This window comes from Thamnophis elegans, chromosome 6 (assembly GCF_009769535.1).
Source record: "Thamnophis elegans isolate rThaEle1 chromosome 6, rThaEle1.pri, whole genome shotgun sequence".
Taxonomy (NCBI): Eukaryota; Metazoa; Chordata; class Lepidosauria; order Squamata; family Colubridae; genus Thamnophis; species Thamnophis elegans.
Window position 1 is genome coordinate 53,846,604 of NC_045546.1, and position 72,089 is coordinate 53,918,692.

The 72,089-nt window shown below is 35.2% G+C and overlaps 1 protein-coding gene and 1 pseudogene across 2 annotated transcripts; both read right to left on the reverse strand.

The window, feature by feature from the left end:
- Positions 1 to 3,329: 3,329 nt before the first annotated feature.
- LOC116510717 lies at positions 3,330 to 4,948 on the reverse strand (annotated as a pseudogene).
- A 5,588-nt stretch (positions 4,949 to 10,536) lies between these two features.
- ERG (ETS transcription factor ERG) lies at positions 10,537 to 49,271 on the reverse strand. 2 transcript variants are annotated; one of them, XM_032220332.1, is made up of 10 exons: positions 49,161 to 49,271; positions 26,792 to 27,009; positions 22,483 to 22,634; positions 20,540 to 20,743; positions 19,753 to 19,833; positions 17,376 to 17,447; positions 14,183 to 14,251; positions 13,690 to 13,746; positions 12,260 to 12,307; positions 10,537 to 11,333 (listed from the first exon to the last, which is right to left on the reverse strand). In XM_032220332.1, exons 1-10 carry the CDS (start codon positions 49,176 to 49,178, stop codon positions 10,813 to 10,815), a joined length of 1,440 nt encoding a protein of 479 aa, XP_032076223.1. In that variant the 5' UTR covers positions 49,179 to 49,271; the 3' UTR covers positions 10,537 to 10,812. The 2 variants fall into 2 exon arrangements, with proteins under 2 accessions (XP_032076223.1, XP_032076225.1); XM_032220334.1 differs by lacking the exon at positions 19,753 to 19,833.
- Between the last annotated feature and the right edge of the window lie 22,818 nt (positions 49,272 to 72,089).

Sequence of the window (72,089 nt, forward strand, 5' to 3'; positions counted from 1 at the left end):
TTTTTATTTCTAACCATGCCCCCTGGCACCATTAGTGTGTAGAGGTGTTCCTAGCAAATAAAAATGGAGCTTACCTTAGTATTCTCATCTGCTCACAAAGAGATAAAGAGAAGTGAGCTAAAAGTCCTTAGAAAACAGTTTTGCCAGCCTGCTATAATCCCATGACAGCCATGTGGTATTAAAACCCATGATACACAATACACAATTCCAAATATGGCATTGGCCCTAAAATATTTATCTATTTTTAGCATAAGCTACTAGAAATAATTCTTTTCAAATATACTTTATGTCACATATGCTGCATCCTCCGTTTCTGCTAGAACTTTGTTTTTAGACATTCTTAAAATATTCAATTACAGTAATATTTTAAAAGGTGAAGAACATTTTCAGTTAGCTATGGTGTAACTAAATAAATGGAACTGAAGAGAACAATCTTACTTGAAGGAGCAACATTTTCTATAATAGAACCAACCTTTTTCTAATGAATTCTATCGCCATCTATTGGCAAAATAATATATTAGTACTGTAAAGCATCTCCCATTTCAATTAAAGTGCATTTGCTTATTCTTGAGTAAGCAGAACATTGATCATATGTAGCAATTCCATTGTGCATGGCATCAAGTATAGAGACCTCCTGATGTGATGGTGGACATGTTGCACCTCTTCCTAAAATCACAATTGGTAGAAATGTTTGTGGAAAAATAGCCGCTTCAGTAAACCTTCATATTTGAAAGAATCTCTAGAAGGAGAAAGAAGCATGTGTGTATACTAGATGAGACCCAGCCAAAATTCAAAAGGTGAAAGCAGGATTTTCTGGGTCCATGAAAGATTAGGGTGCTTTCACTTTTGGGGGGGGAATCAGCATATTTCTGTTACTTGCAGCAAGTCAGAATAACAGACTAACAGAATTGGAAGATACCTTGGAGATCTTCTACTTCAACCCCTGCTTAGGCAGGAAACCCTACACCACTTCTGACAAATGGTTGTCTTAAAAACCTCCAGTGTTGGAACTTTTGGAAGCAAGCCATTCCACAGATTAATTGATCTAACTGACAGGAAATTTCTCTTTAGTTCTACTTCTTTATTTGCTCCTTTATTAGTTTCCAGTCATTGCTTCTTGTTTTGTCTTCAGCTGCTTAGATTACAGTTTCCAAGTAGGAGGGACAGGGGGAAGCTACATGTAAATTTAAGGGATTATTTATCAGAAGATATTATTTGCTAGGTGAAATTGTGTTATATGGAGGATTCTCTATTATTCTTGTAAATGTGCCAAATCCTAGCCCCTCTATTTTCCAGCATGCTTGTGAATCTTTGGAAAAGCTGGGAAATGCCCTATATCAATTTGCAGACTGCTTAGTCCTCATACTTTTCAATCTGGATTCCAGGTTCTCCTTTATTGCTCTACCTATCCCTCACTTGAGTTGAAACTAAATAAGAAGCAAACTTGATAAAGCTATACATTCCAAGGTGGAATTCCATTGGTATTGTTGGATTGGATACTGTGGGTGGCTCAGAAATAGCTTGGAGACCTCTGCATCTTTATCTTATACTGTTTCTTCTTTCTGCCTCTAGTTGATGTCTCCCATTTCAGTTCTTGATTGTGCTAACATTATGTATGTATGTGTGTTTGTGTGTGTGTGTGTGTTTATATGTATGTGCATGTATGTATGTATACACACACACACACACACACACACACACACACACACACACACACACACACACACACATATATATATATATATATATATATATATATATATATATATATATATATATATATATATATATATATATATTCCATTATGCTTTTACTTAAATACCTGTTTACAGGCACTGATGCCTTAGTAGACATATAACTTTTAGTTTAGAAGGCTTTATAATTCTTGGAAGTGGCACCCAGTATTATATGTGCATTTCTCCCTGCCTTTTGCTTCGTTTTCTCCAATTTCTCATCAGCATAGACTGTAAATGAGGCAAACTGGCAAAGTATATCCTGGTGTGATGCTTTCCTTCTCAGCATGCTCATTAAAAATGGTCTGCAGGTAGGAGACAGCATCCCCATCACCAACTCTGGCGATGGGAGAATGGAAAGTACCTTAGGAGCCGGTAGAGTTGGGTAAACATAGTGATTTAATAATTTCATATGCCTTTATGTATTAGAATTTATATATCATGGTACTTTGGTACTCGAGCCCTTGTGATCTCTAGGCTGGAATACTGTAATGTGCTCTACATGGGGCTGCCCTTGAAGAGCATCCGAAGACTTCAGCTAGTCCAGAATGCGGCCGCGCGAGTGATCGTGGGCGCACCACGGTTCGCCCACATAACACCGATCCTCCGTGAGCTGCACTGGCTACCTGTTGGTCCCCGGGTGCACTTCAAGGTCTTACTCACCACCTATAAAGCGCTCCATGGTAGTGGATCTGGCTATTTGAGAGACCGCCTTCTGCCAATTACCTCCCTGCGTCCCATCCGATCGCATAGAGTTGGCCTCCTCCGTATTCCATCCGCCAGTCAGTGCCGACTGGCGACTACTCGGAGGAGAGCCTTCTCTGTTGCGGCTCCGACACTATGGAACAATCTCCCCGTGGAGATTCGTACCCTCACCACCGTCCAGGCCTTCCGTACAGCCCTCAAGAACTGGCTAACCCGTCAGGCCTGGGGATAATCTTATTTCGCCCCTCCCGAATGCTGAGTGAATGTTGAGTTTTATTGTCTAATTTACTTTGTGCACATTTCTTTTTTTGTATTGTCCTACACTCCCCTTCCTTTTTTGATTGTAAGCCGCCCTGAGTCCCCTCAGGGAAAAGGGCGGCCTATAAATAAACTACAAACTACAAACTACAAACTACTCAACTGCTTTGAAACTCATTGACATGAAAATTTTATCCCCGTATTCATGATTTTTTTGGTATTCAACACACAAGCTGGAACTTACGGTGTCAGCTGCCTTATGACTCACAACATTATTCCTTAAGGGAAAACAATTGTTCGCTACTCATCTTTTTTTAATACTCATTGTGCCTCCCAGAGCCAATTTATGATGAGTCCTGAGGTACCACTGTATTTTTTTTTAAAGAGTCATTTTTAAGGATAATAGCAATAGTAATAACAGTTATATACCGCTTCACAGTGCTTTACAGCTCTCTCTAAGTGGTTACAGAGTCAGCATATTGTCCCCAACAATCTGAGTCCTCATTTTACCGACCTTAGAAGGATGGAAGGCTGAGTCAAACTTGAGCCTGGTGAGATTCCTTAATTATCTGAGATATAAAAGCACCTATACTTTTTTATTATTGTTATTTTTCTCCAGAACAGAATAAACTTTATGGGAAGTGTTCCTGCAGTTTGCAAGAAATATTTGATAGGATGTTAAATTCCACATATTCATAAGCTGTAATGCCGGGATTCAGGTTACATAGTTTTCTGTAGGCAGAAGTTATTCCCAGTGATATTTTTCCGTCAACTTTTCTTTCGTATAGACCCTTTCCCTTTGCAAGCAATTCAAATGCTTTCATTGATCTTCTCACCAGTTTCTCAGCATTTATGATATCCATACTGCTTGCTTGAAGTGCAGTTGAAAGAAGTGAGATTTCTTCCAGAATGTCAATCATCAACGCCAAATCATTTAAAAATATTTATTTTCCAAACAGGCAGCCATACCTGAGTATTAGCATTTGCATGAAAATACTGATGTAGCACTGGATAAGCACGCCATACAGCTATGGTTTCCCTTAAACTACAGACAGTCCATCTTGGCCCAAACTCTACCAATCTTTAAGATGCTAATGTCAAGTTCTTTGGATATTTCATCAAGTTCAATTCAGTTCTTATTGGACTGCTGAAAAATAGAGCACATTTTGTCGATAAATATTTTTAAATGATTTACCATATTTTTTAGAGTATTAGACACACCTTTTCCCCTCAAAAAATAGGCTGAAAATCTGGGTGCATCTTATACACTGAATGCAGCTTTTTTTGCCTCCCTAAATCCTTCCCTCTTCACCAAAATGGCCGTGCATAGCTTGTAAGAGGCTTTCAGAGAGCTCCTGGGGGCTGGGAAGGGCAGAAATGAGCAAAAAAAAATGTGCTGTTCTTTTGCTCAATTTTGCCCCACTCCTAGCCACCAGGAGCACTCTACAAGCCTTCTAAAGGCTATTCATGTCTTTTTTTTAAAAAACACAGGCCCATTTTTGTGAAAAATGGGCCATTTTTGGGAGGTTTGGAGAGTGCAAAAACCTTTATTTTTTTAATATGCCTCTTCAAAATCTTGGTGCGTCTTATACTCCGAAAAATACGGTACTTGCTTTATTTAATTTATAGCGTCATCTAACACAAGTTGGAGTCGATCACTCCAGATTTTCTCCCAAGCATAACGCTGGCACCAACAGAGCAAAATGCTATTAAATTTTTTTGTAGGTAACTCTGGGTAAACCCAACCTTATGTAAACTTTCTAGAATTGCAGAACATATTGTCTCTGCATTTTGTTTCTTTAATTCAACAAGCTCGGCAAAAATTGTTGGTGCATTCTCTGAGTCCTCAACTTTCACAAAAACTATCAAAACTGGTTTGCAGGTTACATTGAGGCTTCGTCAATGATCAAACATATTTTCAGGTTTCGTGCAATGATGCTGTAAAACATCTCAATTTTAATTTTGCTAGCAATGCACTCAACTATTTTCACAACTGTTGGCCTTAAATGCAATCCTATTCCTAGATCTACCCCATTTTCATTTTCAACTCTATCAATTGTTCTATGCTTGAAATTGGTCTACATGCTTTTGCCAGGCTGTAAGAAGTGCTGTCTAAATGATTTCCCGATATCTTCTCCCTTGCTTTTGTTATGGCATCCTGCTCTCCTTGTTTGACGTTGTCTCTACAAATGGTGTGCGATTTCGATGTGATATGTTCTCTCATTTTCTTCCGTAGAGACGCCTGCTGCATTTCCTTATTTTTCCCAGCTGTCTCAATCTTGAAATGCTTCCATTCTTTGGACACATGAATACCACTCTCTATTGCGAAGTCATGTTTTGCACAGTACTTGCAACCTAGTTTCTTCTTTGACACATCCAATCCCGGATACCTTTTTTGGAAGTTGCTGTACTGTTCCAATGACCAACAGTCAGGGAGAATGATTTCAATTTCGGGCTCGGGTGACTCAATATTTGGCTAGCTGTCAAAGTTCAAGTGGTGGAAGTGGTGGTGCTTGTGGTGCTTGGGATGGTTTTGGATCATCCAAGGCCAATTCTGATGGTTGTTGTGACAGTTTTGGTTTCTTGGCCAAGAAACTGACTAAAGTTTGTTGCCTTTTCATCCTTGCTGGTAAAGGCTGCTACTACAAAAGGAAGAAAAAGAGCTTTGTTAGCTGAGGACCAGTGATGGGAGCAATGCAAAAGCACCCAAAACACAAAACACTAGTTTTAACACAAAAATAACACAAAAGCAGCACAATGCAAAAGCAGCTGTACCTCACAGAAAATGGCCCCTGCAACAGACTTAACAGATTAAGAGTTGGAAGGGACCTTGCAGGTTACCTAGTCTAACCCCCTGCCCAAAGCAGAATTGCAAAAGCACACAAAATGGCCCCTGCCACAAGCAAGAAACTCACAGAACCACGAAGAGCTCAAAAAGCAACTTTCACACTTAACAAAAAGACTGCCATTGTGCAACTCTCACACAATGTAAAAGCACACAAAATGTCCCCTGCAACAACAAGCAGGAAACTCAGTCACAGAGAACTCACAAAACCAACTATCACAAGCACAAAATGTGACATTCAGCTTGGTGTGATTTTGTGTGTTTGTGTAGTGAGTTTGAAACACTACAGAAACACATAAAATCTCAGAAAGCTGCACAAATCTAAAAATTATAAAAGCAGCTAAAACTTCATAAATTTTAAATGGCTATTATTTCCTTTTAAAAAAATTCCTAACCCCCCCCAAAGTAACCTTTAAAAAAAAAGTTTTAAAAACCCACTTACATACACAATTGAAGGCTCAAGGCAGGCAGGCAGATACAGTTGCTAGCCGATCAGATGGATTGCAGATTGCAAGCCAAGGGATTTTAAAAGCACCTGAGCAGGCGAACAGCAAGGCAGGTGTTTTTCGAACATCAAGGCAGCTTGGGATTTGCTCCAAAGGTAAGAAAGCTGGAGGCTGGGGGGAAAGTTAGCCAGGTGGCTTAGCCAGGTGGCTTAGCCAGGCCAGGCAGGGGAGCCCAGGGACCCAGGGGGGCAGGCTAGGCCGCAACCAGCTTATCTTTTTGAGTGAGCGGCCGTCAGCAAGGCTTCTTAGGGGTTCTAGGCGAGGCTTCTGATTGAGGCTTCTGATCCAGCAGGCAAACCGACTAGCTAGGCCGTGTGGCAAAGGGACCTTACATAGGGTGTGGGGGGTACCAAGCAGCTGGAAGCAAGCCGCTGAGTGGCTGGAAGTGATGAGCGAGTGAGCAAGCGGGCAACCAGGTGAGGGCAGAGCCACCAGGGATTTTTACCCCTAGCTTGGAGAACCATGGCAAAGTTTGGGCAAACTGGCCCAAACCGGGAAGATTTCACCCCTGGAACAATCCCAGTAAGTGGATCTGAGATGGTTTTTATTCTGATACCTGGTCTGCGGTTGCTTGATTCCTGGAATGAAGTGTAGTTGTATAAATTGCTCATCAAACAGGTAAAATTATGATATGTCCAAGGAGCTGATATTCAGAATAGCAGAAATGAAGCACAACAGTTAGCATTTCAAAATCGTCCAGGATTTAGGGGACAGAAATACATGGTTACAATGTTGACAGTTGATAAAAAAACAAACAGGATTGTTATGAGTCTTCTACTTGAAGAGTAGTATGCATGTGCATACATTCTATCATAAACGTAGTGTTAATTTATTTTTTTGAGACAATAAATTGTTTCTGAAACTATGCATATCTCTAACTGTTACTCATCGCAGTGAAGTAACCATCACTCATGGTAGTGAAACCATTGAGAAATTCAGGAAAATTAGTAGAATGTAAATATAATATAAAATTATACTTGACTCTCCTTAAAACGATATGTTGTAATTGTTGTTGTTGTCTTACACATAGTATCCTGTACTGTATGCATAATAGCTTATATGTTGCCCAATTTCTCTAGAATATATATATAATGGGAGAATTTGAAAGCTTTAGAGAATTGTGGAATTGAAGAGAGTTTGCCAAGCTAAAGCCAACCATGCAGAACATTTCAAAACCAAGTACAAAATAGAATATGACTGCTTGCTATAATATTTCTCCAGGAGGAAGTCTGTTGTGGATTGTGTGCTAGACAGCAGCAGGAATTCCTGCAAGATTACAATTCTCAAGCACAGAAATGCAACAAGGGTTAAATTCTTGCTATTCATATGAAGTGAAATGCAACTCATGATTGTTGTGCATCCTCAGAGCGACTTTTACATCTATATATATTCTATCATTTCATTGTCAGTAACACTGTGTTAAAACAAGAAATGACCATAAAAATCCTCTCTCTTAAATACATGCTAAGAATACAAGAGGTGTGATAAAAAGCCAAAAATGATTGTTCTAGATCTAGTCACCATTTAATTATATTTTGGATTTCACACCAAGGAAGTAGTTACACCAAACATTTTGAAACAGTAACACTTTTATTCTAAAAGAAAAGTACAATTTTAAAGATCATGTATCTTGGTAAAAACTTGTTAGTAACCACCCAACTACGGAGAGAGAATGGCTTAAACGGGTGTCTTAAAAAATAGAGATATGAAATTGAAGGAACTAAGTTCCCAGAATGAAAAACTGAAAAGATTAAAGTTCAGATATTAATAGCTCATTATATAGATTGGAGTATCTAGAGCCAATTAATACATTGAGGACCTGCATGCAATATAGGAGTGAAAATTGGAAATGACTTTAATATGTATAATGTAATGTTAGAACTCCTACATTTTGAATTAGGTCTTTGTTCAAATTTCATAGGAGAGAGTTTATTATATCTAATACTATCCAGTTTCAACTTCTGGCAGGCCTAATACTATAGACAGCCTAACCTGTGTTCCAGAATACTTGGATTTAATTCACATTCCATCATATCTAATAACCTGAGAGTACCTCTTTGTACAGGAAACACCTGACTACAAAGAGAATATCTATTTCCTCTACTTCCTGATGGCTGCATTTTTAAAATATCATTTCATTGTAATTTTTTTACTGTCTCTCTTTTTCCTTCAACAACTGACTGAGGGCTCAGCTCTAGATTAAATTCAGCTCAGACCTGCCCCTGCCATCTAGCAAGATGAAGAAACTTGCTGCCTGGTGGATCTGGAGGCAGTTTGGCCTCTTGCAGAGAACCAAATACATTGGGCTGAGTTTGGATAAATCTATTTTATTGAAAGCTATGTAAGTTCTGCACTTCTTTTGCATGGCAAATTTTATTACATTTTAACTATAAGGCTTGGCTAAATTTCCTGTATAGATGAAAAAAGTGCAAAGTCAATGAATCAGTCAAGTGAATAGTCAAGCCTTGGAAGTACCTGAATTGTTTTTGCTTTGAGCAAATAATCATGCTAAGAAATACATACAATTAATTCTATAAAAATACTCAAGACAAATCTACAATAGGAAGAATATATAAAGTGGATATGTGAATTTTTTTTATAAAACTCAAAATGGTCTCAATAAATATGTATGTATTTATGGAGAAGATCACATCCATATATACATCGATCACAGAATTTTATATTTTAAGTAACCGAGTTTATTCAGAATGAAATCCATAATAATATTCTTTGGACTCTTTTTTGTGTATGTTTTTAAATTGGCCATAATTTTATTTAGGTTCCTTGTTCCAATGGAAAATATAGATAAATACATTTTTTAAAAACAGAGAATAGAACAGAGTTGTTATACAGTATAATACTGGTGAGAGGCAGAGAAGGTGGCCTTATTGAACAAGGAAGCAGGAAGCTAAAGTAATATGTGTCTATAAGGAAGGTAGAAGTGCTCTGGCTGCAGTTCTTTAAGGTAGAAATAAGAGATATACCGAATATACAGCTTTTTCTTGTTCTTGTTCTCCCGGCTAATTATCATTTAATCTTCCTTACTATCATTAACATTTGTACAACACAATATCAACACATTGAAAATTAATGTGATGTAATAGGCAGCAATCCATACAATGGAATGGAAAATTCTGCTCTAGATTTATATATAAAGAAAATTCTAGGATTATGAATATTTTCAGATTTCCAGATCAACATTAACAAGAGAAGCACATCAGAAATTCTGCAATAACCAAATGCCCTTTCAGGCCTCCTGTCAATTCCACATCTACTCTGGAGAACATTCTCATTTGGTTTTCCAAATTGCAATAATTATTGTTAGAGTTGAATTTTTAATGGGTGAAGTAAAAGTAAGTATGTTCTAATTTCTTTTATTTCATTTTTTAAAAAGTATTTCAGGTTTATAAACAATTTTTAAAAATATTTATTTTTACTCATGTAAAAGTGTTTTTTTTCTGAAAAATATGAAAATTTAGACAATAGTGAGAATCTGAATTGCCATGCTAGGCCAAGCTTATTTTATTACATACATTCTGCTTTCTAAGAACTAGTTAAATTCATAATGTAAACATGAAGCATACAGAGTTAAAATTCAAGGCCACAGTATTTCTGATTGTCATTTTTTATGTCTTTGGTTGGCCGAGATCAACTCGTAGTGTATAAATGCATAAGTTATATAATTATTATATCAAAAGAAAAAAAATAACACTGACTTGTATAATTCATTCTGACAAACGCACAGCGTTCGCGACTCGGAAAGAAAAACTGGCGCTGCCTAACAAATATGTCTATTGGCAATTGGGTTTTGTCCTTTTCAACTAGTAGACAACAACTTCCCTTAAGAAGAATGAGGTTTGAAGTGTTATTTTAAATAGCACACAATTCCAGTTTAATATCTTATAGAGAGATGCATACTTTGATTATCACTACTTCTCCCTCTTTTGATTTAAAAATAAAGGCTTTGTTTTTTCTTTGATAATACTGAAAATGGCTTAATACATACTATGGTATTTGTCATGTCCGAGCAAATAATTCTTCAAAAACTGTCAGTTTCCTCCTCTTTAAAAGAAATACATTTTCCTTATCTTTATCACTCCATGTTCTCCTATTCCTTTCCTCTACCTTTATCAGACACAGAGTTTTAATAGTGCTCTTGTGAGCTCCTATATATTGCAACAGGGTTTGCATAGGAGAACTTCCTGACATTTGAACCCTTAGTCTACAATCATACACTTTCCCTTAGCACATCCTCAAACCCAATGTTTGGCTCAGAGCTTTGTAACATTATCAAGAAACTTGTATTCACAGTTTTGAAATATCTGATCCCTCCCTCTTGATGACAACACGGTCTGCTCTAGAGATATATTTATCCCACTTTTTACATATTTGTTTTTTTTGTTAAAAAAATACAGTTAGTTTTTTATGCATTTATATATTCATCTGTTGCATCCAAGTTCGTAATAGAATATCCTTGTATTACTTTACTGTGATATGAAAAAAGACATAGCAATCTTACAAATTTCTTCTGGCCCCATGTTCTAGTTATTATTACAAATTTTTACCTAGATGTGTATTTTCTTCTTTGATGTTTAGACCTGATGTCAACATATCTTTACACTTTTTAATTTCTCTCTATAAAAAAAAAGTTTTTTTTACATCCTGGTCAGTATTATCAGTCTTTCAGGCACATTTTGTTCAGATTTGTTGGTTCTAATTCCTTGTATTCCAGGAAAACATACCCTTTAAAATATTCTTCCCTCTTTAGTAGTAAGTGCCAAGGTGAGAAGGCATATGAGTGGTTGGGAGCCTAGTGTTGGGATAGATGCTTCCAGTTGGTGAATTCCAGTATGGACTGGGTCCAGCAAAAAAGTTGGAGGAAGTAACAGGCAAAGCAGGAGCATGAGGAGCAACAAAGTTCATTTTCTGGGGGTGTGCATGATAGGAACTCATGTAGGGCAGGTCTGATGGATATTTATAGATGGATGATTCTGGAGGATGTGGTTGAAGGGCTTGAGCAATTCCATGGAAGTCAAATTTGTAGGCATAACGTTTACCATGAACTTTAGTCATTATATTTTTGTCATAATAATAACGAAGAGCACGGCTGAGCTTGTCATAGTTCATATTGGGTTTGCTCTTCCTTTCCCCCCAGCGCCGTGCAACTTCATCTGGGTCAGTCATCTTGAACTCTCCATTGGTACCTTCCCAGGTGATGCAATTAGAATTGGAGCTATCTGACAGAAGCTCCAACAAAAACTGCCACAGCTGTATCTGCCCACTCCCTATAGGTAGGGAAAGAGAAGAAGAATCATTAGAGTCATTTATTAGAAATTAACACAAAAACTTTCTAGCCCATGTATGAAACAGTGTCGATAATCTACATAGACCTCTAGGCTGCCCTTTCCCTGTTCCTCAGTTGATTCACCTGCCTGGACAAGATTAATATATGAGGATATGCAATGATATCACAATTATCTGTGCAGTACACTTCCATCCAAAGTTGTCATCTGTGTGTTCATGAGAAAAGCAGAAAAGGTCTTCAAATCATGGCAACTACTATCCCTTGAATACTTCTATCTCTTCTACACATCCTTGACTCATCATCCACAGCATGTGAACTTTGAGGTTTAGCCCCATTAAAGTAAGGTACTAACAATTTGCACTATGTATTGATTAACACTGTAAGTTTATTCTTCAGCATGGCCATGATTTATTGGGACCTTTGCTAGATAGTTATTTACGTTTGAATTGGAAGCAGACAGTTTTTGTGACAGATTTGTACCAGAATAACTATTCAGAAGTAAACTTTATGAGTACATTTATGTAAATCTATGAATAAATTTCAGACAAACACTTTCTTATTATTAATTGTTATTTTAAGTAACCCAGATCAGATTGGTAGGATCCAAGCAGCCTAAAACCTTTAGGACCTATACTTGTTTTTCTAATGCTGCAGACCACATCTAATATATTAACATGGTCTAAACAGGAGCAGGTTTTCAAAAACACTCAGTGACACATTGGTAGAGCTTTTAAAGACCTCTTCTTTCACCTTTTTCTCCTATAATTAACATTAAACATAATTTTGATGACAATGACAGACTCATGGAATACAGGAATACCAGCTATCATCACTCTGATCTTTTTGGTAATTAATACATTTCTTATTTTCAGGTAAAATTGCTAAAGCATTAATATTTTATCATACCTGGATTTGCAAGACGACTGCTTGTTGGACCAAGAATTTGATAAGGATCTAAATCAAGATAAAAATAGACATAAGCCAAAATTATGTAAGAAATTTAAAAATATTTCCAAGCTAAATGCAGGGGATTAATATGCATGATCATAATATTGTTAATTTAGGTCATCTGTATTTATCTGCAAAGTAAATCTTCCATCAGTTAAAACAAATTCATTTAGATATTCATATTCAAGTAACTATAGAATTTAGTTCTATATACTATATATAAAGAATATAGCAGCATGGTGGCCTAGTGGTGAAGATGCTTGCCTCCCGCTAGGAAGGTTGAAAGTTCAATCCTAGATAGCAGGAGATGTTTCTCTCCTAGAGAGCAAAGAAACAAATGTCTGCAGTGAACCTTGCATGGTGTCAGGAAAGGCATCTGGCCTATAAATGTTCAGCTCCAACTATTCGCCCTGACTCTACCTCAAATTAAGGGATTACACTACAGGGAGTTTATTCTAGTAACTATAGAAAGGATTACAACAAATTTCTTTGTGCTTACTTGTACTCCTTAGTTAAGTTATGATGGTTTGTCAGTTAAGGTCAATTTAATCCATTTTATTGCCATCATGACAGAAATATGAGGGCTTTGAGGCGTGAAAAGTAATGCACAGAATTAAATGGCTTAATCCATCTCCCAACATTATTGCTATTCCACTGACAGGAAAGTTATAACAGAGTGTCCACCTGTTACAGTGTAATTGAGTTCTTTTAAATCTGGAGGTGTGTTTTCAAGAGTATCAACTGACATAGAAGAGTCAAGACAGTGGTGGTTTTTATTCTTCTTCTTCATTATACACAGCAAAACTATTTATTAAATATACCCATATATGCACATACACACGTATGTATGTATGTATGTATGTATGTATGTATGTATGTATGTATGTATTTATTTATTTCAGGATTTCTGTGTTAAACAGAGATATAGTATATTTGACCCCTTCCATAGACCTAATCTTTTAGGAATTTACCCAGAGAAAGGTTCAGATTCCAAAATAATACAAAAAGGACCAAGGTTTTGTTTTCTCTCCATGACAATCCATTATAGTTAAATATTATTTTTATTTCTGTCCTTATATTGAAACCATGAATTTTGTGTAGAACCAGTGAAACATACAATTCATGATCCCAGTAAAAAGGTGCAGAGCCAAGGATCTTATATCATTTTCAATTTAGTAGACAGGCTTTGCACATTATCTATTTACCTTACTACTTGCATGGCAGCTATCTTCATTATTTTAAAATAATTTGAAAATCAGTAGATAATCCAATATATATAGTTTTGACAATATATATTAAATGGCTATTGCCTGCCCATACTTCTCACACTAAGCATAAATATTTTCCATCATCATTAAGATACAAAATACGCACAATCAAAGACATACCCAACTGAGGACGCTGGTCTTCTGTTTTGGTCACAGCGGAAGATGATGCTTGGGCAGCTAAAAACAGAAAACCAAGCCAAAACCTTTATTACCATCTATGTCAAAGAAAGATATAGTCAATATTCTTTCGCAAGGAGGTACTTGGTACTTTAATCATAATAATAACAATCTCACAGAAATAATATGAAATCTATTGGTTTCAGAACAGCAGACACTGTGAAGGAATAAATATAGGGTTTTTGGTTATGTTTTTTCTTGCTATTTGTCCAATATGACTAGAGGGTCTGCATGTTTTTGCACTGTGCTTATCTAGTTGTTATAGCAAAACTACCAATGTGGGGTAAAATGAAGGTGTTTGTTCATTAGCTGGGTTCATTAGCTAAGGGATAATTAGAATAGGGATTCCCTATTCATAGTCTATCACATCTGACTGAATTAATATTATTCATGAAATGTATATTTCCACTGGATTTTCAGTAACTATATCTTTTACCTTTTGATTGAGGAGCAGGATGACCATGACTTGTCCATGCTGATCTTCTGGCTGGTTCATAAGGCATATCTGTGTGCAGAAGAAATCACTATAAGTAGATCTGATAGAAAATAGGAATGCTGCTTTAGGCCAAATGTCTGTCATCTGGTAGCTCTTGAAATTAGTAGTATTCCTGAGGGCAAAATATTCACCACAATATAAAATTCAACATTATTCTCACAGCAGTCTACTTAATTGCCACTGTATGAAAAAAAAACTTCCTGAAGTTATAAACATATACAATGTTTGGCATTTATTCGTCTATTATTGCATTGCATCACATTGCATTGCATTACATTCATTTGATTTGTATGATTCTATTCTATTTTGCATAGTAAAGAACCAAGATAATTAACAAAATTAAAGATGAATTATTATTAACATCATGGAAACAGTAATCTTTAGGATTCTGCATTCTTTTTGTCTCATTTTTAGAAAGCTCCAATTTATTATATGCACACATGTATCCATCAAATGGATAGCTATGAACATTCCTTCTCAAAATTGCAATGATGAGAAAGTTATGTGACAGCATTTTCTGCCAGACTATGGATATTCAATGTTTTCATTATAATGCTGAAATAATTGTTATAATGAAATGAGGATACCCATAATATACATTACAACAGTATTAAAAATATCCTCAACTGAATAGTTTGCATGAAATTGTGCTGGTCATGGTTTATTCCTTTTTCCAAATAAAAGCTACTTCCTTTATTTTTCCAACCTTATTTGAGAAGAATTTCTATAATACCTTTTGAAGATCAGTCTTAAGGTTTTTTGAAATGTAATGCACATAAGTCATACTGTATGTGTGCATTAAGGACGATAAGAAGTTTTGCTATGAGTGGAAATTCATTTTAAAAAGCAAACAATTCCAAAATGATACGTCTTCCTCCACACAATCTTTTTCACTTCTTACCAGGGGTGGGTTCCGGCAGGCACTACTGCCGGTTCGCTTGTGAGCACGCTTTCCGTACGCACTGCATATGCATGCACAGTGCAATTAAAAATGTTCTGCACATATGCAGATCTGAAAAATAAGATGGTGGTGCCAATGGCACCGCCTGGGGAACTGGTTTGGAGTGTGTGGCAGGCCTGGGTTGCTGCCAGTACAAAGGTTTGGGATTTTGCCTGTATGTTAGAAGAATAACTTTTGACAATTGAACATTAGGGGCAAAATTCATCGTGTATAGGCAGAACAGCAGATGATAAAAGAAAAAAAATTAACAATGGCTAGATCAAGCTGGGGTCTAAAGAGAACTCCCTCAGCAAATATCTACAGGAAAGGCATTTGGACAGCAGCTAAGGAATATTGCTGACCATCTCCTCTTCCTATTTCATGCTGTCTATGCATGCAGTCTATGTTGTACTTCTTGGTGTATATATGCACAGATATACACAGATGAAAAGGGATGGGAGAGCAGAAAGACACAGAGAGACATAATTTTTGCTTCACTGTACAGGAGAAAAAATGCAAAAATCTGTTATGGTGACTGACGATAACAAAGCTGGAAAGAATGCTTTGTAAGTTTCCCTATCCTACAATTCTTTCCAAACAAAAGAGAATGTTGGAAATAAATTATGTAAACGGGATGAAAACTCAATTTGTTTGTCTGTATAATTCTCCAAAATCAAACAGGGTCAATGCTGGTGTGAAAGAAGCGTGGCACGACAAAACCGCGCTCGTCAAAATAGCGGTGATAAAATCACGTTGCTAAAACCGCGACATCATCACTGCGCGTCATCACCACCGTGACAACAGCGCGGCAACAGAAGGGCGCTTTAAAACAGCGCGGCGGCAGAAAGCGGATTTAAATTAAGGTAAGGGTTAGGATTAGGTTTAGGGGTTTGTTTTAGGGTTAGGTTTAGGTTTAGGGTTAGGGTTAGGGTTAGGGTTAGGGTTAGGGTTAGGTTTAGGGTTAGGTTTAGGGTTAGGTTTAGGGTTAGGTTTAGGGTTAGGTTTAGGATGCTGAGTGCTTGGGAATGCATGGATTTGCCCTCCGCGATTATGTCATCGCGGTAGGGTCGCGTTTTTCCTTAGCGCTTCGAACAGCGCGAATTAGTCTTCGCGCTTATGTCTCCGCGGATAAGGGCTTCGCGGATTTGTGGTGGAACCGAAAGAAGATGGCAACGCCTCCCATCTCAGGTCTAATAATGAGCCAGACTCTGCTGAGGGTTGTGGGGAAAAGTTGCAAATTCCCTTTTCATGCCGCAATTAGAAGGCAACACCTCAGGATGTTGGCAGCCTCTTAATCCCTTCCCTTCACAGCCATCTGACCAGTATACAACTATTTTTAAGGAATTGAAAAGAACTCTAGAAGCCATATTACTGATACTTTCCCTATCCTATATACTGTGCAGACTCTTGTGAGCAGAATACCAAAGTATATTGTTTGCTTTTATTTTTTTTAAAAAATGCTAAGAAAACTAATTCATAAATAAACAGAAGGCATAGAACCAAAACCAAAAAAGTTGTTGTATTCAATTAATAAAATCCCCTTTGTGCCTAATCTCTTTGAAACCAATTCCTCACAAGAGGCAGCAGAGCTGTGTGGCTTATCCAGGCCTTACAGTCATGCCATCTCCCCATGCTCACCTGATCTTTCAGCATGCCCTAAATTCAGTGCTAAAAATTCTTTTTTAAAAATCCAAATATTTCCTCCTACTCTCCCCCCCTATCTGTTCACTTTCTCCCTTTGCTCCCATTCATCACCTACTTTTACGCAGTGGCACTGACATTTATTCTCTCTTTCAGTAAAGAAAAACTTTTCTTTCTTTCAGTAAAATTCTAATAGTGTTTCAGCATACTGCACAGCACAAAAACAGTTGTCTTGGTTTTCTTGCTGAATTTGATTGACACTGAACAGATTCTGGATAAACAAAGGAAAAACAAAAACAGAAAGTGTGCTGCCTATTAAGGGGGAAAGGGGGAAAATTCTGAGGAAGGAGAAAAATTGTTCGTAAAGAGGAAGGCTGTGACAGGAAGCAGAGTATCATCAAAGGTTTCCTAAGACAGCTGGTAGGGAATATGGTATGTCTTGACAATGTGTGCTAAGTTCTAAGTGGATAAAACTACAATTATATGTTAAACGGGAAAAAGGATAGAAATATCATAGATTGTGTTGTAAAATATGTACATATTTCTGCATACCTGGCCTGGTGGTAATTCTTTGTGTTGCTTCAGGATAAACTGAAGTATTTGGAAAAATAAATGCTGCACCTCCTGAAAGTAAGATCAAAAAAGCCCCATCATTATTGCTTTGCTACATATATTGAAATACATGGGTGAATATCATGAATATTTTGGAATGACATTTGTGAGGTTTGCAGGAGATGGCTTAATTTCCCCCATCAAGTTCAACTGATATGAAATAATTCCAATTAGAGCAAGTTATCCCAATATGTCAGCAGACTGTATATTTTCACTGAATTATATAATTGATATATTACTATAGAGGTTACTTAACTTTAATACAAACATAAGTAACAGCAGGTCTGTCAGACATACTATATACTGTACAATTATTTTCCTTACAGTGTGTAACTTCTGGTCGTTTTGTGGTGATTCTTTATAGGAGGATTGTTCTAGGGGAGAGATATAAGCTCACTGAGATATATATGGGCTCAAATCTCATGATATTTATCACTCAATACCTACATCTTTTATTGTTATGATAAAGCTGTACTTTGTAAGATATCAGCAGAGCTGTTAATTACAGTCACTGAATGAATAAATAAACATGGGAATATAACACACTGATGTAGAGTAGAAAAAACATATATCTCTGTACTAATCTTTATACATGAAGAAATTTAACATAATATGGGCTGTAACTGAGGAATTCAGGTTTAAAATCTCCTCAAACATTAAATTCATTGGGTGACAATAATCTTGTCATTGTCTCTTACTGCTTCTCAGTTAACATAGTTGGTAAAACTCTTGTAATGATAAAATTGGGGAAAGGACAAGGATAAAATTAATAAACTATTAAGTCATGAAATTTAGATTCTATTTAGAACAGGTTTAGCAAATGATTTTAATCTAAGTTATGAAATGCATGGTATTTTAAGAATGATACATCACATCTCTTTTTAAAAGGACAATTGCACAGAGCAAAACATGAATCGATATCAAGTTGTTCAACATTTTATTAATCACATTTCTAAGTCCTCAGTGCGTGATTCTATATACTATATTTATTTATACTGGGGAAATCAAAACATACATAAATATAATTAACATTACTAGTACTTATGATGATAATAATTATGTAAAAATATACAGTAGAAAAAAATATCAAGTGAAAAATCTATCCTACTTTCTTAAAAAGTGCCCAGAGCTAAGAATTATTATACAAGGTGTTATTTCTGGTCACTAGAAGTCATTAAAACTGTCAGGCATGATAACAAAAAAAGGTTCCCTGAACTTTTATTTCATCAAATTAGAGATATTACATTACTAGATGCACCATTCAAAAAAGGGCTTGTTTTAATTACAGGCAGTTGAACCAAAATGAAAGCTATACAATTTCTCTCTTTTCCCTACACTCTTTCTCTTTTTAAAAATTAATGATCTGATCTGATGGGCAAACAAGGATAGATTAGTTGAGTTTGTCTGGGAAGTTATCTAATGATTCACAGTAGCAGTCCAATATACTGTAACTGATAAAAAGGATATGAGAGAAGCTAAATATCTAGAAGCCCAGGAGACTAAACGGATATTTGTTTGGCACACACAACAGTGGGTCACAGGTAAGATTTCCTAGTTAAAGGACAAATCCAAAAATGCCTCCCTCTGGTATGATAAATGCTTGAGATACTACATTATTTACTGCATACCATTACATTGCACCATTTAAAGACATTTAAAGTAGTTCCATTAGTTTCAAAAGTACAGATAGAATAAAGATTAAGATTGCAAAAAGATTGGAACAACTGATATGTTTCAGCCTCTTAAATTCACAATTCTTCTTTCTCACATGAATTGCATAATAAGTATCTGATCTCACTGTATGTAGAACATTACAAGGTCAGGAAGTAAGCTAGACTAGAATGCTCTTTATTCCTTCCATTTCCTTCCTTTTGCACATGTACAAAAAAAAAAAAAAATCCCATGGAAGACCAATCAAAAATCTAGTTTCTTCACTAACATAAGACAACTTGGCAAAAGCTGTCCTGCTATTTTATTTTATTTTATTTTATTTTATTTATATGGTAGGAAAACTACCAGGAGAACTAATGATGGGTATATTTCATGTGTGTCTTACAATTGTGTTCATACTTATATGGGAAAAACATAGGTGACTAACTCTTCTCTTCCCATTGAACAATATTGCCTCAAGAGTGCTAAATGTTTTACATTGGCTGGGGTGTATGAAAGCATCGGGTGTATGAAATTCCCATCGATATTAAAACATATACAACAGACTTAAGCACTCTTTAAAAAAATACAGTCAACATGTATCTCTTAGACAGAAATCCTGGACTTTAAAAATGGCCTATAAAAAGGGGAGCGGTGACAGCATTACCTGTATTTCTAGCATGCATTAACCGTGGAGAGTTTTGTAAAGCCTTATCAACATCATCTGAAGTCAAATGTGGAAGAGGAGCTACAAAACAAAAAGCAACACCAAGAATTTAAAAAAAAAGATAGTCAGAATTATCTTACTAACCACTTTCTTTTAGTATACTAGGATTATTTATGGTCATGAGTTCATGTCTTTATGGGACTGGGCTTATGATTTTTCTATTGGAAGCGGGAGTTTTAAGTCAGAATAATATTAGAAAATGTCTTAATGACAATATTCATTATGAAATCTGTGAAAAATATATCATATTGGTGTTGCACTGCCTGATATTAAACTAATGGTCACTTACATTTAATTCTTTTTAGAACCAAAGCATTTTCTATATGCCTTAAAAACAAATCCACTTTGTTCTTCTCCTACTTGTAAATGCTATATATTACTTTATATTATTTATATTTGAGGGGCTTTTCTTAACCTGAAAACATCAATTTTAATGGAATATTCTAAAGTGCTCATTTTGTTGCATAGAACACATGCCTGAATATACTCAAAATCAGTACGTCTATGATTTCATTTAGAATTAACATTTCAGAAATGGAAAGAAAGCAAAGTTATGTGACCAGAAAAAAACATTATTACCCATTCTTGTGAAGTTGTGAATGATAAAAAATGTATATTGTTTTAGTTTTCATTTTCTTAAAAATAATCAATAATTTCCTAACTGAAAGAATTTAGCATCTTATAAACATATGTCTTTAAAGAAAGGTCAAACCTATTTGTTTCTTACTTTCTCTGAGGTAGTGTAGGTGTGAAAGAAGAATGTCTGCATTGTAGCTTGGTGTGAGCCTCTGGAAGTCATCTTTGGTCATCTTACACAACTCTTTTCCATCAATATCTTGAAATAGCATGATGTCCACATCTGGGAGGCCATATTCCTTGACAGCCCATTCTAGCCATTGGCGTACATGGTCTCTGCTCCATAATGTAGGATCTATTTTGAAAACAGAAAATGTCATTTTGTTAAAATTGTGAAAAAACATTTAAGTTCTTTTCCCAGGACAAACATGTTCTACTGATACTGATTAATTTTATTGAAGTAATTCTAGAATTCTTTCTTTTATTAACTTAAAAAGACTGTGTATTTGAAGACTCCGGGAACAGATTTGTTTTTAAATCTGGGAGAGGGAGAAAGGGGGAGGAAACCTTAAAATATATTTGCAAAAAAGAGGGGAAATTGAGAAAGGCTGTAGCATAGCATTTATTTTGTGCAAGATATTGCTCAGATAGCGTATATAGAAATCTACTTGAAGAGAAAAGACTTTGATGTTAAATAATTGAAATATCAACTAAAGGTATAAAATAATTAACCTATATCCACCAACTAACTGATGCATTATTCCCTTTTCTATATGAGCACTTTTGTACCATTTTGTTCCTTCTCCCTAAATTTATTTGCCGCCCATTTCATTTAGAAGTGATTCTGATTTATCATCAGAGATAAATATTCCTAATATTAAGTATTAGTAAATACTTGTTCTAGAAGAGGTCTTTAGCAATTTTCTGTAGCATTTTCCTTATTGCAGTGTGAAATATACTATGCATATTTGTGATTTAAAGGCCACAGCAAAGTCACTGAATTAAACAAACTCATTACATAGTATTTCATTACTTAAATGTAAAATAAGTTTTTCTTATTTTCAGATCCTGAGAAGCAGGCATATATTTAGACTGTGTGCCATGACAACCAGCATGGTGTTCTCTGAAAGGTTTGGTAGCAATTGAAATAAATATTTTTCTTCAACATGTCTGAACACAGAAGACCAGGGAATGGTAGCTGCTGGTACTTTAAGAAGATATTTGAAATAATAGTATGACAAACTGAATGTGGTTTTTCTTGGGACTTTATGTGTTTCTTTTATTTTTTTGTTTAGATTATTTTTATACTTTTATTATGTATTTTTATTAATTATTGTTATTGATGATGCCACTGTTGAGTGAGGCAGGTATATAAAGCCATACAATGAAACATATAAATAATAATAAGTCTTTCATTTCATTTGGCAGTCCTTCTGGGGATTTTTTTTTGTAATAATGTATCCTTGGATTTAATTGCTCTAATAAAATCCTATATAACATTGTCAGACAAAAAACAGGCAAAGCATAACTTTCCTATAGTCTCCTGTTTCCCCAGGTCAATCCTAATTTGAATGTAATGACCAAAATTAACAATACAAAACAGTAATTTTCTAAGAAATCTAAGAGAAAAAATATATAAATATAATTACAAAACCCTATAAAAACGAGGATAAAACAAGACAAAAATTCCTGCCTCCCTTCCAATGATCTCAGTATATCATGTTTTGTCTTCTCCAGCCTTTGTCCTATGAAAAATTAAGTTAAACAAGTTTCCCCCTGTGGGTCAGTGCATTACTCTTCTCCTCCTCCTTCTGCTTCTCCTTCTGCTTTTCCTCCTCTTCCTCCCTCTATTTCTTCTTCTTTTTCTCCTTCTCCCTCTCCTTGAATCTATGCATAAACTACTTTCAGAGATGTTGAAAACAACATCATTTAACCGAATTAAACACTATGCTGTTAATTTCAATGGAGAATGCTCTAGTTGTATTCTAAAATCACTGTGGGATATGGACATTCCGAATATGAATGGATGGTCTCTACTGCATTTAGTGATAAGGTACATTATCTTTAAATAGTTATTTAAAAATATTTGCTCACCTGCTGGAACAATAACTCTTCGTTCGTTGGTGGTCATATTCGGTGGAGGGATGTGCTTTTCTTCCATATAGTTTCCATAGTTCATGCCAACATTTTCAGTGTTATTAGTCATCTTTCCATTTTTTGTCATACTGCAGTTGTCAGGGGAAGTCCTAAGGAAACAATTTAAAAATTCCCGGATAATATAGAATTTTTTTTAAAAAGGTTGAGAAGTGAAGGAAGTACTCTAAGAAAAGTTTTATGTGCTGCTCATCTGCAATCTCAGAAACTTCTCTCACGTCTTGTTTCTATTAGCTTTTGAAGTCTACAATGGATGTCACAGATCCAGGTGGAACAGAGAGTTCAATGCTGATATTTTAGGAGATTCAACACTAAAAGTTCTATTTTTAAAAAACATTTAAATATGTTTACTTTTTCCATATTATTCCACAAGTCACTGACATGCAAATATTATAATTCAACATAAAACAATATGATTAAAATATCCATAATATTAATAGATAAATCTATGCTAGGATAAATAAGAGCCTATTTGCCCAATACTTGAGATCAGATTAATACATTTACACTAGTTTGTCCCAGAATATTTGTTACTTTAAATTTATTTAACACTTGAAAAAGTAGATTTCTGACTAGTTCTCAAACTTGTGACTGTCACAGTGTCCTTGGCAATTTGGGCACTTGGCAACTGGCACAGCATGTCTCAGTCATGTGATTACCATCTGCAACCTTCACAGCACTTGGTTGTCTTTAGCTTATAATTTGGAAATAATTGAGTTATATATGCAACTCTAATACAGTTGTGTAAGATTAAGTTCATTATTTCAAATTAAGTGCAAGATAGCACTTATAAACCACTGAAGTAGTTTAACTTAGAGCTGTGCAGTCTCAGGAAAGATCTTCATTCTGACAAAAGGTTTATGAACAGTACTCTTTTAAAACAGCTTCCAAAAATCACAAAGATCTCTGCTTCTAAACAGCAGAAGGGTATAGTTCAGTGGTGGGTTTCCATTTTTTTACTTCCGGTTTGTTTGTGCATGCGTGACGCTTCTGCGTATGCGTAGAACTGTCCAGATGGGTGGGCGGAGCCTACCACCACCACCAGCCTGAGCTGAACCGGGAGCAACCCACCTCTGGTATAGTTGCCTCATTTCACTTCACTTGAAGAAATGGGCTTCTGCCCAGCTAGCCACAAATTCCCAGTAATTAGGCAGTTGATAGGCAAAGAAATAAATCTTCTTTATTTTCATTTAATGAAAAGATTAATTAGTCATACTAATGTTAATAATTTACCAAGCATAGCAATAGCACTTAGACTTACATACCGCTTCACAGTGCTTTACAGTCCTCTTCAAGCGGTTTACAGAGTCACCATATTGCCCCCAACAATCTGGGTCTTTATTTTAACAACCTCAAAAGGATAGAAGGCTGAGTTAACCTTGAGCCAGTGAGGATCAAACACCTGGCAGTTAGCTGACAGCCTGCAATACTCTAACCATTACACAACCACCACTATTCCAATAAGAAACCCAATGAAAAGCAGAGTAGGAACCACAAAACACAATTTGAACTAGAATTCATCTTCCTTCCTTCCTTCCTTCCTTTCCTCCCTCCCTCCCTCCCTCCCTCCCTCATACATAGCAATGGTGGGTTTCCACTGTTTTTACTACTGGTTCACTCATGTGTGTCTGTGCACTCATGACGCATGCCCAGAAGCAAATGGGCAGGTGGGTGGAGCTTTCTGCTGCTGCCACTACCAGTTCGCCTGATTCAGGCCAAACCAGAAGCAACCCCTCTCTGATACATACATACTTCTGCTATCTTTCACCACCAAGTAGTATCAGTCCTTTTAATCTCTCCAATTGCTCTGCACAGCTTTATCATTTTTTCCAGCCTCCCCATTACCTCCTGCCACCTTGCTGCTGCATTCCTCCACACTCAGCCTTTAAATTTCCATCTTCCCTGAATCAGTATCTTTTATTCATATTTGCTCTTAGTGTCTATGCAGATTCTCAATAATCCTTTTTCAAAAGGCAGCTGGACTTTGTTTTGAAGACATTTTGCTTCTCATCCAAGAAGCTTCTTTAATTCTGACCAAATGGTGATGGATGGAAGGATTTATATACCTTGCAGTGATCTGGTCATTAGCACTCTTTCTGAGAGTTGTTGAGGTGATGTGGAGGTTTATTTGTGCTCTCAGGATCACCTGAATAGTGCAAATGGATGTGGAACCTTCTTGGAACTGCTGAAAGGGCTGTGTTGTAAACAGGAGATAGGTGGTGTCATGTCCCTCATCCTCTGTTGAGATAGGGCTGCTCAATCTTAACATAGATAGTCTCTTTGACCCCTTTGGTCCTTTAGCTTGAAAGAGAAGAGGCCATCTATATTAAAATTGAACATGCCTTTCTCAATACAGGGGGGGGGATATGACACCACCTCAGTCCCCCTGAGGGCACAGATAAACCTCCAAGTGACCTCAATGACTCTCAGAAGGAGAACTAACAACTAGATGACTGCAAGGAATATAAATTCTTCCACTTTCCACCATTTGGTCAGAACTGAGAAGGTTCTTTGAGGAGAAGCAAAAAGTCTTCAAAGAAAAACAAAGTTAATAATTAAGATCACCTTTGGGATACTTGCTTTTAGCTTTCCATTCACAGCCATCACCAATTTTCCTCTCATAAGAAAGTGAGAATTGTATCAGTTGTTTCTGAATGTGTTGTGTGCATGAATGTTGGAAAGTCCAACTTGCCTTTGCTTATGCTCTGTGTTTCCATTAGATTTTCTCTATAGGAACCAAATACATTCTGAGAAATAAAGACAATTGGCAGCATGGCTTTACTTTGAAGAATTAGTGGTCCATTCCTGACTATCTCACTAAAAATAAAGTGAATAAAGCTAAATCATAAACAATAGTAGGTAAATGGATTTAGAAGCTATCAGGAAGCTCTGTGGGTTCAAGGCTCCATTATTATCTATGCCAGGCATATTCAGTTATTCAGCAATTTCAAGTGTAAAGAAAAGAACAAAGCATTTTTAAAAATACTGATAATACTGTAATGGCATTCTGTTATAAATACATGCTATTCTTTGTCAGCAGAAGTAACAATATATTCATTAATGCCAAGGGTATGTAAAATTTTCTAAACTTGAAATATTCCACAGTCACTCTGACTATTCTAAACTAAGAATATAACAATATCATGCTGTCCTCCTGAGATAAGTTATATAAACCAAAACCAAGCTGTTTGGAGTCCCCAATGGTTTTAAAGAATGTAAAGGGACCTTGAGACAAAAAATATTTAAGAATTGCTGGTAAACAACACAGAATTATACATAAAGGGCTATGTGGAGCATAAAGAGCACATATTGAGACATCTTAAAGCAGTCCCCCTCCCCTTTTTAGTTTTAAGATGTTTCTGTGAAATTGTGTTCATGTGCCTGTATTCATTGTAAATCATGCTTGAACCTAGTTCTCTGTAGAAACCTATCAAGAAATTAATTAAGGATTCAGAACTAGGATATGGTTTAGAGTAGCTACTTGAAAAGGTAAAATCTCTTTCAAATCAATGCAGAATCCTGAGAGCTGTTTGGACAGATTCCCCCAGATTACCAATGTCATCTTTTTTAAAAAAATAGAAAAAGGTAAAATAATCAAATCAAAAAGAGTATACACTTGCCTAAAAGGTGCATTTATTGATTTATAGATTTTATAAATTTAAAATACTATGATTCAAGTAGAAATACACAAAGCATTTGATCATCAGAAACAAGGCAATGTCAAGGGAAACTGTTATCTGTGGCTAATGGTTGCTATTGTTTTGCACCTCTAAGGCTAGTACTTTATCTTTATGTGATTATGATCATTATGTGCCATCCAGTCAATATATGTCTTATTGTAGACTGGATTTCCTACTAAATATGGCCTCACCTTCAGTTAAATAGGATATAGATCCACTTTAAATATGGAAAGACGATTTACAGAAACATACAGTATTTGACCTGACTCAAGGTCAAGGCTAACCAAAGGCATGCAGACAAGGCAAGTGAATTCATAATAGCAACATAGCAAAGCTGGATGATGTGTGGCTTTTGTCTGGTTTATTTTTGTGTTTGCATGTGTGTGATTTCATACTTAAGTAAACATGGCATCTCCCTTATATTCTTCCTTGTAAAGAGAAAAAGGAGACAGACAAGTATTTCAAAGGCTTGCTCTTAATTTCATTCTCAGGAAAATTCCCAGGGAAATGCATGTAGACACAAATTAAAATAAAGCTTCATTTTACATATTTGTTTTTTTTTCTTTTACCTTGAGCCGTTAACTTGATTTGGGGTGCATTCCATTTTTATAGTGACTCTGGCTGGAGGCTGGGATAACCAGTCCTGTTGTGGGATACGTGGACTCATCTTTGATGTTTGCCCATATTCACTGGAAGAAGAAGCGGTCATCTCTGACTTAGCAAGATGGGGAGTCCCGTAGGCACACTCAAACAAAGACTGATCTTCACTTACAACTGATAATGCTTCCTGAAATTACAAAAAAAGGAAAAGCAACCAAGATCAATTAAATTAATAATTAATTTATTATTAAATAACTGTGCCCTGCCTCCAGGCAACTGGAGGGTGGTTAACAAGCTTGTACTCAATCCAGATAAGACCGAGTGGCTGCTGTGCTTCCCTCCCACTAATTGGCCAAGTGTTCCACCTCTCAGGCTGGGGGGGTCAAACAGTACGCCCCTCAGACAGGGTCCGCAACTTGGGAGTCCTCCTGGACCCACAGCTGACTTTTGAACACCATTTGTCAGCTGTGACCAGGGGGGCATTTGCCTAGGTTCGCCTGGTGCACCAGTTGTGTCCCTACCTGAACCGGGAGGCTCTCACAACAGTCACCCGTGCCCTTGTGACCTCTAGACTGGATTACTGCAACGTGCTCTACATGGGGCTGCTCTTGAAGAGTATTCGGCGACTTCAGCTTGTCCAGAATGCAGCCGCGCGAGCGATCGTGGGTGCGCCTTGGTTCACCCACGTAACACCTATCCTCCGCGAGCTGCACTGGCTGCCTGTTGATCTCCGGGTACGCTTCAAGGTGCTAGTCGTCACCTACAAAGCCCTTCATGGTATTGGATCTGGGTACTTGAGAGACCGCCTACTGCCAATTACCTCCACTAGACCAATTAGATCCCACAGACTAGGCCTCCTCCGAATTCCATCAGCCGGCCAGTGTCGACTGGCGACTACCCGGAGGAGAGCCTTCTCTGTGGCTGCTCCGACCCTCTGGAACGAACTCCCCGTGGAGATTCGTACCCTCACCACCCTCCAGGCCTTCCGCATAGCCCTTAAAACCTGGCTGCTCCGACAGGCCTGGGGCTAAAGACTCGCTGCCCCACTTCGAATGGTATGATTGTTGTGCTTTTAACTATGTATGGTTTTTATGTCTTCGTTACTCTGTTTGTATTTCCCCTCCCTTTGAGTTGTGAGCCGCCCTGAGTCCCTATGGGGAAAAGGGCGGCATACAAATAAATAAACTAAACTAAACTAAACTAATAAAAAGTAAAATAAATAAGGAATATATCCAAAGGAAGAAGGAAAATTTAGTATATAGGCAGGTTTCGTTTTTAAAATAAGGCATTAAATAACATTTATTTTTCCATAAAGCAATTATTTTCCTCAACGTCGTCACCATCAACAATAACAATAACAAAAACCTGACACTCAGGGCAGAGAATATACTATTTAGGGGCAGCTAAAGAAATGGTAATTTCTCTTGCTCAACTGAGGTCTGGGAATTGAAAGCGGGTACTCTATCAGATTCTAGAATATGGGCAGACTTGTATGTAAGGAACAGTCCCTATGATTTTTTTTTAATTTTAATCCATACTTAGGTTTTAAAAGTCAACATTAGTACTTGGAATTGTTTCAATAAAGGCCAATAGCAGACAAAACACAAAAAGGGCAGACAATTATACATTATTAAAGCTCTGATCTATACGGATGAAATTATGCACATAAGAACAGGTTTTGCCTCTTTCAGAAATTTCAGTATCAATATCAATTTGTCTTTGAATGGTAGTTTCTTTCATGTGCAGAAAGTTGCTGTGCTGTGCTGCTCCTGCGTGTGCGAAAGGTCTCTTTTCACAATTTTCCCTTAAATGTAAATAAGACTAATAAAATGAATCACAGAAAGTAGGGTTTTTTGCATAACTTTTTCTAAAACAAAAGGATAGAGGAAATTGCAATGTTTATAGGTGCTGTTTCAGGAATATTACTGTTCACAAATGCTACAATATGTAATGTTGATTGAATGAATGTGTAATATATCAGTTATGTGCCATCAAATTGGTGTACATTTTTCATGACCAATAGGTAAACCCACTCCAGGATAATCTATTCCCATTCTGGCCCTTTATACTTTCTACGGGTGCCCCCATCACTATTGTAATCCAATCATTTTACTGCTTAGCCACCTTTACCTGCATTTTAGACTAATCAAGACAGATATCCTGTCAAGCTTCAAAAGTGCTTATGCTGTTGCAACCATTAGTTTGCCAGTGAAATATGGGGGAGGGGAGAATTGGAATGTAGGCTCCTCCAGACATCAGGAGAGCAACCCATGGGAACCAAGGACATTTCAACAGGTGGCTAAGATCCTCAGAAGTGTTTTCTCATAATAATTTGACTGCTTTTAATTGGACAATGTGACCTGCACCAAGAAAAGGAGGGAGATTCTAAACTTTAATTATACAGGATTGTGCAGGAAATAACCAGAACTGGCTTTGCCTTAATCTGTGCCGAAATGATGCACTCAATAAAGCTTTGCCTAAAGAGATTGGATCATCTTGATTAGGCCTGCTTGGTTGGGTTTGTCAGTTGGAACCTTTACGTACCCTTTGTTATAAAATTTTGGTAACTGGAGCTTAGTCAATGTGCCTCCTCAAGTGGGAACTCTGGTTTGATTTGTTTTAAGGTTTGTTGTAGGAGTAGGTGTTGGGTAGGCATGGTATTGTTACAATAGTTTCCAATACAAAAATTTAAAAAGCTTCAATATCTTTCTCTCCTGCTTCTTAACATTTTAATATTCACATCCATAAAATGTCACAGGTAAAAATAATTGCAAGCTTCTGATATCTATAGGTATAGACATAATATTTGAATATCTTTCCCAAAACGTTCATTGCAACCATATTGGGAATAGGAGTGGGAAAGGGAATGGGAAACTGCCAGCCAACCTAGAAGGAGGAGTCAAGTGTGTGTGGGGGTCTAGCTTGAAATACTTGTGCAGCCGCAAGTGCTATAAACCTGTTACACTCCCCCTCCCCCCCACAAGTTCCATGAAGCTTTATCTGGTCATAACTAAGGGAAGGGAATCAATCTGATGAGTCAGTTGTAGAATATGTGGTAGATAATAGAATTACTGACTTTTATTATTCAAGAATGGCTCTGATTGCTTGCATTTGACATATTCCAAGGGCTAGTCTGCAGTATGCATTTGACAGCTGCTTCCTTCGCTGTTGATAGTTCTAAAAGTGGGAATATGTCCTGTTTAAATAACATAATTGTCAATTTTAAAGCTCATTGCTATACCTGTCATCATTAGCTTGCTTTTTGTTATATTTAATTTTAGTCTCATTTTTCATTATGCTTCTTCACTTTGATTAGTAGATCTTGCATTAGATTTGTATTTTTGGCTGTCAGAGCTGGTAATAAGCTTATAAAATAAAAGTCAGCTCCAGGTATGATTTAAGAAAAACATTCCTCACTAGAGGAAATGCAGCACTTCTTATTTATACCACACTGAAAAGTCATCTCGAGGCTAAAAGAAACCCTCAGCTTCATGGCAATGTTGTATTAATCCTAAAATGAAAGATAAAATTCCATGAAATTTGTAATCCATTACTTTAGTAATCTGCATACAGAACTTTTCTCATTACATTATTCCTTGGTATCACTGGAAGAACTACCCTGCAAACCTATCTACACAGCTTATTGTCCATTAAACTGAAATATAAATTGCTTGTAGGAGAACAGTTGATTTTTATGCATATCATTTTAACTACTTCTATATTCAATTCATTAGTATCTGGAATTACGAGGTTACAAGGTTGAATTTTACTGTCCATGAAATGGTACTTGTGTGTGTGTGTTACAAAAGTTCCCCATTAGTGCTTATTACCAATTTCTTCATTTTATTTTCTTTATTTGTTTTAACCTGTGTCCTTATGATGCATTCCTAACTGTTAAAATTGTTGAGAACTAGGAACTGGATATTTTCTGCAGGTTATTAACTTTAGCAGTATAACAAGTATATTTCCTACAAATCCTTCCGTTATCTTTTGCAGTACTGCCAACTTCCCAGGAAAACAAAGCATGAACTCCAAGCAACCCATGCCCATAAAACAATGTGTTGTTGCAAGAAGAATGCTGCTTTGATTGGTTTTGTAAAAAGGTCTGAGAAGGAAAAAGAAACAGGTAGAAGGAACTTCAACTGAAATTGGAAAACTGTACAACTGTAAAGACAGAGCAGGCACATTGCCAGCCATTTCAAAAGACTGGGGTTTCCTAATCAGCCAAACAGGCAACGGAATGGTGTTTTTATTTATTTCCAGGAATACTTGTAATGTTTCAATATTAACAACCAACAATATTTTTAAGATAATAAGCAGTATATGCTTAATATTACAAATTAAATATGAACACCAATCCACTAAAGAAACAACTGACACATAGCATCAGCTCATGTCAGGTAGAGCATACCACTTTATCAGTTTAAGTAAAAATTGGACAAAAATCTAAACTATATGTAATACATTAACTAGGACATACATAGAGCAAACCTATTAGAACTAATAAGTTCTAATTTCAAGGTGTTTATATCAAATACAACCTAAATAATAAACTAATGTTTACTAACATTTTAGAAATCACATTTAACATTGGTGTGTGTGTGTGTGTGTGTGTGTATGTATAGAATGTGTGTGTTAGGTATGGGTATGGGTAGATATATACCTTCTTTTGAGAGCATGCAACAGAATTACATTTTAATATGGGCCAGTGTGCTCACAGTAAAAAATGACAATAAATATTTTAACATTCTTATCTTATAAATGTTCTTTTTTCATCTTCCAAAATTCCAAAAGAAAATTTTACATGAAAAATTCACATGATTTGTTTACTTACTTCCTTATTTATTTCTTAAACTCCACAATAATTGAATATATGTCTCCTATAAAACCAAAATTTAAAAATGAACCTAAGCATGAACATTCAATTGTTATACTACTAGTCAGATCCTATTTTAAATTTGTTATAGGCCCTCACAGTGTTATTTTCTATTTTTATTATTTTAGCTAAATCACTGATCACTGACTATAAATAAATGCATTCAATTTCACACAGACTTTTGACCAATTAATCGGAATCTGGAACTCCTGAAAAGATTTCAGAAAATATATTTTAACATTCTATTAGGATTGAATTTTGCCCACATTGTAAAACTTGATGAGTTCCACGCATAAATGGGGAAGGATATAAATGAAAAATCTGTTAATAATTTTTATTCCAACCAAGAATCAGGAAATTAAATAAACACAAAACTGAAAAGGAGAAAGTAAGTGTTCAAACTTGCATCGACTCAAAATTCTACTGCTGTGTGTGAGATAATTCATTTTATATCTGCAAGGAGAATCACATTATTTGTTCTCCTTCAGTATTGATGTTGCAAAGGATAAACATCATTAATTTGAATAGTCCTATAGGAATTAAAATATTATTAATTTCTACAATTCTATTTGCCCAGCTAATTTGACCCACCATCCATTTAATGTAAAAGAAAACAGTAAACCCAACAACAAAACTAAACTTCAAAGTCATCTATTAATAAGCTATTATTGTATTTCACACACAAACAGAAAGTCCTCACTGGCTTCTAATCTACCATAGCTCACTGAAGTCTTTATCTCTGATCTGTCCAGGATCAAATATCTTCAATGATTCTTAATAATAAAACTTAAAATTATAACTGGAATATTTCCAAACAATTGCATCTCATTTCCCAAAGTCATAGAATTCTGTTGTGAATATATCCGCAGCTCTTGTTGTTCAGAAGGTTTTTGTACACATTGAATCAGAACATCTGTTAACAGTCATCTTCTAATTGAATATAAATCTTTTCCACAATCTCCATCAGTTTTCTTAAGAAAATTCATTACTGATCCATATTGACATTTCTAAGCCTTTTAAATTCATGCCCCTTTCTACCTTCTTCAATGAGCCTGCAATTCTCTTTTTCCTCCAATTCTGTCAGCAACAAATTGACTTCCAATCCACCGAATTGCAAGTCTGGTTTAGCTGTTATTGCCTGTATCTGAGTATTAGCCTTAGACTGATTTATGACTGTTGTTAAATAATCAAACCTTTTATCTACATTTTCATTCAAAGCTGGAATTGAAATTTTTTGAACCATTTGATTTTGGTGATTTCCTTTCTGATGTCATATTTCTTTTTATATTACCACACAGAATTTCTGAAAGAGCACTACTCCTTCATGTGAGCTGATGATCTCTCATGTTGGAATATCATTTATTTATTTTGATGTTCCACATATTTTATCTACATGGACCATGTCAACTGCTTAGTTGTCCTTTGAATGAAATATTTTTAACATAAATGGGAGGGTAAAAAGATAATTATATTAGAGCATAGGGAAAGGGATTTCACTGTGATGTTTCCCAAGTAAACCAGGAAAAAGAGAATATGTATCAAGGCATACTGCAGATCATGTAGACCTTTTTGTTATCAATTAAAGTAATCAATATCTCTAGGACTATTAACAAAAATACATAGGGCTGAAATCAATACAACCCAGGAAATAAAGGGTGGGCACAGGAAACTATTCACATGTCCATGCTAAAGATAGGGTGCACATCGGACTTCCATGTTCACAGAAATAGTGACCTAAGTAAGTAGATGGATGTAATGGGAAAGCTGGATCCTATGAAAATAAGAAATGTAATAATTATTGAAAGCCTAAGTTATATAGAAGAAAATCCTATAGTGAAGCTTTTCAAGTGGTGCACATAACTATGATATATAGTTACCACAGAATAAACCAAGCTATCAGTATGCAAGAGTTTTTGAGTTTTTTAAAAAAACAGCATTAAAGTTGCATTGAAAATTTTCAAAAAGTAGTTTATTAAAAAGGTTGTCTAATTACTTTTTAATTATTGGATTTTTGTTCTCTGTGAAATATTTGTTCTCCATGAAATAAACTTCACAAAGAAAGACTATATTTTAATTAGTGCCTTGAAAAAACTAAAACAATAGACTGAGCCAAAGAAAACATCTGAAACATCCATCCCCTGCTACACTGAATATGAGTTTTACACAATACATTGGGCAGATGCCAGCTATGTTTCCTTTTAGATGTTTGTTGAAAAATAATATTAAGCTTTGTGCACCAGACTTAGATTCTTGCTAAATCAGTACTGTAAAATAAGAGTGCAAAAATGGATCTGCTAGATCACAGAAAAGGTCGACTTAATTCAGTATCCTGATTCTAAAAATCAAATTGAATTCATTCTCAAATTTCATTTCTCAAATGAGCTCCTTTGTTAGTCTGCTTAAACTTTCTTTGACTCTGATTATGCATGATCTTTCAGAATTTTGAGACAGGAATGATTAAAAAGAAATAGGAGTTGAGCACTCCGCAAGAGAGATTTAATTATTTGCAAAACAAATACAAATTCACAATTTGGTTGAGTCCATGCGGTGGTTCTGACTCTATGGAATACCTTCTTTCAAGAAGAATACATGGTCCCCAGTATACTGATGTCTGTGGGGACCTATCTTGAGTTTGTTTTTTACACTTTGATGATGCTTTTATTGTGATTGAGTTCTTTTTGTTTTGTTTATACGTATTATTGCTTTCTACCAAAAATCCTCCAGGATCATGTTATATACTTTGCTAAATATATAGATTAGTAAATATAACAATCTTCTCATCACTGCTATTTTGCATAATCAGTCTATAACTTGGGCTCCCAAAACACATTAAACATATTTCTGCTTGCTTGGGTTGTCTAACCATGCTCTGGTGATTAATATCTAGAGACATACATGGAAATTTGTTTTTAGCTATAATAAATAAAAAGTACCAAGAGATTTGGTCTACTAAACCTTAAAGTAAGAACTAAGAAATGACTACTTATAATTTCATTTACCAGTATCCTGCCCATCTCACTCACTTCACTTTCATTGTTTTTTTTTTAAAAAAACTTCTTATATGCCTATATCCTTCTTTATAGGAAGATGTCATTATTTTAGTTGACTTCTTCCATTATGATACAATCTGGGTTTTCAAAATCCTGGCATCATTCACTCATGTTGTTCATCCCAGCTGCCGTCCTTATAAAGTTTCTTTATGTGCCTCTTTGTTTATGTTTCTATACTATACAAATGGTCACAGCATTCTGGCTATCCAATAAAAATATGCATCTAAGTTTATGACTGTTATGTATAAAATAATGTATCAAGTATTTCCACATATTAGTAACCATAGTTACTATTACTATTATGGTTACCATTAGTAACCATATAGTTTTTGTAGGATTTAAGGTTATTTTGCTCAGGAATCAAAATCATTTCAGTGAGATTGGTTTGCACTAGTATTTGTTTTACACATTAGTTTATTACAATAACTATCTTGTTTGAATGGATTAAGGCAGTTATACCTAATGCATTATTTTCTTTTTCCAGTTACAAATTCACAAAAACCCCAAAGGTACATTAACAATAAAGAGTTTAGTAAATTGTGGTAGTAGAGATGAATATTTGTCACAGTTTAAATATCTGAATAAATATGAAATAATAAAGAGTAAATAAAATAATACATTCACTAAATCTAAATAGTTCTTAGAAGTGTTATTTTCAGGGAATTTTGCTAAATCAATATGTTTAAAGATATAACGCCAATCAAACCTAATTTTCAAAGTATAACATTTTAAGAATCATTTTTCAGTTCCTTGTGTGTTTATGTGTGTGTGTATTATTGGAATTGTCAAAGAGATCATCATTGGTGAATTCATATGCATATACTATGAGCTTCTGTAGATAGCTACTGGAAATTTCTAGGGGTAACTGGAGTATAAGATGGAAGATTCCCTCTTCATGTATACCAATCATGATTTCAGATGACTCATGCCAAATCTAATATTTTGGATCCAAGAAGAAATCATGGGGTCAGCTTACACAAAGTGGAGCTAAAGGGCAGACCATATGCATTTTCTAGAAAACAAAGACACAAAAAACAAGCTAGCACTTTTGGTACCAATTCCTCAATTTTGTTGCAGTTTCTATAGTTCCTATACATGGATAAGTAGCTAGTTTATTATATGGAGTTTTATTAACATCAATTGATCAAAGAATGGACTGCTCCTTGGCATAGTTTTGATAATATGATTATTTGAAAGAAAACTGCAGATGTATCTGACACTCTTCTAGACTTAGTGTGGTGTTAAAGAGGACATGGCTCCTTTGTCAGGTCATGGGAAGTATTAGAATTACTATTATATATTTGGAGAAGAACAGGGAAGTAAGACCACACCTTTCATATGGGCTTGCTGGAGATCTAAATATTATTTTTGTGCAGGATAACACTTTCAACCAAGCTGGAAAAAAACCAACGTATTTTACAGCTTGGGCAAAGCTAAAGGGATCATATGTACTTCCATGGGGGAGGAGGTTGCTTCCCAATAGTCTTTTAGAGCCATAAGACTGAGAAAACTCAGAAATTAAGGGAAAAGACAAGAATGATATTAACTATGCATGTATCAAGTATCCTACAGCATGCTTTGAATAGATTATGCTATACCACTAGGAGCAGGGCAGCATATATGGCGCTAAGGATAACGATGATAGAATATTTGTAGATATTCACATAGTGACCTGACAATAAATGCTTACCTTGGCAGCATTTAAAAAAAACTGCAGTGAGATCACCACACTATTCTAGCAGACCTCTTTTTTAAGCAATGAAACCTCAACTACATACATACATACATGCATACATACATACATGTGTATGTATGTATGTACTCTATGTATATGTATATGTATATGTATATGTATATGTATATGTATATGTATATGTATATGTATATGTATATGTATATGTATATGTATTCTAGAGCATTTTGGAGATTGGAATCTAATTGTCTTTTGTACTGGTGCAGTTTATATTGTATGTACAAAAATTGAATATGTAAATGAAAATAAAAAAGCATTATACAAAGTTATGCTTTTTAATGCATGTTTCCAAGTTTCAATCATAGAATTACAATTTAAAACATGGAAATTGAAATAGACTAGTAATAGACTGTTCAGCTCTACATGAGTAAAGCCACATCATACTGGAGGCAATTTTTTTCTTTTTGTCTAGATGCAAAACATTTTAAAGTTTATGGAAATCTTTATAGAAGCCAAATTAGTTGCTGACTGGAGGACAGAGCAGGAAATTCTGTGGAAATACAAGGTAGATTGTTGATTGGGATTATTAATATTTGTTAATATTTGTTTTGGAATTTACTGAAGTTTTGTGGAAGGAACAGAACAGGCAGATCTTTGCCAAGTTACAACAAACATCCCAAAATAAACTTAGTCTGAAGACTTTTTAAAATGAATTTGAAGAAGTACTTCCTATATCTCTTTTTCTGTTCTAGACTAGTTCTGACTTACATTTCCTGTTTTTCTCATATAGGTAGTTGATCCATCAACTTTTTCATATCGACAACATATGAAACCACACAATAAAATAAAATTATGGGGTAACGTTTCCTTTCAGTATTGCTTCCATAGGATTATTTAGCAGACAAAATAACTCTTTTGATCTGTCGGATACCATATTGAAATATTTTAGTTACTCCTTTAAATACATAACTTAGGCAGATGATGTCATATGGCAGTCAAATCCTTGTTGTATTGTTTTAAAAGTCATTATTAAATGTATAAGAAATCACACACCATACTTTTGCACACACACACAAAAGAATGGGAAATAAATAATTAGTATTCAGTAACTTCAAAGTGAAACTTCTTCCCTCAGATGGAATGCAGAGTCAATAATTATTTAAAGACCACCACAAGTACCCAGGAAAATCATTAAATTGAATGTTAAATGAATTTTTAAACAAAAACCTTATTTAAATCAAAAAGAAAAAAAACCTGTGTCAATCATGCTAAGTCCTTTTAAAGAATAGTATAACTGGTGAATTTTCCCAGTAGTGATTTTGAAAATCTCATAATAATCATCACAAGCATTCCTTAAAATAACAAAAAAAATGCAACCTTGAAAAGAATCTGAAGTCTATTCAGCCCAATGCTAACATTTGAAGGAAGGCTCAAGATGAATCAGGTTCATGGGGCTAATTCAAAGCCTTGCAATTGTTTCAGTTGTTTATGAATCTCGGCCTTCATAATGCTAAGAAAATGTGCTGTCTCTTAAAGATGTTCTTTAAAGATATGTCACACATTCTGTATTGTTTCATGGCACTCAAGCATTAAGTATCCCAGGGGTAATCCACCCTTATTTGAACGGCTGATGAAAGATCCAGTGCCTGAGCAAAATCAGTTGGAGGAAAGGGAAGTCTTGTCGGAAACAAGATTAATCTTGTAATGAGTGTTGGGGCCTGATAACCCATCTGTGCAGAGAACTGCTTTAACTGAAGGGCAATTAACCTTCACTTGACAAGTTTTGCCTAACTGTTATAAACAATTTTAAAGAAAACTTCACTTTTGTAAAACCTACACAATCTGAAGCCTGAATAATAGGAACAGGTTGTAGATCTGGGGAGTAGGAATGGGATGAATAATTTCTGAACTTTATTTAATTATTGGATAATAAATTAGCATATTTGGGTAAATAATACATTCATAAATATAAAAACCCAGTTTAAAACTAGTTGGAGATTGATTCCTTCCTTCCTTGAAAATACTGAAATCTACAATATATATTTATCTGGAACCTACTACACGATTTATTTTGCCAATTATAAACAATTTTACAAGATTTTATCTTAAACTAGTATAGTGATGGTTATAGTATTTTATGTATCATTATTTCTTTAAAAAAAATAACAACAGTAAAGTTTATTAAACAATTTTATTCCACAATGGTAACAAGGAAATCGTTTGTCCTTCCTAAAGTTCAGGTAACATCTAATTGAGTTGTTTGTGGTATAATACATTTCACAACAAAGATTCCACTTATTTTGTGGAATCATAAAAAACCTCTCTTTTTAACAACCCTGTAATCCCTTAATTTGGAATAGAGTCAAGGCAACAATCATATATTTAATTTAATTCCATATAGTGTAATGAAATGAGGCTGTAGAAGCCTTTTTTGAAAGTTCTTCAACATTATTATTATTATTATTATTATACAATTGTATCACAGCGGCCAGTTGTTTCGCCGGATTTGGCATTGGTTACTAGTCGGGCCCCACCCAGGGGCCTAGGACGTCGTAACGTATTTTCGTAATATGCGTGCAGATCCAAGCAGTGCGGCTTTTTGCATTTGACTGATGGTGATTTTGTCAATTTTTAACTGTTTTAAATGTAATTCCAGTGCTTTTGGAATAGCACCCAGTGTGCCAATTACCACTGGAATTACCACTGCTGGTTTGTGCCATAGTCGTTGAATTTCGATTTTTAAGTCCTGGTATCTTGCGATTTTTTCATGTTCCTTCTCGGCGACCCTGCTATCACCTGGTATTGCAATGTCTATGATTGTGACCTTATTTTTCTCAACCAGTGTGATGTCTGGTGTATTATGCGCCAGTATTTTGTCGGTTTGTATACGGAAATCCCACAAGATCTTGACCGTCTGATTTTCTGTGACTTTTTCAGGCTGATGTTCCCACCAGTTTGTTGCTGTTTTAATATTATAATTTTTGCACAAATTCCAATGGATCATTTGTGCTACTGAATTGTGCCGCAATTTATAATCAGTCTGCGTGATTTTTTTACAGCAGCTGAGTATGTGATCAACAGTTTCGTCAGCTTCTTTGCAAAGTCTGCATTTGGCATCATCAGAGGATTTTTCGATTTTGGCCTTAATGGCATTTGTGCGGATAGCTTGTTCTTGCGCAGCCAGGATTAGTGACTCTGTTTCTTTCTTTAATGTACCTGTTTTTAACCATAACCAAGTTTGTTCACTGTCCACTTTATCTTTTATTTTTTCCAGAAATTGACCATGCAGTGCTTTGTTCTGCCAACTCTCCATTCTTGATTTTATCACATCTTTTCTGTATTCTTGTTTTGTCTGTTGGGCCTTCAGTAGATTTTTGTTCTTTACTTCGATTAATAGATGTTCTTGACTTTCTTTTAAATAATCAGCCAGTGCATGTTTTTCTTCTTCAACTGTTTGCTTCACTTGTAATAATCCTCTGCCACCTGATTTTCGGGGCAGATATAGTCTATCAGTATCACCACGTGGATGTAAACTGTAGTGCATTGTCATTAGTTTCCTGGTTTTTCGGTCCAAAAGGTCCAAATCAGCTTGTGTCCAGTTAACTATGCCAGCTGTGTATCTTATAACTGGTATTGCCCAGGTATTTATGGCTTTGATTGTATTTCCACCATTCAATTTAGATTTCAAAATTTTCCTAACTCTGTTGGTGTACTCTCGTCTGACAATAGTTTTTACTTCTCCATGCTTGATGTTATCCAACTGCAGAATGCCTAAGTATTTGTAGGCTTCATTTTCTTTGCATTTAATTAGTTGGCCATTGGGCATTTCAACTCCTTCAGATGCAGTGATTTTGCCCCTTTTTATGGATACAGTGGCCCATTTTTCCATGCCAAACTGCATTGAAATATCGGTGCTGAATACTCGGACTGTATTTGTCAATGATTGGATTTCTATTTCTGACTTCCATAGAGTTTCAAATCATCCATATATAGTAAATGCGAAATTTTTTCAGCTTTTTGGCTGTTTGGTAGCCTAATTTCATTTTTTTTAAGATTACTGATAGTGGGATCATTGCGATGATGAAGAGAAGAGGTGAAAGTGAATCACCCTGGAAAATTCCTCGCTTGATATTAACCATTCCGTAGCTCTCATTCCCTACTGCCAACTCAGTTCTCCATTGTTTCATTGCCTTTTCAGTAAAGGATGTAATATTTTTGCTAATGCCAGTTGTTTCTAAGCATTTTATGATCCAACTATGTGGCAGTGAGTCAAATGCCTTTTTGTAATCAATCCAGACCATATTCAAGTTCGTTTTTCTGTTCTTAAAATTTTCTAATATCATTTTATCAATTAGAAGCTGATCTTTTGTGCCCCTGCTTCTTCTTTTGTTGCCTTTTTGCTCTACTGGCAAGATGTTGTTTGTTTCCAAATAATCCATCATGTTATCTGCAATAATGCCTGTGAGTAATTTGAAGGTTGTTGGCAAGCATGTTATTGGTCTATAGTTTTCAGGTGTTGTTCCTTTAGTTGGATCTTTCTGAATCAAGTATGTTTTTCCAGTTGTCAACCATTCATCAATTTGGCCCTTTTGTAAAATTTCATTCAGTTGCCTGGCCAATATTGCATGTAAACTGGTCAGATATTTGAGCCAGAAACCATGTAATTGGTCCTTTCCAGGTGGTGTCCAATTCTTTACCTTTTTAACTCGATTTTTGATCATCTCAGTTGTTATTTCTAATACTTGCATTTGTTTGTTGCCAATGCTTTTCTCAAAGTCATGTATCCACTTTGCTTCCTTGTTGTAGTCCTTTGGATTTTCCCACAATTCTTTCCAGAATTCAACTGTGGCCTGCTTTTCTGGTTTTTCACTTTTGGTGTCACCATTCACATTAAGACTTTGATAAAAACGCCGTTGGTCTGATCGAAATTGCTGATTTTGTTTATATTGGATGATTCGTGCCTCATATCTTTCAATTTTTCTAGCTGTTGCTGTTATCTGCTGTTTTACAATCTCTACAGCTTCATTGATGTTTCTTGTATCCAATCTATATCTCCTGATTAGCCGATCTATGATTTTGTTGTTTTTAAGTCGTTGCTCATGCATGTTCTTTAAGTTACTAGCATCTGCCCTTAATTTTTTGATTTTTTGTTCTAAACGGATTTTCCACTTTGGCTTTGGTGCTTTTTCTGTTGTGTGACTAGGTATTTTAATTTTAATGCCTAGTTCATTAGTGACTATTACAGCTGCGCTGTACATTAACTGGTTTGTTTCCAAGATGGATCCCGGTTCAATTGTTGAAAACACTGCATTAACCATTTTCATGATAGGGGCCAAAATTTTCTTAGGCACAGTTTTTAGTGATGGTAAACGTTGCCTTTCCTCATTAAGCAGAAAATGTTCCATGATCTTATCCTTCAATTCTTTTTGTTTTTGAGTTAGTTCATCAGTAAAGTTTATTAAACAATTTTATTCCACAATGGTAACAAGGAAATCGTTTGTCCTTCCTAAAGTTCAGGTAACATCTAATTGAGTTGTTTGTGGTATAATACATTTCACAACAAAGATTCCACTTATTTTGTGGAATCATAAAAAACCTCTCTTTTTAACAACCCTGTAATCCCTTAATTTGGAATAGAGTCAAGGCAACAATCATATATTTAATTTAATTCCATATAGTGTAATGAAATGAGGCTGTAGAAGCCTTTTTTGAAAGTTCTTCAACATTATTATTATTATTATTATTATTATTATTATTATTATTATTATTTAAAAATTGCTAATTTCTGAACATTTCTATTGAACAGAAATGCTTTCTTTCTAATGAATTAGATATAGTAGATAGGAAGTTCCCATTGAAAAATTTCCTTTAATGACAGCCCCTGATCTGATGAGCTATCAGAAAGGAAATGGAGACAGGAAATAACTGTCTACAGATTTGTTCTCATTATCATAAGAGTTTTGCCAATATTTTTAATATTTATCTAAATACTAAGTGCATTATTCTACAAAATATTTTTAGCTCTCAAGAATGACAAATGTCCACCAAAAATATTGGTCCCTAATAATATTGGTTCATAATTTTGAGGTGACTGCATTATTTGGAAATATAAGAGATATTTTGCCTTGTTCTTCTTCCTTCCTCCCTTCAGCCAGATTCATTCTAATTGTTATATTAACACTTTGCAGCAGCCATTTCCAGCCTTCTGCTTTCCAGATAGGTTAGACTGTAATTGCTATTACTTATAAGTCATACTTTTGGAGCATATTACATCTGAAATCACTACATTATATTGTCCCTTTGACAAAGAAATGTAGCGAGCAAATATTTCTGCAGAATCAGAAACCATAACTAAGCAGAAACGGAAGCCTGGACTGCTTGCTATTACTTCCTTAGAATCCTTTAAATAAGTTCATCCATAAAGAAATGAATTCACGAATCAGCAGGATTGTGTCTGTTGACCTCACCTAAGTCTTGTTGCATTCATCTGAACTCATGAAGATAGTTTACATATATTCAGCTTTATGCACAATAGATTCTGCATAGATGATTCTATGATTCTGCGGCGTATAGCAAGTATCAATCATATACAAAAAACTATTTCCATAACCTAAGGAAAAAGTTAGCTATATTATTCCAGTTTGTAACAAACCAAATAAAGTGGATAGGTCCAGGACTTGCTAATAGCTATAGTTACTTCCTTGTTAAAGTTAAAGTTCATGTATTGAGCTATGTTTCTATCTGATCTTACTATTAGATAACATAATCATAATACTTACTTAATTAAATTCAGATTTCCAACCAGTCTATACTAAATGAATAAAACATTTGGGACTTTAATATGCTACCCTTTCTACACAATTTTTAAGAATTTGTCCATTAAGAACTACCACTTCATGGTATAATTTTCAAATTCTCACATAAATTTATATCTGAACGTTCAGTCAAGATTTTTATTTACTCAATTTCTATAGTCACCCATCTCAATCCAATTGACTCTTGAACAATATCACAATTAAAACGATAATATGCAGTTACAAATGTTTTTAAAGATGTATTACTCATAAAATTAGGCTTATTGTGTAGATTTTTTTTAACACTTCAAACAAATCCATTTCTTTTAAAAACTTTTAACAGATGTTTGAGAATATTCTATTTTTCTAATAACAAATACGAATGCAATTATTTAAGTGCTGTTGATATTCGTCATTAAACACTTCATTGAGCTTCATGAAAATGGACGTAGTTGGCAGCTACTAGACTAAAATAGAGTATTCAGGATAATATGAATTGTTAACCATTGATTTGACTTCTCTGACAGAACATATTAATATTACAATAGCTTAAGAGGAAAAAAGAGTTGTGACCAGAGAAATGGATTTCTGTATTATCCTATAAAAGTGTAGGCATCTGCATAATGCCCCCAACTATTGAAAGAAAAAAAGTCTTCCTTTGGATGGATTTATTCTCAGTATGTGATATAAATATATTACAATTAATATAAATAAAGAAATAAGAGAATAGAAAACAGCATGCAGAATTGATGCATTATATACATTCTATGGGCTTGTAAAAATAAAGTAAAAGTAAAAATAAAGTCTAACTTAGTATTTTTTAACCTTTTTAACACAATTACCCCCTTTCCTGTTCTTGACTGTCGTTACCCCCACAAAGAATCTAAACCGTGTGTTTTTAGTCTAGCATCTTGGCAGCAGCATCCCAAGCCAGATTCCTAATTCAAATTACAAATAGCTTCATTATCTTGGGGATATGCCCAAGTTACTCCCTTGAGGTTAATTACCCCCAGTTTAGGAATTACTGTTCTAGCTAAACACCCTGTTTGAAAAATTATACATATCCCTTACATGGTAATAGAATAGAATATAAAGGAGTATTAAAGGATGGAGAAGAGTATTAAAAGGACCACTATAGATTTAATCATTATTATAAATCAATTCTTTTTAAGCAGGCTTCAAGTAATAAGACAGTGCTTTTATTGCTTAAGCATCTGTTCTTCAACTCCAAAGCTACAGCATATAAATCATAGTGTCATGTTGCACTGCTGCACATGCCAATCTAAAAACTAGGTGTAAAGAAATCTAACAGATGTCTAAGATTATTCATATAGTAGAACTCCTCAAATTATCCATCACAGCCAGTAGTAGGTTTCAAATTTTTTTAGAACCTCTTCTGTAGGTGTGGCCCGTTTTGTGGGAGTGACTTGCTGGCCATGTGACTGGGTGAGAGTGTCTTGCCAACCATGTGACCGGGTGGGAGTGGCTTGCCAGCCATGTGACTGGGTGGGTGTGCCCAACTTGTAAAATGTGGTGAAACTCACTTAACAACGCTCTTGCTTAGCAACCAAAATGTTGGCTCAGAAACTCTGGCATTTGAAGCATACAAGTCTTAAAGTTGTCAAGCTACAAGACCCTTGCACCCCTAACCCTTTAGAAAAAAAAAACCCCAGGGGTGGTCAAACTTGACAGCTTTAAGACTTGTGGACTTCAACTCCCAGAATTCCTCCTCTCGCTCTTCATCTTGATGATGTTTGGATGGTTGGGGGGAGGGAGCTAGAACTGGTTCTAAATGGCACTGTAAATTTGTGAAACCTCTTCTATAGAAGAGGTGAGAACTGGCAGGAACCCACCCCTGACCACAGCACAACTGATCTGCATGTCTCAGCTTAACATCTATAAGAACTACAGTAAATTTGAATTACAGTATAAGGCAATGTCTTTCAACCTGTGGACTATAGACCACTTGTGGCATCAGAAGGTTCCTTGAAATAAGACACAGGTTCCCTCAGGTTGACCTTAACTACTCATGTCTATCTATTTTTCCTGACAATAGTAAATGAATACTTTCCACTTTCTTCATCCTGGGTGTTTCTTCAACCTCCCAATCTAACCCACAGCCCAGCAATTTCCAATAGTCTCTCAGCCAAGTAAAAACAGATTCAAAACCCTGCTAAGTCTTTTCAAGAATAGTCAGTTGGCTAAATGCTGCCCTCTGCTGTGGGTACATATATCTCTGTCTCTATGTCTCTATATCATCTTATATCTATCTATATATTGATGCTTAATATTTTAGACTATCATAACTGCCAGAAGTCAGCATTGTTGCCTGAAATCTCAGAATATTTGACATTATTGAAATATTTTAGCTAATTAAAATTTTAAATTAAATTCATGTTAATTCATGTTTATTCATGTTTATTTCATTCAGAGAACTGCTGATGCAATCTAAAAGAAATAATGTTATTGTTATTCTGGTGGGTCAATATTGCCAACTCTAGATTTATCTAATAATCCCAAAAATCTTCTGATGAATCAACTACAATTAATTGATAAAACAACTCTTATAGTTTAACAAACTGTATGATATGAGCATGATAAAAGCAGAATAGATGTATTTTCTGCATTTCTCCCTCAAGCCTTCACTTCCAAGAAAAGATACAAGCATCCAAAAAATTCACACATCATTGCAGTTAGTGAGAACTGAGATATAAAATTCATTTAACAGTGGGGAAATGTTTCTTTTTCATTCAATTTATGGACCCAGGTAGAAGACAAAAGAAGGTATAATAATATATGTTTCTAAATGATGAGACTCTTGTATATTTCTATAGGATATTTAATAGCACAGCCAAATGTGTTGCATTTCTGATTCCTTCATGTCTGACATCGACAGCTTTAGTTTGGTATCTACAGCAGCATCAAACCTTAATTCTTATATATAGACACAGAGAGGTTTGCACATTTTTAAAGCAGTCTCTTTATGAAATATCTTTTCAAGCCCTTCTCTTAGAGACCTTGGGGTTCCAATACTGTGTTATTTCACCCCTCCTTTTTAGCTCTGAAGATAGAGCAGCTAGGTCTGTTTGGATGTACATAACTTTGCAACAGCATTGTAGAGATAAAAAAGCATTTTATCATGTGCAACCTTGAGTCATTTAAGATTTACCTAAACCGTTACCCGAATCATATCTGTTTATATTAATATTTACTCTTGCATTTTATAGGCAAACTATCTTACTGACTAACAAAAAAGAGTAACAATACATTTTTTCACTTAACTGGTCTATATCAATGCTGGCAAAAATAAGAAATATAAACAAAAATTTCACTCTGCCTTATTTTGTAATTATACCTGAATTTTTTTCAACATGGTCATTAAAATATATTGCACAAATTCTTTTCTTACAAATATGCCAACATTTTCAGGAAGTGATCATAATAAATATTTAAAAACCGCATACAAAAAAATTGTACTTCAATGTTTTAATGATTGACGAATGATGAAATATTTGTGTTTTTTAAAAGAAATAAAACCTTATCTAAACAATAAATATTTAAAAACCATTGTAGTTAATATATTGCCTGAGTATTATGCAGAAATGCATGTTTTTAACTCTGATTATGGAACCTCAAATATTCCCATTCTAAATATGCAGACATTTAATCTCAGATAGCGCAGCATTTCAACCACAAAAAAGGAAACTAACAATTGAAAAAAAGGCTTTATATGTTCTGAGACAGATTAGTTATCCACAAATGTAATCAGTACACAGTTTCAGGGTAACCAGTAGTAACAAAAAAAGCATATTATTATAACCTTGCAATTGTATCAATGGTCACAGAAGCACGATAACAGGACATGCTGTGTAATAAAATTTCCTTTTTATACCTCCCAAATTTTGAATAACAGGAGTTGAAAAAAATACCCGCAATCTTATTACAAACAGGTAATAAGATTAATTTTATGCCCATTGGAAGAGAAAAATAGATGAAAATATAAGAACATATCTTTTTCTCCTGGTGCGTTTTATTATAATTGCATTCATCTATTTATTGTTCTATTCTTTATTAAAAATTAGAGCTATTTATGTTGGAGAAAGATGTTTATTTGTTTTTGTCTCCAACTCGAAGTGGTCATATGTCAGTATGATTAGGCATCCTAATTAGATTCATGTTTACTGTGACAAATTTAAGTAAGAATGCATTGTTAGAACAAATAAAGAATTATTGCAATACTATGCAGCCAAATTTACACTTTTTGACATATTAAAACTACACTTTTGATGCAGATCGGCCAGAATTTTCACATTTCCTTAGAATGGTAATCAGAATACTTTCTTGAAAAGCAATAGCCTCAAACAAGATAAAATAGAAACAAGATTTTCTGAACACCTCTTTCACTATTCCTATATTCTCAAAGCACATAAAATTATACATTGGCAGCAAAGTTGACTGATAAAAGTCTGATAACATTTTTAGAATAATTGTTAACCTTCTGCTATATTACAAAGTATGGTTCAAATAACAATTAAATGCATAAAGATGTCATCAATTTTATTAGTTCAATAGGTATTGGTTTTTTTAAATACTCTGAATAGATAGGTTTATCATGCTGATTTTCATATTTACTCAGGGTGGATAAAATTAAATAAATAGAAAAGCCCAAAATATTCATTTTAAACTTAATTTGAAAGATGTTAAACACTTTTAGCTTCAGAATAAAGTCCACCTATCTTACTCTCCTACTTTTACTAAATAATATTTCACTCGTTCAATATTCTACTATCAGAGAGTCCATGTTTATCAAATAAAAAGATTTTTAATACTGCAGTGGTCTCAGCAAGTCAATAATATTTGATAATATTAATTAATGAAATATGTTAAGTAACCTTATCAAATGAAAGGAAGTCATGGTCACTATTATTATTAAAGAAAATTACATGGATTATAATTCTAAATCACTTAAACCTAAATAATATGTAATACATCTAGTTAAACAGTGCCTTAATATATATGCATAGGATTCTGCTATCAATGTTCTAATTTGGTTTCTAAAATATAAAACTCTAGTTTAGGAAAAAGATAAAATATGGCTATTAATAAAATATTGTACCCTAAAGAGCTTTTCATTAACATAAATCCTATTTCTTCATATTAAATTAAAATTACATACAGTTTATTTCTTCAGCAGATAATTAACACTTATTGCCATATCTGTAATTATTATCTATGAGCTGTAACTATAAGCGAAATCTACACAGACACAAATAATATTATTTATCTCAAAAACATTATAATCCAGCCTTAGGAACATTATAATGCTAAGCAGTTGTTTTAAAAAGCTAAAAAGAAAGCTAAGAAACTGGAATCACAAACTTGTCACAGATTTTATTAAATACTCCATTTAAAAGAACAAAAACAAATTAAGTATATCTTAAAAGAACAACCTTACTAATTCTCGTAGCACAAAATAATATGAATCAAATATTATTTCAAAATAATATCCAAATTAAAAGAAGAAAATTTCAGATTCAAATCAAATGCTGAGAAGAATTCCAAATTGTGTTATTTAATTCTCAATGATTACTTTTTCCTAATTCAGATAAATATCCAAATTTGTTCAAAAATTATTGCAACCAGTACATTCAGGTCTTCCCTCCAAAAGCTTTGCAAGTGTAATCCACAGCACTGAACAGTGAATTTAAAAAAAACACCCAACTTTTTCTCAGTTTCAAGTTTTTAAGCCTTGTGGACAGGGAGTAGGAAAAAGGAAATTTACTAAGCAGTACAAAGGAAATCTTCTTGTCCTCTATTGTGGCTGTGGGGGTGTTGCCCAATTCTACCTTACTGCTGTTAAAAAAGCAAAATTTTGGGAAAAAGCACAATATAAAAAGACTAACCACAAGGCATTCCCTTTCTTACCTTAATAGTGCTCGCCATAATGTATCTAGCTTATTAATCGCTAATAATTGTCAATAATAATTATTGCTTCACTCTGACCAGAAAGAAGTTTTGATGAAGTTATTTAGAACGGATGAGATTGTGCTAACTCTGGGAAATGAAGTCAGGCAGTGGCAGGAAGAGGTTTCTATTGGTCCTGGCTACTGCAGTTTGAAGAAACAGGATATTTGGGAGCTAAGAGATAAGAGGTCCTAAAACAATGTTGTTTTTCTTGACGATATGCAGCTACAAGGTTTTTTTTTTTTTTAAAAAAGTCAATTGGCTATGACAGTGTTGGCAGGTGCGATGTGATGTACAGTAAATACGGCCTAACATACTGAAGCAGGATGCAGATGTCACATGAACTGGGCCAAATTTAATATAAGCCTCCTAAAAAGATTAAATATTTGGGGCCAAATTTAGATTGGACAAGCTGCTGTCACCCACAAATGTCAGTAGATGCAGTAATATCTCTGAACTAACTTGCAACAATTAAGCTTGAATGAAACCAACTGCCTTCTATGCCAGGTCAGGATCTTTTCCCATTGAAAACCAACCTGCTGATTTTAATTGGCAACAATTTTCCAGAAACTCCAGAAGAGAAAGGTCTTCCCCATCACTTGCTCTAGGAAGGCAGGGGGAAAAAATGATGCTGACTTTCAAAGGTGTGTGTATAATACAGGTGCAATCTCTTTCAAGTCAGCTCAGTTGCTAGTGACTTCATGGATGTCTTCACATAACATTATTGGTAAAAACATGGAAGTCATTTGCTCTTGTTTTCTTCTGGGATATATTTCAACTTCCCAATCTAACTTACAGTCCTGAGATTTGCTGGAGCTCCCTCACTATAACTTCCCACCTTCTAGAACAGATGAGATTGGTCAGGTGTTGTGATGATGTCAGTGTTTGGTAATCATCCAAATTCTTATAGTTCCCTTGCATAACAGTACAACCAATCCTGGTTGATCCTGCTTTTGGATAGGATCTTGGTGTGGTTTTTAGACTTTTTTCTCGTTGAAACTATTGGGATGTTTGTGGATCTCAATAGCCTCTCATTGCAGGCATACAAAATAGTTTCATATTTGTTGACAGTATCTGTGTGTCCTTGAACTGAATTTTATGATCATTATGGTGTAGCACAATAGAGAAATGTCTGAAGGTTAACAAAGCTTGGCTATTTGCCTGTACCACATCAAGATTCTGCCCCAAAGCAGAATCAACCGAGAATCAGCTCTCCAAAATGGGATAATCATACATTTGCCTGGACAAGGGCATTATATTATGGAATTATGGAATGATTTGACACCTGACCAAATAAAGTATTCTATTCTAAATCTATAAAACTTGTGAGATATAAAAAACAGAGTATGTGACTTAACAGATGAAAACAAAGATTTATCTATTTTATATTTGTGTAATAGAATGTTCATTTTTTTCTGCAATGTAGAAATAAGGTGGCTTACAACAAAATATCATAAATTTAAAAAACCAAAAGTTTTTTTACACTAAAGGAAAAAAATAGACATTTAACAACAAAACCTTAACAGAAAAATGAAAGAGAAGTGCTTGATAAGAAGGAGGGCCCACCCAATATTTGCAAACTATTATTTCATAAACTGAGCATAACTATAAAATTACCTTTCTCTTGTTCCTTCCAGATGAATATATGGCAGATATGGGACTGTAAGAAGGGACCATAAGGTGAGCAAAGTTCCCATAGGGGAGAATTTGATTCATGAAGGACTCTTGTCTCAAACTCTTTAGGACTTCCAGGACTTTGCATTGAGCTGAAAACAAATAGATAATCACAGGTCTTTCATATTATATAGCCCATTCAAACAACATTGGCTTCCCTATTTTGAACAAATTAAGGACTCAAACGCTCTTAAGGTCCAAAAAGATGAAACTGTTTCATTACTATCTGCATATTTGTAAGCAAGGATGGTTGCAGAATATTCCTAAACTAGGAAGTTCATTCACAACACTATCCTTAACTTGCTGAACACATCTAGGATCAGCTTGAAAAGGATTTCTTATTTGCTCTTATATTTTAAATAACTTCTGCACATTCACACTCCTGAGTTAGAAGGTAAGAATAGAAGAGTAGCATTCTCTGAGATTTTGTCTCCTCTCTAAATATTAACAATTATGAATTGGAGAACAAGGTGGAACATTGCCAAAATCTGAACAAGGGCAATCCCTCAACATCATCTACTAAATTAACCATTTGTCTAAAATGATATCAACCAGGGGATTGGACTAGAAGACCTCCAAAGTCCCTTCCAATTCTGATATTCTGAGAGCCACCTCAGATTTGTCAGTCTTTACAAGTATACTACTGGAAATATGGCATTAAAACCTAAATTAGTTTTAAGAAAGAATTGCAAAATGGGATCTCATATATACTCTGGCAAAAGAGTTTAGAAGCATATAGTAGTTGAAAGCAACATAATACATAATTGCTAGATGGATTCATGAAATAGAATAAAATATTTTAATACAATTGTGTCTGTGTTCTTAAGACCGAAATTGTATCTCTAGGAATTGCTAACTGTTGATTTTTTTAGATAAAACATCAAATGTTAGTAATTACTTTCAAAGCCCTAAAGAGCTTAAATCTGAATTCTCTAAGAGGGAACATACTTCTACCTTATTGCTGTGGCTTACAGAGATGTACCTGAAAGTACTCCCTATAGTGTCAGGAGATTTAAGGTTTCTTTGTTAGGGCAAAATTACACACATTCCTTCATTCCTCTTTCTACTACTAAGTGTATATTAGTAATAGCCCTGGTAACTCAGAGGAAGAAACATTCCCTTTTTAGCACCAGGTTATCTGTAATATCCAGAAAGGTTGCCAAATTCTATTGTTGTTCAACATTTAGCAATATGGTTGCTTTATAAACTAATTCACCTACCTTTGTCTACCTTTTCATGGACTTCAGTCTACAGTGTTTGGTTGATAATAAAAATACTTTGGCATCAGCTATAATTCAGATAAACTGAGCTGAAACTAAATGGACAGCAACTGATTGTAAAATATTAACTTCTAATTTATTTAATGACTTAGAATAACTTTATTGTCACTTTAAATATACACTTGGCATTACATTAAAATGAAATTTTGTTGCATATAGCTCTCAAAAGGTCACAACCTCCAATATTCACTACATAAAGATGACAAAAATATAAATAAACAAACAAACAAACAATGCATATACCAGGGACGTGCAGTCACTAGAGGCAGGGGAGGCGTGGCCTCACCAGTCATGAGGAAAAGGAAAGAATTTTAAATAACTTTTTCAAAATAATTAAAGCCAAGGTAGTTGCTGCCAGTCTCCAAGTCACAGTGACTTGGAGTCTGCTTAGTGTTAACTATAGGAGGAGGCGAGAGAACTATGGCCTCCTTTGCATAAGGAATTTTTTGCCTTTTAAGAGTTAAGAAAAATTTCATATGCAAAGGAAGCATGTGATTCTCCCGCCTCCTGATCTGGGAGCAGCGAATCATGCCTTGCAGTTGAGCGACTGCACAATCTAGCAGCAGGAGCCTTGCTTGTAAAACACACCTGTGTTGGAAAAGTTCATGCTCCGAGCAAGTTCAACTCTCCACTTGGCATCACAGGAGCCTCCAAGCGCCTTTGCTGCAGACCCGGGTATGGTGCTGGGCTGGCTGCAGGCCAGGGGAGCGGGCGGGCGGCGGCATCGGGGGCAGCGGGGCACTTTGTATCACGGGAACTTCATTGGCCATCGCTGATGCTTCCTCCACTGCCGCCGCTTTCCCCTCTGCCCTGGCCGCGGCTTATGCCACGTTGAGAGTGCTGCCTTTGGGCAAGACACAGAGCCCAGAGTCCCAGCAGAGAAGTGGCCCTTCCAGCGGGTGGAGGAGCAGTTCGAGCTCATCCCGGAGCCTGTGCAGCCCCGCATCATCTACTGGTCCTTCTCCCCGCACCGGCCCTCCCCCTCCCGGTAGCTTCTCCTCCTTTAAATCTCTTTTTGTCTGCTGTCAAGCTGCTTTTTTTCTTTTTGCCTTACCAGCCATAAGCTTCACCGCACGTCACTGGCATATACCCACATATATTATATGACACAGAGAAACAACACGGTCTATTTTGGATGTATAAATGTACATGGCGAGAAAAATTAATCTTGCGAGTTTACTGGATGTATGGCCTAGGGAAAAAAGCTGTTACAGAATCTGGTAGAAATACTTCGGAACCTCCTCCCACAGGGGAGCAACAGAAACAGACCGTGAAGTGGATGTGTGGAGTCTCTAACCATGCTTTGAACTTTAAGCACATAACACTTATAAGCAATATCCTGAATAACAGGAAGCGATCCTATAATCTTCTCAGCTGCTCTTACCTCTCTCTGTATGGACTTTCTATCTGAGGCACTCCTGCCACCAAATCAAACAGTGATGCAGTTTGTTAAAACACACACAATCATGCTTCTGTAAAAAAATGGCCCAGACAGAAGGAGAAAGTTGTGCTCTACTCATCCGATGCAGGAAATGCAAATGCTTGTTTGCATGCTTCACTAAGGATGACGTATGCAGTTCAGATTGTTAGTTATCAGCACCCAAGATACTTAATACTGTTGACCAGTCTACAGCTGCATCTTTAATACTGAATGGATGGGTTGCTGCTGGCATCACTGCCAGTTTTGTGTGTGTGCAATTTTACACACGTGTGCTAGCTTTGTTCACGTACACATCCACAGTTTCCCATAAATAGGTCTGCACATATGCAGGACATTAAAAAAATGAAAAAAACCATGCTGCACCTACCGGGGAACCTGTTTGGAGGCATGGCAGGCCTGGGTCATTGCTGGTTCCGGCGACCCAGGCTGGCAAACCACTACCGGTTTAACCAAACCAGGCCGAACTGGTAGGAACCCACCTCTGACCATGCTGGCTCTTTTTAAATTCTACAATGATCTCCTTTGTTTTATTAACACTTAGAACCAGGTTACTTTTATTGCACCAGTGCACCAGAGCCTTCACCTCTTCCCTATAAACATCTTCTTTGTCATCCCAGATAAGACCCACAACTGTCATGTCATCCGCATACTTCACAATATGATTTGTAGCAGATTTGGCACAGTAGTCATGGGTCATCAAGGTGAACAATAGTGGACTCAAGACACACACAGACCTGTGGGAAACCTGTACTCAAGGAGATGGAATTGGAAACTTTTCTTCCAACTTGCACAATGCCTATCAATAAGGAAATCAAATATCCAGTTACATTAAGGTTTAAAACCTAATATTTTTATTTATCATCAACCTAATAATAATTTTATCCTGCCTTCATTGCTTTATAAATAACTCAAGAAAGCAAACATCCATAATATTCCTTCTTTCTATTTTCCCCACATCAACAATCCTATGAGGAGAGTTGGGCTAAGAGAGATCAACTGACCTTGGATCTCTCAAGATAGTTTTCATGCCTAAGGCGAGATTAGAACTCAACCTCTTGGTTTCTAGCCTTATGCTTTAGCCATTAGACTGGCTTATTCAGTTATTTAGCTCTCATAACAGTTACAACAGAACCTATGTTAGACAGTAGATTCAATTACTTTTAGTTTTTTGTCATTGATCTTGCTACTGGACCAATTATAATTTTCCATGGTTTTTTTTGTTTCTAATCAATTTTCTAATCGTATTTTAAGTAGAAATAGTAATAAAATTTATAAATTAAATTTATATTATACATTACAATAATAAGATTAAAAACTATTTTAAAAGTGAAATGTTTAAATATGATTTATACCTACAGCACTGTTTAGAACTAGCTTTAAGCAAATAAAGACTAATTATTACATCAAAAGGCATAGGTTTACTGAAGAACTTCTTTCTTTTCTTTCTTTCTTTCCTTCTTTCCTTCCTTCCTTCCTTCCTTCTTTCTTTCTTTTGCTTTTTATTTTTTATATTGTAAAGTATTAACTCAACAAGACATGTGTTTAAACTTTATACAGTTTCATTTTTATATTTACTTAGTGTACCTATTTAGTTATTCATCAGCTTTGAAAAAAGGTTTGCCACACTTTGGTAATCAACATCTGAACCATCCTTTTCCTGACCTCAAATATACTCATTTTGCTAAACTGTTGTTCCCATATTCATTTGCATTTGATTTCCTTCCAAATTACATGCAGTTTCTTATCTGAGATTCCAAACAAAAAATGAAGGAAGGAAGGAAGGAAGGAAGGAAGGAAGGAAGGAAGGAAGGAAGGAAGGAAGGAAGAAAGAAAGAAGGTATGCATTGCAGCAAAATATGGTTGAACATTTTAATACAATCCCTACTATATCTTTCTCTTTTTTTGCCTTACTTCTGTGTTTTCCCATATGCAAGCCGAATTTAGTGCAGACACCCGATCGGTGTAGCCCACTGCAGCCCAAAACTCCTGAGCTCAAGCAATCCGCCAGCCTCAGCTTCCAGAGTAGTTGGATTACAGGCTCACGCCACTGCGCCCGGCTCCATATGCAAGCGCAACAACAAACAAAAATAAAGCTGTCCCAATATGAAAATCAGTTTTCAGAGTAGAAAAAAAAAAGATCACACAGGTACATCATCACATAGCTAGTGATAATATGTCCCATTGGAATGGCATGTAAAAGAATCTTCTAGTGGTAAGCCTTATGTTTTGCAGTATATTCCTCAAATAAAGCATCAATATATTAATCACTAAGAAGCCTCTGGATAATACTTTCATAAGTAAAATTGTAGAAAGAGGCTGACCAGCTCTATATATAGTGTATTCAATACCTCGAAGTGGATCAATAAAAGATGTAAACTATTCTTACTGGAAATAAAGATCTCATTATATCAAAATATTGTTTCCTGATGTTCATATTAAGTAGTATTCTATGATATCAGTCAGTCATACTTACTTAAAACATATTAACCTAATACAGCTGGGAATCTATACAGAAATGATTATCTAACAAGAAATAAGAAATTATATATAATTATTTGGCTAGAAATGCTTATATTAGCAACAGTAATATAGCATGCAACACATTAACTTGTATCTTGAACAAATTATTTAACAATAGATAATGTTATGATTCATTTGCTAAATCCTAAAGATGGGAGTATTTTGCCTGAATGGGTAAAACAACCTCCTAATAGCTTTTAGTCCACCAACCTTTACATAAAATTATAAAACTGAGAAGAAAGAAGCATCAAGCAGCACCTGCCTAACAACCTTATAAAAGGGAGGTCAGATATCTCTCTTAAACCATCCCTTCCTATAATAAACCAGAATATGTACTATCACTCAAAATATTACTCAAAAAAGATGTTAAGTAACTTTTTTTTTTTTTGGTTAGGCTAATTATTGCTTTTAATTTGCTTTGTTTGCTGTTGCTCCTTTCTCCTGTTTTTCCTTGAATTCCTGTTTTCTCAGTAAATATATTTCTATTTAGAAATTTGGCTTAAAAGGGTATCTGTCATTAAAAAATATTTTCATGTACAATACTGCATAGTGGTAGAGCTGCCCTTCAGTTATAAAATTTGCATACACTTTAAAGTATGCATTGATCACTTTACCTTTCACTTTTATATTCCTAGAGCTGGATGAAAAAAGAAGTTACTGTTATAAAGGTTAAAAACTCCTCAAGCAGACAACACAAGACATGTCAGGAGATTCAACTAAATGGAGACAAATTATTATAATTAACTTATATGATAAATCTTTGGAAGACTGCTTGTTAGATTTTGAATCATCAAGTTCTTACAGAATTGACAGATTAGTATGTTAGAAGGCATATTCAAATTCAAAATATGAAAAAATGGTGCTTAATTTAAATAAGTTTGATTAGATACAGTTATATTTATGCTTACTTACAAGGAAGCTTTAACAGCAAATCTAGTCACCACATAGTAGATAAACTATCTTGTGGTGGGATAGTTTTCACCCTGCAGATTAAATGTGAATATTATTTTAGTCACTAGATGGTGCTCACCATTCTTCTAAAGAAAAGGTTTATTGAGAAAATTAACCTATTTTATTAGGCATCAAATGTTAATTTTCTTTAGCTTATGACTCCATTTTTAGCCCTAAATATAATCTGAAAGTATATTCAGAATCAGATACTGAATTAATTCTTTTAATGATTTTTATGATTTTATGTCTTGAAGAGTTGGGCACAAGGAAAAAACCTGCCTTGACAACTGAAAATGTAGAAAACAAATCATGTGTGTGTGTGTGTGTGTGTGTGTGTGTGTATGTATGTATGTATATGTATATGTGTATGTATGTATGTATGTATGTATGTATGTATTATGTATGTATGTTGCATTTGTGCTGATAAATAAATAAAGCAAGACTAGTATAGATCTATTTCAAGCTATTTAGCTCTCATACCCTTACTGGGATTTGAACCTGTGCTGAATTACATATTAAGCAGTTGTGTTAACCACTAAGCCACAAGGTTCTCCTCCTTTATCAGCTGAGCCATGGAAATAGATCTATTTCAAGCTATTTAGCTCTCATCAGCTATAGATCTATACTAGTCTCCCTTTATTTATTTATCAGCACAAATGCAACACAAATGTAACAAAGGCAACAGTAAAAATAATGGCTTTCTGTCGTGATGGTCTCTTGTGATGAGCCGATAGACAGAAAATGGAAGCAGTATGCTTCCTCCCATATTTGGACATACCAGGGGTTGTGACACTAAATACATACCTATTTCCCTGGCTCAGCTGATAAAGGAGGAGAACCTTGTGGCTTAGTGGTTAACACATCTGCTTAATATGTAATACAGCACAGGTTCAAATCCCAATAACGGTATGGCTAGCTGATGAGAGCTAAATAGCTTGAAATAGATCTATACTAGTCTCCCTTGATTTATTTATCAGCACAAATGCAACACAAATGTAACAAAGGCAACAGTAAAAATAATGGCTTTCTATCGTGATGGTCTCTTGTGATGAGCCGATAGACAGAAAATGGAAGCAGTATGCTTCCTCCCATATTTGGGCATACCAGGGGTTGTGACACTAAATAAATAAATAAATAAATAAATAAATAAATAAATAAATAAATAAATACACACAACACACACACACATACATACATACATACATACATACATACATACATACATACATACAGAAATATGGGATAAAAGGGAGCTGATATTTCTCTTTCCAGGCAAGAATTAATATTCAGGTTTTTTAAATTCTCTTTTCTGTGTGATTTCTTTTTTTGTATTTGAGTGGTTCACTAATGTATTAAATAAATTTTATTTGCAGGGGTTTGAGATTTCATCCAATCAATCTGAAATCATTTATTGAGGCACGAATTAAATTCCTTATAAGAGCAGACAGACGTCTAATACTGGATTGGTATACATTTTTAGTGTCTGAAAACATGAAACAGATGTGAAATGTATTAATTTGAATCTTAGTGAACCAGGAAGACTAGGACTTATCCAGATTGTTTTAATCATTCAAAGCTGTCACCCTTTGGCCACCAAGACTTTTTCCTTTCTTACCATATGTTATGCATCTATATCATACAATACAAATTCATTTTTCCCCAACAGAAGTGCCTATTAGGGCTCTCTATTATCTACTTATTAATCTATCTATGAGAGCCAGTGTGGTGTAATGTTTAAGATATTGAACCGGACTTTGGGACAGTCACTCGTTTCTCATCCCTTAACAACTATTTACTAATTGGATTGGACCAATAAAATATGACCCATAACCTTCAGTATGAATCAATCTCTCTCTCTCTCTCTCTCTCCCTCTCTCTCTCCCTCCCTCCCTCCCGCCCGCCCCCTCTTTCTCTGACGTGTATCTGTGTATACATATATTGAAGTACAATAATATAGAAATAATTTATAATAGTAATCCCCAAATTTATCTTAACCTGCACAGTATTTATGATCTTGATAGAGCCCGGTTATTTATTTTAGCACAAAGTTCATTTTATATTGTTGAGTTTACAAAATGAACTTTGCATTTGGCAGAGTACACTCAGTATTAACAAATCAATATTTAATAACCCAATTGAAGCAAACTGTTTCATCACTAATAGAACAGCAACCCCAATATCCATATCTACTGATCTAAGGCTCTATGTCTGGAGTCTTGTTTCTGGATATATATATATATATATATATATATATATATATATATATATATATATATATATATATATATATATATATATATATATATATGTATATATATATGTGTGTGTGTGTGTGTGTGTGTGTGTAGGTCTCTAGTTGTTCGGGTTTTCTCCCGCGTAGAATTGGAGATGTCTTGGCGACGTTTCGACGAAGTCACATTCGTCATCTTCAGGCTGCTGCTGACTACTTCAGGTTTGGTGTTTCCAGGAGTAGATGGAAACTACTCCTGGAAGTACCAAACCTGAAGTAGTCAGCAGCAGCCTGAAGATGACGAATGTGACTTCGTCGAAACGTCGCCAAGACATCTCCAATTCTACGCGGGAGAAAACCCGAACAACTAGAGACCTACATACTAACACCCGCGAAAACCTCAGAAAACATATATATATATATATATATATATATATATATATATATATATATATATATATATATATATATATATATATATATATATATATATACACATACATACATACACACACACACACACACACATACATACATACATACAGATATATATATATATATATATATATATATATATATATATATATATATATATATTGTGAACCTTAAATAAATTCCATTCAATGAGATTAGTACTACTTCATATAGCTCTAAATTCATTTTTTCCATATTGTCCTGTTTGCGCTCTCTCTCTCTCTCTCTCTCTCACCCACACACACACACACACCGACACCGATAAACTGAGGTAATTGTAAAACATAATATTGTGAAACTGTGGGTTCCACATTCAGGAAGCATCCTGATTTTTACATAGAATGACTTTATTCAACAAAAACAGAAGTTAGTTCACAATTTTGAAGGTGAAGAGTAGTGGTGGGTTTCAAATTTTTTTAGAACCTCTTCTGTAGGTGTCGCCTACTTTGTGGGAGTGACTTGGTGGCCATGTGACTGGGTAGGAGTGGCCAACTTGTAAAATGTGGTGAAATTCACTTAACAAAGCTCTTGCTTAGCAACCAAAATGTTGACTCAGAAACTCTGGCATTTGAAGCACGCAAGTCTTAAAGCTGTTAAGTTGCAAGACCCTTGCACTCCTAACTCTTACAAAAACAACACCCCAGGAGTGTTCAAACTTGACAGCTTTAAGACTCCCAGAATTCCTCCTCTCGCTCTTCATCTTGATGATATGCGGATGGGTTGAGGGGGAGGGAGCTGGAACGGGTTCTAAACAGCACTGTAGATTTGTGGAACCTCTTCTATAGAAGAGGTTAGAACTGACAGGAACCCACCCCTGGTGAAGAGCTATGAATACAGCCCCCATTTCCACACAACAGAATAATACAATTCTTCCATTGGGTTAATTACTAAAATTAGAAAAAGAAGGTCTCTTACCCATGTAAAACGTCTCCCTATTTGTTCAAAATAAGATTTGTAAATATTCCTGGCTCATCTTTCTCTACTTGTTTTTGATGGGCTACCCAATGGTTTTCTATGCTAGCATTTTCTATAAAGTGTAAAATGCGGATGTAAAGACCACCAACCAGAATTATAGATTTGATCTGGAACAATAATTTCCTGTAAAAAAATCTCCTTCCTGTTATATTTATAAACCTGCTTCACTGGTTTTTACTCAGGTTAAATTCTTGCTTTCAGGTAACAGCCACAGAAGCAGACACATACTGCCAGATTGCTTCAACTTCCAAAAATGAAGAGAAGAAACATGATAGATTTTATACATAGTTGGAGTGCATTTGAACTATGCTCCTTTAAAATCTATGGATGTTTAAAGCGAGTACAATTTTGAAATTTAAAGATTGAATATATTCAGTGAGAATAGCATCTGTGGGAAACACTGCAAATTTCAGACAAATCTCACTTTTCACTGTCAATAATAGGTGTACATCACTGCTTAACATATTATAGCCCAGATCAATCTTACAATAGTAAGATTGTGGTCAGCACAGCAATACAAACCTCTACTAGGTTGCCAGCTATCTTAATTTAGCATTCTAATATTCCTTTTCTAGTTAATATGAAACACCTTTTACTTTGTTTTCTTTTGGAAGTGGTAGAGATACATCACAAGGCAGAAAACAAGTTGAGGTAACTTGAAAGTTTTTATATGGTCAGCTTCTGTTTTAATGCTATACTTCTACTTTATTATTGTATAAGATGGAGTAGCATTCATCCTAAGGGATAATCTTTATGTCTTCCTTGATGTGCATAAAAATGCTTTGAAATGACAGCCAATCATGATGTTGCCTCCATCTCATTCCCAGGAGATTTCTCCATCTCTAGACATGGGCAGCAACTTGCTCAGCACCAGTTGGCCTGGCAAGTCAGCTAAGTGAATGCCGTCTTCCCATCTGGCATTCATTCAGCCATCGTAGCCATTTTGGCTTTGAGCATGAGAGAGAACGACTAGACCCATTTTCTTTTCTCTTTACATCAAGAGATCAAATATCCAGGAGACTGACAGATCTGTCAAGCAGAAATCATGCTATTTGGTTTGTAGTACATTCTGCTGGGAAGATAGTAAAACAGAGAAAATGTGTGAGACACGCACAGACAACCACACACACACACACATAAATATGGAATGGAGGTGAGAGTCAGGAATTATTTGGTTAACAACAACAATAACAACAAAACCACTTTGTGCAGGAAACTGGTGTCAGGAAGGGAAAAGGAAAGAAAGATCCAAAGCCACAATAAGGCTGATATCACTATGATTTGACTTCTCCAATTTATATTTCGAACCTGCTCTTCTGATTTCTAAGGCTGGCTTGGAGGCAGGAAGTGTTGCTTGAGGTAGGTACATATATCAAACTTCTATTTCTTGGACAGGACAATTGCAGGTAGTCCTCAACTTACAACAGTTCATTTAGTGACAATTCAAAGTTATGCCAGCACTGGAAAAAAGTGACATGACAATTTTTCACACTGATGACTGTTGCAGCAATCCCATGGTCACATGATCAAAATTCAGCCGCTGGGCAATTGGCTCATATTTATGACGATTGCAGTCATGTGAAGTCCCGAAGTCATGTGATCACCTTTTGCAACTTTCTGACAAGCAAAGTAAACGGGGATGCCAGATTCACCTAACAACCTTGTTACTAACTTAACTGCAGTGATTCACTTAACAACTGTGGCAAGAAAGGTCACAAAATGGGGCAAAAGTCACTTAATAGTCTCACTTAGCAACAAAAATTTTGGGCTCAGTTGTAGTCATATGTCAAGGGCTACCTACAATTTCCAAGGTAAATTATTTCCAATTATTCCCTGCAATAATTAATATGATCGCTAGATGGCAGCAATTAAAAATGATATTATAAGGTGTTTTTTTTAAATTCCCTGCTATCATGAGCAGTCAAAGAAAAATAGTTTTGAGCCAACCCTGCCCTGCCACGCTTCCAAGAGAATGATTGATGATTGGTCTTCCCACTAGTAGTTTATGCTAGATGTGAAGGGAAATAGCAACTAGAAATCTATCAATTGGTGTCCTGAAATTACCCCTTACTACATTGCAAATCCACAGACTAGAGAATGGTAAAAGAAGATTATAGCTCAGAACAATGTAAACTGATGGACTTTTTCTCTTCCTAATTCACAACCAAGAGACCAAGCATATTAGCATGGCTGCGCAGAAGAACCCTACATTACTCATGACAAATAACAGCACAGCGCTTGATTAAAACTAATTGTTTTAATTTTGAAATCTTTGCATTCTCTACTTAAATTATCAAGGCAACAACTCTAGTATACTATAGAAGGTAAATGTGATTTTTCAAATTAAAGTTGGCATTTTATTAAGCAATTTTTGTTTCCCAAATACGTATTAGAAATGAAATCACACTTAGCCCTTTTCTCGAACTTCTCCAGGAGGGTAAAAATGAAATGCAGCATTTGCCTTAAACCCACATAATTGCATTATAATTTGTTAAATGGGTTTAATCAATCATCAGGTTTTGTGGTTCATGAAATTTAAGGGCTACAACAAGGGCTATGATGTGGATGAATTTCTTTTACAGCTAGCAGACTGCTGTGCTGAAGAAATGCACTTTCTCGTTCAAATCAGTGGCTGCTGGAATCACTCAAGATTATGTGGAATGTGGCCCAAAGACCAAACCTTGGATACTAGCAAAAAGAAATGGCTGCTTTATAAAAGCCAAGCAGTCCTTATCAACCAGAACATTGTGTTGGAAAACATCCAAATGCAACACAAGCTTGAATGTCTTCCAGCAGTATTTAGAATAGCAGATTCACATAATTGGAGAAAATTGTCATGCTTTGAAGACAGCAGTTCTAATGACAATAAAAATAACATAAAATAAAAAATAGTAGTCATAGTAACATTAATCTCTGGATTTGACAAGGGTATTTTGCATTAGTACTAAAAGTTTATTATAAAAGTAATATTGTTGATAGAACCATCCACTGTAACATTTAGGAATAAGCACAGAAGACTAGATTCCAATCCTATTGTGACAATTTGAAAATGGATTCTTTTAGTTAAGTTTACTTTAGGCATGGTTCCCTTTGTTCTAGACCTGTCTGAAACAAAATGTAACTCCTTAAATCCAAAGTGTGTCCTAAGAAGATTAATCCACATTTCTTTAAAGAATATATGAATTTAATTATACAAAATTTGCTGAGTCATCCTTTTCCCACATTTGTTGACACTCCTAAAGATTGGCACAGTGAGTGATGCTCAAATTCAATATAAATTTCAATGTTAAAATATATAATATATATCAGATAAAGGAATTAATAATTCTAACTCTAATTTTGGATTCCATTAATCTTCCTGGAATTATAGCAGACATTATACTTTTTCAAGTCTTTTGAATTTATGTTTTAAAAAGTGACTGGCAATCCTTTCATGATCTAGAGCAATTGTTCATCAATTTTTCAGAGTTGCTAAATGTTTCCGATAGCTGGAACTTAATTTATTTAGAGACAGGATGGATCATAGGGGATTTTATTGTTCCTGCCAAGAGTTAAAAACTATATGAAACAAAAAAGACAGACCTAAATGAAAGATCAAAGTAAAGCTGATTAGTTTAACACATTTCTGGGTTTAATTCCTCCATAGGTAAAGGTAAAGATTCCCCTTGCACATATGTGTAGTTGTTCCCAACTCTAGGGGGACAGTGCTCATCTCCGTTTCAAAGCCGAAGAACCAGAGCTGCCGAAGACATCACTGTGGTCATGTAGCTGCAGGTGGTATACAGGTGGACTGCAGGTGGTATGCCCCGGTATGGGTGTTACCAGTGGCTGCCAGGAGCACCGGGTAGCTGCATGAGGCTCCACCAAGCAGCTGGAGCATCACAGAGGCTCGCGGAGGCATCGCAAGAGGTAAGGACGCATGCACGCATGCTGCACACATTCATGTGGTGGACACCGGGCCCCATTGCACCATACCAGTTGCAACGGGATCTGGAACCCTCCACTGTGTGGCTGGCATGACTAAATGCCAAAAGTGCACGGAACGCTGTTACCTTCCCACCAAAGGTGGTCCCTATTTTTCTACTTGCATTTTTTACATGCTTTCAAACTGCTAGGTTGGCAAAAGCTGGGACAAGTAATGGGAGCTCACTCTGTTATGCGGCGCTAAGGATTCAAACTGCTGAACTGCCGACCTTTCTAATCAACAAGCTCAGTGTCTTAGCCATTGAGCCACTGTGCCCCCTCTTCCCTTTCCCCCATAGAATCCTTTATATTAAATGTTCTTCCCCAAAAGAAAGGAGTAGCAGGATAGCAATACCTACCAATTAGAAGGGAACTTTCCACAACTGAGGTTTGAAAATGCATGCCAGTTGAGTGTTGTGCCTCTCAGTGATATCATAAAATCTATTCAATTAAAATTAATATATTTCAGCAGACAGCTGTATTAGAATGCTTGTTATTTTTCTATTATAATGGTAGCTTGTGTTATGATGATCGGTACAATCTGTACTCTTATTACTTTTTCGTATTTCCCTTTTTTGGCCTACGGCACATCATGTGTTTTTATTTCAGTGAGCTGCATTGAACTACCTAATTAAAAGAAGCACTTTTGCAATGCAAGAGGATATGGTTCATGATGCACGGTACATTAGCCAACTTTGAAAATGTCATTGTTTCCAAGAAAAGAAATATATTAACAGTTGGCTTTATGAACATTAAAACTGACTATAATTCTGCAGTTCAGTAAATACGTATAAAGAGATGAAAATGATAAACATTACAAATAAATGCATACCAGTAGGACTTGCAACATTTTGTAGTATATCTCCAAATTCTTATTTAAACGGTCCATTTCAGGATTCCTAAAAGCTGACCGTGGCAGTAAAAGATGCTGAACTTATCAGTTGGGAAGATGATAGCCCGGATTTGAGAACTAAGCACTGTGCAATGGGGTGAGTTCCCGTTACTTGCCCTAGCTCCTTCCCATCTAACAGTTTGAAAGCCTGCAAATGCAAGTAGATAAATAGGTTCCACTTTGGTGGGAAAGTAACAGTTTTCCAGGCACCATTGGCATACAGCCATGCTGGTCCCATGACCACAGAAGTGTCTGCAGGTGAAGAGGGCAGGGATTGATGTCACAACGACACGACATGCAATCTTGGGGCTCCAGGATTGCTGTCAATATTGTTTAATCCTCACGCTTACGACTGACAGTCGGCAACAGCCAGCTGTGCCTTAGCCAATCAGGTGCAGCTTGGCTGTTGCCGGCTTCTGAACAACAAGAACAGGGAGGCAGCCATTAAATTCCCCATACTCCACTCACACCACATAACAACCCAGGATGGGAATTTGAGTCCTCTGGTAGTCTCGGAGAGTGGTGTCCAGTGGAGACAGCTGGGCTTGGGAGACACCGGGGCAGAGTCAAGAGAAAGTTGCCCAAGATAGGAGGGAGCGTGAGGAGTAAACAGATATCTCTGTTGCTGGATGGTCCTTTTTGGACCTAAACTACTCTGAAGAGCAGGTCCTGCTGATCTCAGGGACATCGCAAAGTCCCTGATTGATCCAGGAGAAAGCTCTTTTTGCCAGCTACAAGAGAAGCAGTCAAAATGGCTGCAGAAGGTTGAGACAGTTCCCTGAAACAGAAGTAGAACAGGAGAGACAGTGTGTCAAAATGGTGAGAAAAATCCTTATTATTAGAGAAGAGAAAACCGAAAAGACTTAGAGTTAAAATAAAATTGAAGACAAAAGGAAGTAAGCAGCGAATTAACCCTGGTTTAAAACTATCGTGTTATCTTTTTCACTTTAATTTTGTTTGTTTTCTATGGATGGACTTTTTACAAATGCCTCTTACTTTTAAACTGGACTGGTCTCTCCCCTCCCTTCCTCTATACTTTTTCCATTTTTTGTATTTGTGGATTAAAAGCTTCTTTCCTCGCAAGGCTCGGCCAGTTCGTAATCTTTAAACATTTTTTTCTTTTGTTTCAGAGTTCAGAGCTTAGAAAGAGAGGCAAAAACAGAGGCAAAGAATGTAACACTGCCATCTAGAGGCTAGAGGCTTGGCAACATCTGAGAATACAAAGGTATTGGCTTTGTCTACTGAAAGGGTCAGTGGCTATAGAGGTGTTTCTTTGAAGGAAAGAGAGAGCTTTGACCTGAAAAACTTTACTGAATTTGTTTGAAACCTAGCAAAAACCTTGGATGTTTTAGTGGCAGTGTCTATAACCTGGAAAAATTGCCCAATATGAAGAAGAAAAGGGACTAACATTGCAAAGAATTATGCTAGAAATTCAAAAAGTCATAATAATCACAGAGAGAATTGAAAAGAGACTTGAAATTATAGATCAAAATACAGAAAGTATGTAGGGAAGAGTTGAGAATACTTATAAAACAATGATGAAATTTGGGGACAGAATTCAAAAAATCACAGAGACATATGAAAGTGATAAGAAAATTGTTGACTGACAACCAATCGAGAGTGGAGGGAAATGATAAGTGCGAAATACGGAAAGGAGAGATTGATGAACTGGAATCCTATCTCAGATGTCAAAATATAGATGAAGAAAGGGGAGAAAATTTGGCAGAAACAATGAGAGTAATTTTGGCAGAAGCACCAGTGATAACAAAAGTCAAGCTGATGAAAGGAACAGATAGAGGGTTTCAAATTTTATAAGATATGCAATGAATAACAAGTTGTCAAAAGAAGTCCACATAAGACATCAAGAAAACACTTAGAATACAGATTCTACAAATGGCAAGAGATATTGGACTGCACTATTTCTGGAAGGATACAGGTTGATGAAATGAAATGTCATAATAAAATTTAGTTAAATGTAGTTAAATTTTGAGTACTATGTATAAGACAAAGTAAGAATAGCTATAGTCAAATAAATGATCAATAATGATAAAGCATTTATATATACTAGATTGATAATATGAAATTCTATACAAACTGTAAGTGAGGATGATGGAGATGATGTTGAAAAACTTTTTTATAAAAGATAAATAATTCTATATAGAATAGAATATAAAGATGTAATATCATTGGATGATTTCAGGATGATGTAATGAAATGCCATAATATAAATTTAATTCAAATTTAATGTTTCATATAAAAAGGATGTAATAATAGCTATGCTTAATGGATGTTTAACAATTATAACAATTTGTATACATGTATATTAGATTGATGATACTAATAATGGAAAAAACATGGAATTGAAAATTATTAGAGAATGTTATCAGTGTTAAAATAATAGAATGACTTAGAATAGGATATAAAAATTCTTTATTATTGGATATATTGAAGATGATATAATGAATCATAATATAAATGGATACATATTTAGAGTACTTTGTTCAAAATGGAGAAACAATAGTGATAATCAAACAAATGAAGTATAATAATAATGTATACAAAGATATTTGATTGGCAATATGTGATTTTTGATAAAGCTCAAGTGATGACTATGGAAAGGACGCAGAAAGACCTTGTAACCAATTGACACACTGTATGCAGTTGAAGAGGTTTTTATGTTATATGTTTTGTGTGTTTGTGTTTGTTTGAAAATAAAAATTTTATTTAAAAAAAAAGAAGTGTCTTCAGGCAAGGCTGGATCTCTCAGCTAAGAAAGGGAGATAAGCACTGCCCCCTAAAGTCACACATGCCTGGACAGGGGAAACTTGTAAGGTAAAGGTAAAGGTTCCCCTCACACATATGTGCTAGTCATTCCCGACTCTGGAGGGTGGTGCTCATCTCTGTTTCAAAGAAGAAGAGCCAGCGCTGTCCAAAGACGTCTCCATGGTCATGTGGACAGCATGACTAAACATTGAAGGCCCACGGAACACTGTTACCTTCCCATCAAAGGTGGTCCCTGTTTTTCTACTTGCATTTTTACATGCTTTCGAACTGGCAGAAGCTGGTACAAGTAATGGGAGCTCACTCCATTATGTGGCGCCAGGGATTTTAACCACCAAACTGTCAATCTTTCTGATCAACAAGTTCAGCGTCTTAGTCACTGAGCCACCGCATCCCTTAGGGGAAACTTTTACCTTTACCTAAAAGCTAACCATAATCTTTTAGGGATATTACACATTATGAGAATTTTAAGAAGATGATTTCTCTCTTCCAATTTTCTCATTTACCTGATAGTTTGAAAATGCAAAATTAAAACTTTTTTCTCTCACAAAATTACCAAGGTTGGTAAAATGAGGACCCAGATTGTTGGGGGCAATATGCTGACTCTGTAAACCACTTAGTGATGGCTGTAAAGCACTGTGTATATAATTCTAAGTGCTATTGCTATTGCTATAAGTGCAGTGATAGCTAAGATGAAATGCAGATCTAAAGTTGATGAGTACATACAGTATGTATTACATTCTGGCTGGAATGACTATTTTTCAGACTGGTATGACTATATGTGATGATGGCCAAGGATAGAATGTCCATCAATAAAATACATGTGCTTGTCTGGCCAAATATGCTATAGACTGATCTAATTGGTCAATGTAATATGTTGATGTTTAGCATACTGACTACTTTTATGCATAAAAGCCTGATAGAACAATAATTAGTAAGCAATTCTCAATAACCAACATTTTTATAAGTAGGCAATATAATAGTTAGACCCAAATCCTTTGGAATTTGCATAGTATAATTGATATAGGGAAATAAGGAAGCAAATACATGAATTCACTATTTCTAATTGAAATTATTACCTGGCTATGCCAGGCTTATGCTATTTTATAATGTTTGTCATTTCAGAATTATAACTTGGACTCATTTAGGAAACTGGTTAATAATGAGGTCAAAACCAGTTTCAGGCAAGTATTCTTTATAATGCACTCTTTATTTATTTATTTATTATATTTTTACCCTGCCTTTATTGTTTTATAAGTAACTTAAGGCAGCAAACATATATAATATTCTTTTCTCCTCCTGTTTTCCCCAAAACAAAAACCTTGAGAGGTGGATTAGGCTGAGAGGTTAGTTAGCTGGCAGAAGATCACACTTGTTATTTTTTTAGTTTAGGACAGATAGGAAAGATGGACAAAAGAAAAAGGAAGGATCAGAAGCAGAATGTGTCCCTACGTATTTTGACATCCCTCCCTCCCCACTTTACGTCTACTTATAGATTATTTCTGAGGGACAGAATATCTCTTTGCAGAATAAAAAATGATAGTATAGGGAATCTAATATGAAAATATATCACCAAATCACATACACTTATACAGAGTGCTTTTCATGTACATTAATAAGAATTTCTAAAAATTATTTCAGAATATTTTTGTTCCCTATTTGTGGAGTTTTGCTCAAGTATCATAAAGCACACACATAAAAATCTTAAATAGAATGTGTGTATAACTGTGCTCGATATGCATGACTTTTTCAAAGTTTGTCCCTCAACTAAACAACAGTCTTAAACCATATCCACTTTATCAAAGACAGAACTTTTTCCCAAGCTGATTCAGCCACACGTTTGGCTACAGAGTTATTTTCCTTGGATTTGACGCCAAAAATAGTAAAACTAAAAATTTTACTCTTAAATGGCTTGATTCACAATACAATCAGCCATTACATAAAGATTGAATTGTACGTAGTATTCTTTACTAACTGAGTTGAAATCTCATATTTGAATAAATTTAGGATATGGAGTAAATTAATATATCTGCATAAAGAACACACACATGCTTTAAGTGATCAATTGAGATAAATTACAATTTTAGAAAGGTTGATCTCTATTCTGCACAGGGATGTGCCAATGTCCTGGGCAAATGACTGGACTGAAAATAGAAACAGATGTTCTAATAAACAGAGAACTGCTGCTAAGCATTATGAATTCCACCACTACCAAAAATATAATGGATTGTCTGTGATTCTCAGTGTGGTACACCACACATGCGGTTATATTTCACATTATCATGAAGAGGAGATAAACACATGTGATAAACTAGACTCTGTATATGCCTAATTATATTCTCACTATAAACTCTTTAGATGGAGTCAGGACTAATTACACACAACAATAGTATATTTGGAATTTGAGTAAGAGTAAAAAAGCTATGATTATAAGATTTTTAAAAAAGTTTTGCCAAAGACTTTTCTGAAATCATCCCCAAAATCAAGTCTTTGAAAGTGTTGGATACTACAAGGCTTTGAGAATTAATACTATTTCAAATGAATAAATACCTAACATAATTAAAATTATAATTCTTTTTTCATTGCAACTAAACATACCTCATTTCAACCAGGCCCTTTTTTTCTGAAAAGATTCATGGATAACTTAAAAAAAAACTAAATACATCCTCATGTGATGAATATATCACTATACAATATATTGTATGTAAATATTAAATATCATTAAATTAGTTATCTAATTCATTAAGCATCCCAGGACCTGCATATCTTTGGAATTTTTCCTGAAAATGATGAGCTTTTTAATTCACTTCTTTCAGGGAAAAATATGGGAATTTTGTAAATACTAATAACGCATGCATACACACATGCCCTTTTTCTTGCACAAGCCACTTTTTAGATTCATCATATTTAATTTTATTTAGTGAAATCAGTGACGTTTTGTGTTCACAGTGATATGAATTTACTGAATTAAATATGCTACAGCATTTCTCGCAAATTGTGTGTGCATCGAACTGGCAGTAACGCCAGCAGAAACCCACCCCTGATACTTATGTACTACTTTATACAGTTCCTCTCTTTTCTTTTTTCCCATAAACTGAATTCTTTTATTCAGGATTTCATCACTTCATCCAACCATGTTTTTTTCAGCCTTTCCATTTTCCATTAATTTTATTTTGTATTGCAGTTCAATCCTCATTTATTCTCTTTATATGACTAAGCCACTGAAAGAATATTTTTCACTTCATATACTAGTTTTCAACTCCAGGTTTGCACAAAAATGCTCCATAATTCAATCTTAATCCTAATCAGTCTATTATATACTTTTCTCAATCAACAATATGCAATATCCTTTTTCACATTCATATATGTATTAGCTGAGATGCAAACATCTGTTCTGTGCACCTCCAGTCCAGCATAAGAATGCTTTTTTACTTCCAGTTTTGTTCAAACTCAGCTCTTGTGACCTTTCAATTAGTTTTCTACCAAATCTCATCCCATGGACACTTTACAAACTTCCTTTACTTTTCACATTTATTTTCTTACCTTTTTCTTTGCACATGAGAAACAATAACAAAATTCTTCCAATTCTTCCATTTCCTGCAATCTTTATATGCACAACCATTCCATAAAGATAACTACATGCACATTTTAACATTTCTTTAATTACTCATTCGTGAAATCTTCCCATTTTTCAACCTTTTCACTGGAT

Coding starts and splice junctions, on each gene's coding strand:
- ERG (XM_032220332.1), bottom strand. Junction 20,744..22,482: donor AAGAGTTATTGTTCCAGCAG/GTGAGCAAATAT, acceptor TTTTCAAAATAG/ATCCTACATTATGGAGCAGA. Junction 14,252..17,375: donor AAGAATTACCACCAGGCCAG/GTATGCAGAAAT, acceptor TTCTGCACACAG/ATATGCCTTATGAACCAGCC.